Here is a 72,089-nt window from a genome sequence, read left to right as displayed (position 1 = left end):
CTTCCAAGCAGGTGTGATTTGGAGCTAAACTCTGCAGAGCTGTGGCCCTCCAGGAATTGAGTTTGAGACCACTGATTTTAAAACTTTCACAGAGACATCAAACAGAAAACACAAAGCCTCTCTTTGAAACGAATTACGTTTTGTATTAATTTTATTTTAATTTTAATCCATGTTTCATTTTTTTGTATAATCACAACAAACATGTTCAGACATGAACCAGAACTCAGCGTATAGGTAGCCTAGGCTACTCACCTCACAGACCTAAACAAATTAGAAATATCCTATATCTATTATCTACAGAAAGCTTGAAATTTCTACTTTTAAACAGAACCATTCAAAACTAAATAAAAGTAGGCTATAGGCTAATCCGTAAGAAATGCATTTTTCTCCGGCGTGTTCACTACTGCGAAGATCACGAGTCAGTGTCAACTTCATCTTTGCAGCTGACACAGAAACACTTGTTTATTAATAAACAACTAAAATGTCATATTTTTTTTACAGCATTTAGGTGCCGTTTATATGAACGCATCACCACTGCATGAGAGAGAGAGAGACACACACACACAAACGCAAGGTCTCTCCCTCTCTGCCGTGTGCTCGCTACACGATTTTCATGCGCACTTTTGCTCGCTCGCTCGCTCTAGATTCGAAGGAGATTTGAACTAATTTCCAGGCATCATAACATTACAAAAGGCAATTGTAATATTTTTTTATTACTATTTTGGTATGATGAACATTCACCCGCCAGTGTGGTGGATAGCCTTTTGAAATTTACTCGCCAAACAGAAAATCTAACCGCACTTGGCGCTTGGCAGGTGTTAATTTCGGACCCTGGCTGCGGGCCAATAAAAACTGGACTGTAGTTTGGACACCCATGATATAAACCCAGTTAGATGGGGCTTGGAAAATTTACTACTTCCTCAGATGACGTTTACTACTTTTTACTGGCCTTAATTTGGCTTAATTTAAAGACAGGTTACTCCTTACAGCTCCTGTTGAAAAATAAAATGTGTGAAATAAACATTTCAAACTTCCCCAGACTACTAAGCTCCTAAATGATAGTTCTTCAGTTATACATTGTCCATCAGTTAAGGGATAAATGGGTATATCAACGATTTAAATATTAATTTAAAGGGAAACATAATCTAATACAAAACAAATCCAATACTCCTGATGATACATTGAGGTTTTATTAATTTGCCGGTATATGTATTTATGTATCTCAAAGTGACGGTAGCATTGACTATTATAAGAATCACAGGGGACAACGGTTTCAGCTAAACATCTTCTTTACGGTTCAACTTGAATAGCCTGAGAGTGAGTAAATTAACAGAAAATTTAAAATTTGGGGGTGAACCATCCCTTTAAATTGATCAGAATCAGATATCACAAAAGTAGTTTTATGTTCAATGGGATTGCATTACTAAAGTAAGAAATTCATTTTAAGAAATAGTAATATCTTAGCCATAAATATTATTTAGGTTGTGGAGATGGTTTATGAAATACTCTAATACTCAGCTTCTTGGTATTGTATTATACTTACTGATCAACAAACTTCTTGTGAGCATTTCTTTGAAACACTTCTTCCCATTGACTCCTTTCCAGTTAATATTTTTAGCTACTGAATCTGAGAAAAGCCTATGAATTATGTTCCATGTGATTTGTTTGGTGTTTTGTCCTCCAACAGTACCCAGAGCAGATATCTGAAAAGACAAACATACATTATATAAAACTGTATAACTCTATTTTCTGTATTGATTAATGATCTGAAAATACAGATGAGAGCAGTGAATACTTTATAGGCACAGACTGAATTTGTACAACAATCGTGAAGTAGCATTAATAATAATAATAATAATAAAATAATAAAAAACACACCATGTTTTGTTTAGCCCGGCCGTTTCTTGAATCTTTAAGCCACTCCTCCTGCTCCTCAATATAGTGAGGCATTTCAGCCACAGGATTTTCTGTCCCCAGTCGTGCAGCAAGATTACTGACAGCAGAGGCAAGCTGTGTTTGCTGTTCCTTAACATTTTCTAACAATGTTAGAATGTGCAGCTGTGCAGCTACAAAAAAAGAGTAAAGGAATCATTTAAAGACCAAAATTACAATGTTTACCTAATCAATATAATTAGAAAAATTGTAGTCACAGAATATGTTTTTTTATTTAAAGGATTTTACCAGAGTAAAGAATAGGTCCAGTGCCCGTCTTCCCCAGTCTAAACGTGGGCCTGAAGGAATGCTCCTTTGACATTTGAGGCATGGCAGAGATGTGGCCCATAGGGCTTGATGGCCTGTCAGAGGTAGGTGTAGCAACTGGAGGCACTGAGACCAGGGAGAGACAACTTTGATGAGCAAAAATTTCAAGCAAAATAAAATATTTGTCTTGTATAATATCCATCTTCAGGAGGCATCAGATCTGGGACAGATCCAACAGAGCAGTGGCGTAGCGGACTGGAAGGCATTCCAACAGTATTAAAGGGGACAGGCTGTGAAACATGAAAATGACAATAATTAGATTTTTTTAAGTGAATAACACATCATATAATAATTCAGTATCATACTTATAAATCCTTCAAGTATGAGTCACTGAGCACATGAAGTTACATTAACTGCATCAGTCCCATAGAAGTAACTTGACTTAACACTGTTATGTTAATGTTTCAACTAAACAGTTAGATATTAACAAAAATATTGCTTACAAAATAATTGATTAATAATTGATTAATGGAAATGCAGGAATGTACCTGTGAAAGAAGAAGATTGAGTCTGCCTCAGATCTGGCAGAGGTCTAACAGAAGTCTGGCAGGTTTCAGTTGATGGTATGTCAGGAGTAGGTGGAGGAATAGGTGGCAGTAGACAAGTGGAGAGATTGTGGTATCTCCTCTTTATACCACCCTCTGGCTCACTGTCTGAATCTGTATCACCAAAGATTTGCCTAACAAACAAAAACAAATTACAATGGGCCATAATGATTTTTTGGGCATGGTTCCAAATATCAACAACTTGATTTAAAAATGTAAGAACTGCTTATACTCAACCAAGCTAAATATTCAATTAGCCTACTCTAAGTCTGTCCTAGGAATCTTTGCTTAACTTGACATCTGTAGTACTGCAAGACACAATATTTACTCTACAAAGAATCCATTTCTTGCTTTGATAATTAGAGCCAATTACACCATAGCAAAAAAGATGTTTGCACAACCTAATATGTGACCTAATATAGTAGTGTTGTCAAAAGACCAAAAAAATGTGGCAGTAACCGCCTTTCCTTCTAACATTTTGAGCACTGTTGAACGGGTTCTTTAAAATTTCAGTACCGACTTTGTATCAAAGTCTGTACTTATGACAACACCACGCTATAGTTAACAAATATATTTCTAAATGTAATTTCGAATGATGCATGTGTCAGTCTCAGAATATGAAACCTTGGCTTAATTTTTCTCTTCCTAATGACTTCTTCCTCATCATCTGTTTGTAACTCAGAGGTATTAAAGGTCAGTGAGGCCCTCAGTTTGTCTCTTGCTTTAAGGTAATCACCTGATCAAAATTGACAAATAAATACAATTTCTACACGCATGCAAGAAATGATGACTGTGTCAAAAATGCATCACTTTACACAAAGTACACTATCCAACCACTTGAGTAATTACTGTTGTAGTGTACTGTATTATTTTGTACATAGGGGTTGGGGTGGGGTTACAGTGCTACACTACCATCTCCTTATAGCAACAACTATGGGCAAATATGTGACAAAATATTTGGCTGGTGTTCCAAATCCCTCAATTAATGACAGAAACGAATGACTATTTTGACAGAAAAAGACCATTAATAATTATCATTTTAAATCTGTTTGTTTACAGAGTTAGTGTATTTCATAACACCTAAATTATGTTTGTAAATCAGATCCTTACCAGTTCTTAAGAGGACTCGAACATCAAACTTTTTCCAGTCTGCTCCTGGCTCTTCACATTTTTGGATAGCTCTATTTATGCGTTCATCACTTTTATAATTTGGCCACCAAATGACACCATCCTCAAACCACGATTCTGATAAAAAAAAGAAATTGTTGCAGAAATTGTTACATATTTGAAAAAGTTATCCATTAGACAAACAATATTTAAACCACTCCTTTTGACATTTTCTTTCAATCAATATATTTGCTTTTTTTTTTTAATTCTGTTATAACCAGCATAGCTTGCCTTTTCCTGCAAAAGATTCAAAATTGTAGATGCACAAGGAACACCACATGTAATCCAGTGCTACTGTTAATAATTTTATTTCTTGGTTAGAAAAGCTTCCAAGGTAGAGTAAACAGAGAATTGACAAACAAACACCATCATTCTCCAACTCACATTCAGAATTCCCACATCACTAAATTAAAAGTTATCTACTCTGTGGAGTTTAATTGTAAACAAACAAGTTTACATGTGTACATTTATTCTCAAGGTCTCACAAATATGTGAAAAAAAGCATTTCCTTCCCTGTAAACGGTAGGCAAACTAATATCATGATAAATTTTGGCATTTTATGATATGGAAAAAAAATCATGATAATATTTTACGGGGGGAGTACTCTGGGTTCTGGGCCGAACTAAGCGCTCGGAGCCCTCCATCTTTACCCCCTCTAATTGTTGGTGAGTGTAAACTTGTGAATTAATGGAAAATGTTGTCTCAAATAGGTTGCTGAAACGAGTTATGACATGAAGTTTTTTTTATTATTATTGTGGCTACTTACAATGTACGTATACAGTACTTACATTATATGATCCTGATCGCTGTGATAATTGCTGCCGTACAGATCAGCATAATAATCGCTTTCATTAAATGCATCACAAGGTAAAACTCCTCTGATGCACAATAGTATGCACCAAATAAATTCTAAAATAGAAAAAAGCAAATATCACACACACTCACCAAATCTCAAAACTGTTGCCTTTAGGAGTCATCCAAAAACCCTACATTGTCAAAATCCACAAGTTTCCAGAAACCTTTGTGGAGTACAGTAGCTCTTCGTCAGTTCCGAGTGTTAAGTCAGCATCAATTGCTTTGTCTCCCACCACTCTGCCCTTAACCCTCACCTTTTACAGCCCCACCTGCCCACATAGCAACACTGTGATGGCCCAGATCCAGCTCATAAGGAATGACGATCTTATCTTAATATTAAATATGGAGTCACCTCAGCCTTAATAAGCCTGTTAACAGATCACCATTCCATACGTGCTAGATGTGTGTTGGATCTGGGCCATCACAATGTTGCTGTCCTAGAACTAACCCATCTCTGCACTATAACTTTGGCTGTGCAAGAAGGGCATGACAACAAATCTATCTTTGTAAGGAAAGAGCACACACTTGTGAGAGATCTGTGATATTTTGGCTACCCTAAACGGTCCTGTAGGTTGAGAGACAATGAATACTCTGAGAAAATCCGAGCTCATTGGATAGTTGTAGAAATTTTCCATCTGTGTTAAAACTTTAAACACTACATATATGCCCTCGACAGACTGAACAATGTTATAGATAACACATATGTCTTTGTCTATAGCAAAAACATTATCGCCAGTGGAAACTTTAATTGACTATGGTTCAGTCTGCAGCTGCCTGTATTGTGCTGTAGCTTGAAGGCCGTCAGGAACAGGTCCAACATAATGTTACCTTCTTAAAGCTTCACAGGGGAGCTCGACAGTTCTGATGTCTTCAACATCTGATAGCCTTCGTATTATCTGTGCACGAGGAAATTCTGGCTTTCTCACAAACGTCTTCAGTGTATGGAGGTCATTTTCACATGGAAAAGCTGAGTTGGAGTCTAAAGAACCATGCAGTTGTGCCTCAGCTGACAGATGGTCCAAGCCATGCACATTATACACTAAGCCATCTTTGCCATAAAGCTCCCCAAAATGACTTACAAATGTTGTTAGTAGCATTTTCGCATAATTGTTAAACAAAGAACACTGCTGAGGACTGTCAAGGATGCAAATACCAGTATACAATAAAAAAGTTATTTTATACATCACAATCTAAATATGGTGCCAGAGCAACAGAGCCAGTATACAACAGAAACTGTCTTAGTTCAGTAGCTTTCCAGCGGTCTAGCTCTCTCAGAGAGCTCGGCTTCCTTGCAAACTCAGCTGGTCCATGATGATGATGCTCCTCATCAACTCTGTCTGAAAATGATGAATCAGTCGGTAACACAAAATCATTTCTGGGGTATGTCATTCTGTTGTTAGGATAAACACCTGGCTAGCAACACTTATCACATCCATGGTATCCATTGTGAGCTTTTGTGTTTTTTACAAAAGCTCTAACAGGAGTATCGCATATAACAGAATCTAGGTCAATGAAAACCTTTTTTCCTCTAAAAAAGAAGCCTTCCTGCAGTTACTTTAACTCGCGGGTAAAATCTCTCAAAAATTCATCAGGGGCATTTGGTTTTTTTAGTACAACTAAAAAGCCCAATGACAACAGGTTATTTCATTGGGAAACACAAGAGAAGTTCTTAAATGGGCCATAACTGTAAATTAGAGCTCTTAAATAAGAGTAAGCCAATTGGCTAAACTTTCAACAAGGCTGACTGGCTCATCTTTAAATTCAGATTCTGATTCAGAGTCAGACTCTGAAACATGTTGTCTTTCTGTCACTTCTCCAATATCATCTGTGCAAACAGAATCTAAATGGTCATCTATCTGAGGGAGTCTGGAGTCATTGTTGCTTTGGGTGTCATTTGTGATGGAATCTGTTTTAACTAGTTGGTTCTGATTCTAATAGACAGTCTTCTGCAATGTCATGAAGTCGTTTCTCGAGGAAAATACAAGCCCTCCGTCTGACTCCAGAGCTTGTCAAAGGCGGTTCCCTCCTTTTCATTGTGTTTAAAAGATTGATTGTGACAAAAAAATAATTACATTGATTAAAATTTTGTTGACAATCAGAAAATGTATTAAATTGTTATTGCCTTAAAAAAATATGAAGCAGCACAGCTGCCAATATAGATAGTCACTAATGTTTCTTGAGCAGCAAATCATCATAATTATTAGAATGATTTCTGAATGATCATGTGACATTGAAGACTGGAGGAAATTCAGTTTTGATCAGAGAAATAAATAACATTTTAAAATATATTCAAATAGAAAAATTTTATTTTAATAATATTTCGCAATATAATGGTTTAAATGTAATTTTTATTAACGCTACGGTTCTCTAGTGGTTAATAAAAAGAACATGCATCTTGCGGTAAAATATTGTAGCCGGAGCTACTTCTCTGATTATGACGAGACACCCAGGTCCTGCGACACGAACCAGTCTAAAATAGTCCCTTTATAAACACTTACCACAGGTGTAACGCTGAAATTCAGGATAAGACAAAAACACGGTGCCTCAAGTGGAGGAGTTCAGGTATCTTGGAGTCTTGTTCACGAGTGAGGGAAGGATGGAACGTGAGATTGACAGACGGATCGGTGCAGCTTCTGCAGTCGTGGTGAAGAAGGAGCTGAGCTGTAAGGCAAAGCTCTCGATTTACCGGTCAATCTACGTTCCTACTCTCACCTATGGTCATGAGCTGTGGGTCATGACCGAAAGGACAAGATCCCGGATACAGGCGGCCGAAATGAGCTTTCTCCGTCGGGTGGCTGGGCGCTCCCTTAGAGATAGGGTGAGAAGCTCGGTCACTCGGGAGAAGCTCAGAGTAGAGCCGTTGCTCCTCCACATCGAGAGGAGCCAGCTGAGGTGGCTCGGGCATCTATTTCGGATGCCTCCTGGACGCCTTCCCAGGGAGGTGTTCCAGGCACGTCTCACCGGGAGGAGGCCCCGGGAAAGACTTAGGACATGCTGGAGGTACTATGTCTCCCGGCTGGCCTGGGAACGCCTCGGGGTCCCCCCGGAAGAGCTGGAAAAAGTGGCTAGGGAGAGGGAAGTCTGGGCGTCTCTGCTTAGACTGTTGCCCCTGCGACCCGGCCCCGGATAAGCGGAAGATGATGGATGGATGGATGGACAAAAACACGGTTTGGAAAATGGATTCATAGTGTACTTGCTCATATATCGTATGTACATTTGGAACACAAAAAAGTTACGGACATCAGTTTTAAACAGTCTTGGTGAACACGAGCAGAGAGAAACGTTAAAACATGTAAATGTTGCCAAAGTTTTGACAAGTAACCAACTATTATATATACAGTATTGTTCAAAATAATAGCAGTACAATGTGACTAACCAGAATAATCAAGGTTTTTCGTATTTTTTTTTATTGCTACGTGGCAAACAAGTTACCAGTAGGTTCAGTAGATTGTCAGAAAACAAATGAGACCCAGCATTCATGATATGCACGCTCTTAAGGCTGTGCAATTGGGCAATTAGTTGAATTAGTTGAAAGGGGTGTGTTCAAAAAAATAGCAGTGTGGCATTCAATCACTGAGGTCATCAATTTTGTGAAGAAACAGGTGTGAATCAGGTGGCCCCTATTTAAGGATGAAGCCAACACTTGTTGAACATGCATTTGAAAGCTGAGGAAAATGGGTCGTTCAAGACATTGTTCAGAAGAACAGCGTACTTTGATTAAAAAGTTGATTAGAGAGGGGAAAACCTATAAAGAGGTGCAAAAAATGATAGGCTGTTCAGCTAAAATGATCTCCAATGCCTTAAAATGGAGAGCAAAACCAGAGAGACGTGGATGAAAACGGAAGACAACCATCAAAATGGATAGAAGAATAACCAGAATGGCAAAGGCTCAGCCAATGATCACCTCCAGGATGATCAAAGACAGTCTGGAGTTACCTGTAAGTACTGTGACAGTTAGAAGACGTCTGTGTGAAGCTAATCTATTTTCAAGAATCCCCCGCAAAGTCCCTCTGTTAAAAAAAAGGCATGTGCAGAAGAGGTTACAATTTGCCAAAGAACACATCAACTGGCCTAAAGAGAAATGGAGGAACATTTTGTGCACTGATGAGAGTAAAATTTTTCTTTTTGGGTCCAAGGGCCACAGGCAGTTTGTGAGACGACCCCCAAACTCTGAATTCAAGCCACAGTACACAGTGAAGACAGTGAAGCATGGAGGTGCAAGCATCATGATATGGGCATGTTTCTCCTACTATGGTGTTGGGCCTATTTATCGCATACCAGGGATCATGGATCAGTTTGCATATGTTAAAATACTTGAAGAGGTCATGTTGCCCTATGCTGAAGAGGACATGCCCTTGAAATGGTTGTTTCAACAAGACAATGACCCAAAACACACTAGTAAACGGGCAAAGTCTTGGTTCCAAACCAACAAAATTAATGTTATGGAGTGGCCAGCCCAATCTCCAGACCTTAATCCAATTGAGAACTTGTGGGGTGATATCAAAAATGCTGTTTCTGAAGCAAAACCAAGAAATGTGAATGAATTGTGGAATGTTGTTAAAGAATCATGGAGTGGAATAACAGCTGAGAGGTGCCACAAGTTGGTTGACTCCATGCCACACAGATGTCAAGCAGTTTTAAAAAACTGTGGTCATACAACTAAATATTAGTTTAGTGATTCACAGGATTGCTAAATCCCAGAAAAAAAAAATGTTTGTACAAAATAGTTTTGAGTTTGTACAGTCAAAGGTAGACACTGCTATTTTTTTGAACACACCCCTTTCAACTAATTGCCCAAATGCACAGCCTTAAGAGCGTGCATATCATGAATGCTGGGTCTTGTTTGTTTTCTGACAATCTACTGAACCTACTGGTAACTTGTTTGCCACGTAGCAATAAAAAAATATACTAAAAACCTTGATTATTCTGGTTAGTCACATTGTACTGCTATTATTTTGAACAATACTGTATATATATAATATCTTTTAAAATGGAGGTCTACGGGAGACATTAGTTAGTTAAATGTTGACATAATTAACGCAACGCAATCCTATCACTAACATTAACACGCAGCACATTCAAAAATTAAGAATTGATTGTAACGGGGCGTGTTTTAGAACTACAAATCCCATTAGCCTCAGTTCTATAAAAGGAAGTAAGGAGATTTGTTCGTTCACTTCCGCCTTTGTTCCGTTGAAGATTTATGAATGAAAGTCGCGGCAGATCTAAGGTATGGCATTATACGTGTTAGATTAGTATGTCTTGCACACGTAGATGTTAAATAATGCGCTGCCCCTCTATGTGTTGTACGTCTTCCTGGTCATTGAAATTGAAGTCGCAGCTTGTCTGTGTTGCATGGTGGCAATCGACCAAATGTGTAAGGATCGTTTGTGCAGTCATACATCAAATATATATATATATATATATAATATATAAAAAAAAAGTTCAAATATTGGAACGTTGAGTGCTGAACATATGATGCATCATTTAGGAGGTAGTAGTTTTATTTCCCGATGATTGCGTGGCCATGGGTATTTAACACATGTTTATTGATCATGTTATTTTGTTTGGTTTTTTAGTATTTTTGCTGGATGGTTGCCCGAGTGTCATAAACCAATATAACGGATGGTAGAGATATTATTTTTATTTTTTTAAAGGGAGTTTTAAATGTGTTTTAATGATTTTTAATATTTTTCTATAATGAATGTTTTATTTCTTTTAAAAATGTTTTGGGTATGTGATTTCCTTTTGTATTATATAAATATCTTTTTAGTAATGGGTTGTTTTCCCTTATAGGGATGCACGATTACCATTTATTTTTAGGGTGAATTATTAAGATTGTTTGTGTTCTTTTTTTGGTTGGATGTTGGACCGGAGTGGGCTAAGGGAGAACTGCGGTCACACTAAAGACAAAAAAAGGGATGAAGTAGAACATTGTTATTTTACAGTGTTGCCTTATTTGTCCTATTTTCATTACCCACTGTTAATACTATTGTTTGTGGTGTTTCTTTGTTGTAGATTTCTTTTGACCTGACGGTGGCTGCGGGGTTGCCTTCACTGGTGGATAGCAGTGGTGTGGTGGTTTAGTCACTTTATTTTTTCTTCCCTTTAGGCTTGCAGTGTGATTGCCGCGAGCTTGATTTGCAGTGGGAGCACGGTTGCCATTTCTGTTTTTTTTCACAATCTAGGTAACCGGTGGCCATCTGTAGGTCTTGTTTATTTGATATTTGTTTTTTGTTTACATTTTTCCTTTGTGGGTAATTGCATTGAAGGTCTGCTATATCTGTTTAACATGTTAATGTTAGTTTTCTTTGTAATTATATTTTCTTTTGAACAAAATGTTTGTTTATTGAAACTTCACTACTGCCTTCTGCCTGCTCATTTCCCTCGTTTGGGTCATGTCACATAATAGTTCATAATAAATAGAAGCAGTTAAATTCGTCAATTTCATATAATTACAGTTCTCTGGACCGTCTTCATGTTAGCATGCTCACCTCTGATAATATTAGAGTCCGCTATATTCATCAATAGTAGTTTGAGCAAACTATGTTGCTTACCTTTGTGAAGACTGAGGTATAGGATTTAGAGTGGCGACTGGCCTCTTCTAATTGCAGAAAGAAAAATCGCGCGCTCGTATCACAGATACGGCCCGAATCTGCTTTGCGACTGTTCCCGCCTACTAAAACCCGGGCCCGGGCTGGATCCTTATTGGAGCATTGGAACGGACCCAGTTAACACAGAACGTTCCCCTAACGTTCCTGTTTGGTTATTTTTTGGGGGAACCAAGTAAGAACGTTCTGGGAACGTTCTCTATTGTTTTTTTAGTACCCTAAAGAGAACATTCTGGGAACGTTCCCTTCAGATTATTTATTGGCATTTTTTTTAATAACCTAAAGAGAACGTTCCCTGCAGGCTATTTATTGGCATTTTTTTTATAACCTAAAGAGAACGTTCCCTGCAGGTTATTTATTGGCAATTTTTTATAACCTGAAGAGAACGTTCCCAGAATGTTCCCTGCAGGTTATTTATTGGCATTTTTTATAACCTAATGGGAACGTTCCCTCAAGGTTATTTATTGGCAATTTTTTATAACCTAAAGAGAACGTTCCCAGAATGTTCCCTGCAGGTTACTTTTGGTTAACTAAGTTGCTGCAGAAATTCATAAGACATACAATGTAAGCGATTTGAGATTACAATAAATTGATAAAACACGCTAAAAATGTAACCTTTCATAGCAGCTGAAAACAAACCAAATTTGAAAGTGAAGTGACATTCAGCCAAGTATGGTGACCCATACTAAGAATTTGTGCTCTGCATTTAACCCATCCGAAATGCACACACACACTGTGAGCACACACCCGGAGCAGTGGGCAGCCATTTATGCTGCGGTGCCCAGGGAGCAGTTGGGGGTTCGATGCCTTGCTCAAGGGCACCTAAGTCGTGGTATTGAAGGTGGAGAGAGAGCTGTTCATGCACTCCCCCCAACCACAATTCCATCCGGCCCGAGACTAGAACTCACAACCCTTCGATTGGGAGTCCAACCCTCTAACCATTAGGCCACGAATTCTCCACGACTTCTCTGAGGTGCACAAACTTCTACTGTCCTACAGAGAAATCAAGTGTTTGAACAATTTAAAGATTTATAGTATTAAAAATAGTCTCCCAAGTGTGATCAGTTAGTTCCACAAGCCAGAGAAAAGATTAGGCTACATAACCATTATCAGGCCGCAGAGGGCGCTAATGCACAATGTTTTTAGTGTTTAGTTGTAAGCATTTTCCGGGAATGCTGCATTCAGGTCTCGGTTCTTGAAGCAAATTACTAGACAATTGACAAATTGAATCCAATTAGATTGGGGAATAGCGTTGGAAACACTTACAAGCACATTATCAATATCACCTATCAATATTTATTATCCACATGTGCAGAATCATGTTGTGATTAGTATTTAACCAATACTTTACAATTCTCTATTCCTCCATCTGATAATTGTAACATGAGTGTAATTGGTTGCAAGATTGTAGTACCACACACTGTGTCTAAAAGGCAATCTCTTTGAAAGGTTTCTCAAAAGCAAACAGAAAACTGCATAATATGGTACAAGACGAGACATATGAAAACATGGTACAATATGTTGTGTGTTGAAACGGCTGCAAAACATGAGTAAGTGGCAAAAACACTTCTGTACTCTGCTCACTGTGGGGGACAGATAGGCAGTCACTATTTAATTATGAAAGATTTTTCATGATTTTTACCATACAAACACATTTTTTTTGGGGGGGTCATAGTCTTTTGGAAAAGACTAAACAAAATGACAATACAATTAAACAACAGGCTTTACAAGTTTTATTAAAACAGGAACAAATGGGACAACAGAAAGTTTTGTTGCAGCATTAAAAAAATAAATAACTGGGCAAATAGTTTTAGGTGTTGTTTACTATTATAACTTTTTTTGCCACTTGTAATAAAAGATTAAATTTTATATAGGTTTATTATTTGCAGTTTTACCAAGAATTTGTTCAGCACGTAGTAATAGACCTATATAGTCAAACATGATTAACTAGTAGCCAATTAGTTTGGTTTTGCACTTTTCCATGGACACTCAGAAAAGTTAATGTTTAACTAAACTCTGGTACTTGTGTTGTATTTCTTCTGCCTCTGGTAAAGAAAGTGTTAAGTAAAACCCCTTCTGCTCTTTTTTGTCAAATATCCTGTTTGTTGTGCACACACTTGTGTGTGTGTTGGACTGAGTGTGTATATGCCGGTTATTTTGTATGGAAAACGGTTTCATTCACACCTAATGGATGCACCTTGCCCTTCTCTTGTATGTTTGACTTACTTTCACAGATTTTCAACATTATATATAATGTATACCGGCCTTAACCTCAACAGGGCCGCGTGCAAAATGCGTTAAACAGCTCTGGAGAAAGCACTCACAATCCCACAAATTATCACACTATGATAAAACCATAAATTTGCACACATTATTCCATATTACATACTACTAACCTCTCAAACATTTGCACATCAAGAACACAAAAACACAGACTCGCGTCGGGTGTAGCGGTTTCTTCTCTTTTAGTGTTGGCTTATTGGCGACTCGCATATATCGCCACCTATGGGTTGTTGAATATTACGTATATTTTCCCATCCCTTCCAGGTACCCAACACTGACTGCACAACAGATTAATTTTAATTAATTCACTAGTTCACGCTTACATATAATTAGCTGAGGTATGGTATGCGTATTTGGCGTGCTGTCCAGGGAAGGGCTCCGAGCTCGGGAATTGCCCGAACCTAGAGTACCCCCCCTTCCCCGTATATTGTAAAGTGAACTTGAAGTGAGGAGATGGGGTGGAGGAGGGATGCTGATAAACCGTCAATGGATAGAGGTAAGTCAGCGATATTTATACACATTACTTGATTGTGGTCCACCTGTGATGATTAGGCTAAGTATCTGACGCGCTCCTCCCGAATCTTCATTGATAATTACATTTCACTAGTTCACGCTTACATATAATTAGCTGAGGTATGGTATGCGTATTTGGCGTGCTGTCCGGGGAAGGGCTCCGAGCTCGGGAATTGCCCGAACCTAGAGTACCCCCCAAAAAGGCAAATGTACAAGAGGACAGCCGCCAGTTTAAAGAATGCCCCCCCAAAAAAGCAGAGTACTGGCGGGGGCTGATTTGGTTTCTGAGAAGTCATCTCGTTGGCAGGCTGGAAGGGCCTACGTACTCCGGAGGGAGCCACATGGGAGTTGGGAGAGTAGGCCCTACCGGCTGCAGCTAGTGAACTACGTGGTTGTTGGCGCCCGGTCGGTAGGGCTCGGGCCGATGCTCAACTAGAGCTTTTTGGCGTTGGAACGGTGAGCCCTACCGGCCGATGAGGAGGAGCAGCGTGTTTGTGGTGCCCGACCGGGAGGACCCGAGTTGCCTCGACCGGAATAGGTCACGGTGTCGGCGTACGGGCCCTACTGGCTGATAGCCCCTGCTATTCAGTGGGTGAAGGGCCTAACGCTGACCGAGAGGGCCCATGAAGCCTCCGACAGGAGATTGAGACTCAGGATGACGGACGTCTGGGTCCTCTCGGTTTGGCAGATAAAAAGCTTTTGGGCTAGCCGACAAGGAGGACTCTGGCAACATCCGAAGGGAGATCCCGACTCACGGCATCGGATGGATGAGACTCGCTTTCGGCTGGCAAGCATAGGCCCGTCCGGGAGACTGTTTGGGCTGCAATGTACTCATTGGTGTTCGATAGGTAAATGTCGTTTTTTTTTTTTTTTTTTTTTTTTTTTTTTTTTTTGGTTAATCGGCCTATTTTAATCGGGTAAGCTTTGCTGGTGGTCGGATGGAAAGTCCAAGATTGATTAAGTGGGAAAGCATCTGGCAGGATTGTAATACTTGGGATGTCAAACGAGTAAGCTTTGCTGATAGTTGAATGGAGAAGGCAAAGGTTGGTTCAACCGGGAGCCCTCTTGCAGGGCCTTGCAGGGAGTTCGATACTAAAGATGATTTATTTGTCTACGAGGGTAGACGCTGTGAGGCTTACTTGAATAATTGTTTAGCAAATCCAATGAGCTGCTTCCGATAATAAGTCCGAAAAAATCTTGGTGCAGTCATAGTATCCGAAATTAAGAGTGCAAAAATAAATTGGATTTCCTGTGCCAGTATACCCCAAATAGGTGCCATGTATCGGCGATGTGGTCATTGTCAGCACGTGAGATCGATGGTACATATCGACGATGTAATCGTGCATGGGTGGAGTAAGAGAAAGATTCTTTATACTTTCTGAGCTTACTATTTACCATTTTGACCATGCAGGTGCACGAAAAGAGCCTATGGAATCACCAATAATCAAAAAAATATATATATATACTTTCGGACGTACTGATACACTGGTATTAAGTATAAGTACTATATTTAAATACTGCTAGTTCATGTAGTCGGCACTACGGTCATCTAGCTTGTCCAGTGAATTTTTTTTTTTTTTTTTTTTTTTTTTTTAAACCTACGGGCTCACATCATCCTTTGAGAGCACGGGCGAGCGGGAAATGCAGTGCTGAGATGGGATAACGGAGCAGTTTGATAGCCGATTTAAGGTAGGCCGCCTAATGATTATTATAAAAAACGTTGGTTGGAAAATGGGCCTAATATCGTCTTGGCTATTGTCGATACATGATGCTGTCACCGCAAGCTCAGATGCATTGCATGCCTTTAGGCAGAGGTGATGTGTGGTATTTATTTATTTATTTATTTTTTTATATATATATATATATATATATATATATATATATATATATATATATATATATATATATATATATATATATATATATATATATATATATGTGTAGGAAAGGCTCCTGCGGGAGCAGACGCTGCTACAGCAGTGGGGAGAACGGGAAAGGCTCCTGCGGGAGCAGACGCTGCGTGGCAGTGAGGAGGTGTAGGAAAGGCTCCTGCGGGAGCAGACGCTGCGTGGCAGTGAGGAGGTGTAGGAAAGGCTCCTGCAGGAGCAGACACTGCGTGGCAGTGAGGAGGTATAGGAAAGGCTCCTGCGGGAGCAGACACTGCAGTGGCGGTGGGGAGGTACAGGAAAGGCTCCTGCGGGAGCAGACACTGCAGCGGCGGTGGGGAGATACAGGAAAGGCTCCTGCGGGAGCAGACACTGCAGTGGCGGTGGGGAGATACAGGAAAGGCTCCTGCGGGAGCAGACACTGCAGCGGCGGTGGGGAGATACAGGAAAGAGCGGCAGTGGGGAGATACAGGAAAGGCTCCTGCGGGAGCAGACACTGCAGCGGCGGTGGGGAGATACAGGAAAGGCTCCTGCGGGAGCAGACACTGCAGCGGCGGTGGGGAGATACAGGAAAGGCTCCTGTGGGAGCAGACACTGCAGTGGCGGTGGGGAGGTACAGGAAAGGCTTCTGCGGGAGCAGACACTGCTGCGGCAGTGAGGAGGTACATAAAAGGCTACTTGCTTCGGCTGCTGTAGATGTTGGCTGTGGGAAGAGTAAAAAGTGTTAGTAATATTTGATGGGGCAAGCTAAAAATGGATGGGTAGCCTACTGTGTTACCAGCTTAGCAATTTGTTGCCTGATTTGACAATTCCTCAGGCCTTGTCCACCTTATTATGTTCCTGTTGGAAAAGCATCTTTCCTCTCATTTGGCCTCCGGGCTCTTTAGACGGACTCCCGAGCGGATACGTTTGGAACGCTGTTTTCACGTTGTATTATGGACTGTGGAAACAGAGGCTTTTGGAAACTATTGAGCATGTTTAGTCTTTTTAAGGCGTTGTACCGAAAGACATGATTATAGCAGTAACGTTAACCCCTTACCAGACACCCCCCATTTTTGGCATGGAGGCAGAAATTATATACCCAAAATAAAGATGTTTCTGTTCATGATTCTTTCTGACTAGATCCATGGTCAACATTTGTCCATGAGCTAACACTTTGACATTTACCGTTCAGGAATAGGAATAGTTTTCCTGACATGATGGAAAATTAATCACTGGAATTATGTTTTATCGAAATATTGGTCAAATATAAAAGCCAAAGTCTTTGGACTTCAATTGATGCGCGGTTTATCCAGATCAAGTAAGAGAGTGATGTTTAACGTGCTGTAAAAATGAAACGTAGACTGGGGGCGTTGGCGATGCTTGCAGCAAATGGGTTAACAGCAGTTATGTGCTATTCGCTTCCAAGTGGTTTCTAAAGAGATTTACTTTCCGGTTTTTTCGTATTACGGTCCTTAAAAGGCGATGGTAATTTTACTCACACTTGCTATCCTGCATCTAAACACGAGGGCAGATGCGTTTTAGATTAATTTTGAGTGATCACGCCAGTGAATGGTAAAATAGGTCCCTAAATGATTTGGTCCTACCAGGAGACTTGCATGGAAATTAAAATTTTAAAATTAAATTAAGCATTTAGCAGGCGCTTTTATCCAGAGACTTAAGGTTTTTTTTTTTTTTTTTTTTTTTTTTTTTTAAACTTATGTCTGTATCATTTCGGCGAGGTTTAAACGTGCGCGGTAAGGCGAATGTAACAATAATAATAATAATAATAATAATAATAAATACTAATAAGAATGCATTTTATTTGTAGAAACAAACGCCAAAAGCAATACAACAATTCATTAAAGACAGACAGTCTTGAATAAATGTGACTTAATCAACTTTTTTAAAATCGCCCAACATAGGTGCATATCTGACGTGCAGAAGAAGTACATTCCATAGCTTAGGGGCTTCATATGAAAAGGCTCTTTGCCCCATGGTCTTTAGCTCACATTATGGCTGGTGAAGTGAAAGAGAGTTAGTAGAGCGAAGAGAGCGTGATGGAATATAAGGACTGATGAGTTCACAAAGATGCTCAGGTGCAGTCCCATGAAGTGCCTAGTATGTTAAGATAGAAATTTTAAAATAAATTCTCACGTTTACGGGAAGCCCGTGTAATTGTGAAAGAACCGGTGTAATGTGTTCGCGAGGAGAAGTACAAGCGTGCGGCAGAATACTGAAGCTTGCTCAACGATTTAGCTGGAAGGCCTGAGAACGAGGCATTACGATAATCTAACCTAATGCCTTTGGCTTCGTGTTTAAAAGTGGCATCATCATCCGACGGAACGGTGGATCTGTAGTCCAAATCTATGCGGGATCCACACCCCGGATCATCGGGTGGCGGTAATGCACCTTTACGTTGGTTTGCCAAAACCGCCATAAAACGCTACTAGAAGAAGACAGAACTACGTCAAGACGTAGTTTAACAAAACTTTAGCCGCAAAACTGCTTTTAGATGCAACACTTTGAATGCGAACTGCCGTAAAAATCCAATGAAGAAAAAGAAGAACCTGTTTTTTTTTGCGTCTTCGCCTGGAAACGTATTAGTCTGCGCCGCTAGAGGAAGCGGCCTCACACTGCCACTCGGCCGGAACGCCGTGGTGAAAGACTGAGCCGTGGTTGGATTCTTTCTGCTGCAATCCAGCGCTCTACGAGAGCTCGGTCTCGGGCGGCACGATCGTGTATCGAGCAAGACGAGCTCGGAGTTGCACGGTCTATTGGCCACGATGTGTGGCTTGGCGAGGATAGCAGCTGTCGCGATGACGCTTAATGCTGCTCAACGGCCGTGTTTGGCTGGGTAGAAATGATCTCGGGTCCGGCAAAAGCAGCAGGTCTTATAAATCCCCTGTTTAGCGCTCTTCGTTGGTACGAAAATTGGGTCTGTGATAAGGTGACTGACGAAGCGAACCAGCATGCTGATAAACCGTCAATGGATAGAGGTAAGTCAGCGATATTTATACTGTGGGATTCATTACTTGATTGTGGTCCACCTGTGATGATTAGGCTAAGTATCTGACGCGCTCCTCCCGAATCTTCATTGATAATTACATTTAATTACATTTAATTTTAATTGTTAATCAATTTCGTTAATCTAGTCAATTTAGTTAATATTTTTATTTTCTAAAGTGAAAATATATTACTTAGATCTCTTTTATTTTATTATTTATATAGACGTTTTCTTTTATCACTTTTTGACAAAGTAACGCAAGGTATCATATATATATATATATATATATATATATTAAATATAAATAAATAAATAAATAAATATATAATATAAAATCTTCTGTCACAATTGATATTCTTCGCGTGCCATGCCCGCGAAACCTGCCAGCGGGTATATAAGCAGGGGTGACCACCGGTCCGCGCACACAACTCGGTTTTCGTAGTGGACATCAACAGACATTGGATATTTTCCTTACCAGCTTTGCTATTGATGAACTTATCACAGATTTTCAGTACTTGATCAGTTCTGCATTAGGCTCCGTATCAACGCAGGTTATTCTTGATACATTTCAGAAACACAATCTTCATGTAGATCAGCTGGTCATAAAAGAGCTTATCAGTTCTTTGTCATCATCCAATCCTCTGTTGAAAGCTACTTCAAAAGATGGCCCTTTAGCCACGGCTTTCAGGCGCATGAAATATTACAGGGAAAATTTTGAAATAATTGAACCTGTTGAAATGATTCTTCATTCTGAAAAAAATAGATCTTTCCAATACATACCCATCCTGAAATCACTACAACAGCTGCTTAATCAGAAAGACATACTTGATAAAGTTCTTGGTGCTCATACAGGGCAGCAAATCATAAATGATGGTCAGCACTTTAAAGATAAGTTTCTCTCAGGGACTGAGCTCAGACTCTCCTTGTGTCTGTACATAGATGACTTTGAGCTGTGTAATCCATTAGGAACGTCACGCAAAAAGCATAAGATCTGTGCAGTTTATTGGATCTTAGGGAACTTACCACCAGGCTGTAGTTCATCGTTGTCCTCAATTCATCTCGCTCTGTTATGTAAAAGTGATGATGTGAAGGCCTATGGCTATAGAAAGATTTTTGAGCCTCTTGTTAACGATCTCATCACTTTAGAGCAACAGGGTGTGTTTGTCAGTCACTTGAAAACATTTATCAGAGGCACAGTGCAGTATGTGGTTGCGGACAATCTTGGTGCACATGCATTAGCAGGTTTTGTTGAGAATTTTTCAGGGGAATATTTTTGTAGGTTTTGCACTACTACACGCACAGATATTCAGTCAAAGGAGGTCAGAGATGGTGCTTTTCCTCTCAGATCTGAAGAGCAGCATGATGTACATGTAGCAGATGCATGTAAGAAAGGAGAAGCATGTTGTGGTGTAAAAAATGCTTGTCCTTTATCTGAGAACCTCTTATACTTTAAAGTTACTGCAGGTTTTCCGCCAGATGTTGCCCATGATCTCCTAGAAGGTATATTGCCTGTTGAGTTGGCTGGATGCTTTGAAATATTTACAAAGAAGAAATATTTCACCTTTGATCAACTTAATAAGCTGATTCAGGAATTCCCATTCAAGTGGGGAGATAAAACCAATCGCCCTCATGTGCTTCCGCTCACTTTTTCAAGGAAAAAAACTATTGGGGGAAATGCACATGAGAATTGGTGTTTGCTGCGGCTTATACCATTAATTGTTGGAAAACTTATACCTCAGGATGAACCTGCTTGGGAACTCATTCTTCTCCTGAAAGACATTGTTGAACTTGTTGTGTGTCCTGTGCATACTACTGAGTCTGTTGCATACTTGGAGAGCAAAATACACCGCAATCTGTTCCAAGTACTTTTTCCAGAAAGAAGGCTTTTGCCAAAGCATCACTTTCTGGAACATTATCCAGCGATGATCCGTCTCTTTGGTCCACCTATCTTATTCTGGACAATGAGATTCGAAGCCAAGCACAGTTTTTTTAAACAAGAAGCTAGACACACTAACTGTTTCAAAAATATCACCAAGACTTTGGCCAGGAAACATCAGCTCATGGTTGGTCAATTTATGCAGTCAGGCCGGTGTGATGAATTGTCTGTAGAGGTTAAATGCATTTCAACTGTCCCTGTCGATGTTCTTCATGAAGACGTTGCTTACACTTTTAAACAAAGATATCCGAACACTTCTGTTAATTTAGCTCAGACAGTATTTTCTGATGGCATAAAGTACACAAAGGGCATGATCATTGTGCATGGAACAATCAGTGGGCTGCCTGATTTTGCAGAAATTGTGCAGATTTGTGTTTTGAAAGATGGAATTGCTTTTATAGCAAGAAAGTTAGGTTCCTGGTACAATGAACACTATCGATCCTTTGAACTGGAACCGCATCCAAGGGATGTTTCGTTTATAGAGCTGGCTGAATTGGCAGACCCTTATCCTCTCTGTGACTATAAAGTTGGTGCTATCCGTATGGTTTGCTTGAAAAGGTACATACATGCTGCTTGACCAGTTTTCTTTTTTCTCTTTCAGAGTGATTGATCAAACAGAAAATGACTGAGCCAGCAAAATTCAAAATTGTCTTAGGAGATAGTAATTCATTGAAATTGACGCTGCCCTCTGGAATACCCAAATCTATTGAAGAGTTTAAATTTGAGATTAGGAAACAATGTGGGGTTACAGGAGATTTCAGGCTGCAGTATCTTGATACTGACTTTGATGATTTCTTGAATCTTACCTCAACTGTGGATCTCCAGGACAAAGGAACAGTCAAAGTGGTAGCACATAGTGCATATGATGTCTGTTCTCTTTCTTCTGCGGATACTGATATACGCTCATCAACTTTATCTCTGTCACCATCTTGCCTGACAGTTTCGCCAACAACGTCTGATGTTGCTTCTGCCTCAACTTCTGAGCTGTCTTCATCCACAAAGCTGAGGAGTGAAACCTGGCCAACTAACTTTCTGATCCCTAAGTTTCCCTATGAGGTAGAGCTGGAACTGCAGAAAGCCCACGAAGAGTTCTTGAAAGATGGTACTTCACTTAACATAGACTCAAAGCCTAAACTAAAATCAGAAATTCTGAAATCCTTGGCTGCAGAAGTAGTGAAGTACAAAGTGTACCCTAGGATTGAAGAATATGAAGAGATTGCAAAAGCCCTGATTACAAAGCATCCATGCCTACAGGAAAAGGGATCAGTTGGTGGGTTCTATGGCTGGAAAATCAGTCTACAGTGGAAGATGGCAAATTATCGGCATACACTGCGAGCAGCTGGCTGTTCTGAAGTAAAGATTAATTCTTTAAAACACAAACATGGTGAAAATACAAGTCCAAACCAAGTCAAAAAGCCAAAGAAGGCTGAAGTCAATTTCTACCCTGATTATCCAGCTGGAGAGAACAAACAAAGCCTAGAGGAAGAGCGACTGGCATTGCTGTCTGAGGTCCAGAAAAGGGACAACCATCAAATTATTAAACACAAAATGGAGAAAACTTTTGTCTACAGAAGATATGAAGTGATTGAAGAGATGCCCTTCATTGTTGACTTCAAAAGCAGATGGCCGGCTCGGTTTTGTGAACATGAGGTAAATATGATGGTATAACTATTTATTTTTTTTAATATTTTTTAGTGGTGAAACAAATGGAAATTCATTTCCCTTATGTCAAATTGTGCTTTAGTTATTCATGTCCATGCAGAGTTAGCCTAAAATGCTCTTGTGTTCAGATGTCAATGAATGACCCTAAAAAATGTTTTAAACATGAAAGCTATCCTTACTGTAATCTTACGTGTCTTAAATCTGCAGATTGCTGCTGAATTCACTCGAATCACTACTGTCCCACTAATTCAAACATTTATGTCAAAACTGGATGGTTACACAAGCAAGCTGTCCAGCATCTACCGGAGAAAAGGAGGAATTGCAGGACGTAAAATTTGGAAACTGATGGCTACCATCGACGAGGTTAGTAGTTTGTATTTATAATGCTTGTAAATAATGTCCTCTTTAGTACAGTATTTTGCCATTGTCTATACGTAATGTCTCTACTCTTCTACAGAATGATACTATCTCAACTCGGAGAGCTTGCATTCTAAGAGCACTTTCTGTGTATCTTAATGAAGACTATGAAAACCTCATGAAGGAGTATGCAGTAAGTGTTCTCAGGCAGTCTTTTGTAAATATTTAGAGTACCCCACCCCCAATCACTAGACCATACATTACAGGGGTCATATATGAGTAAACTCCACGTAATATAATCAAGAAATCCATATACACAAAATATATTTAACTTGGGGTTGTCAAAAGTACTGACTTCGGTACCAGTCAGTACTAAAATTAAAAAATTGTGATACGAGCATTTCCTGTGAGAATTTAGCGCTGTTGAGCAGATTCTCATTGGCCATAGTGTTCACATGCTTGACAGATAACTGTGATTGGCCAAAATGATCTTTTGCTTCAAACTCTTCACCGAGTGCTTACACAGATTACGCTCACACATGGTAGTGTTTGTAAGCCGTGTCTCAGCAGATATATTAAGGAACCACTTACTGATCTGCTGATAGATCGGCTTTTAAACTCTGTTGTGTTAATCTGTGCGAGCGCTTGGTGAATAGCATCACATTCATATCTGTTGAGCACATGAACACTATGGCCAATAAGCGGTAGTGATTTTCTTGCGAAAAATGCTGGTTTCATCACATTTAAAATTTCAAGCCTGTACTTTTGACAACCCTAACAGACACAGTAAAGTAGTCTTGTAAGTTACTGCAAATCATTGATGTGAAACATTAAGGAATGGACAGTTAATACAGAATTCTCAGATTATTTGTTTTTTCTAGATGTATTACTAAGAGATGTTAGATTTACAACCTGCATTATTGATGCAATTAAAGTGACAAAGTGTTACTGTTTTTGTGTTTTGTAGGACACAGACTTTGAGAATGCCGAGAGAGACATGGCCAATACTGTAATTGAACTTTACATCATCAGACCTGAAGATGCAGAAGCCTGTGACCCACCATCAGATGTTGGACTGATTGTTGAGGGAGTGAAAGTTCTTCAGAATATTGGCGATGTTACCAAGGCTTGTGCTATTCTTTTGGGAGTCATTTACAGCTTGAATCTCAGTTATTCTTCAGACCTGAAGTACACTTTTGAGTTTTTCCAGAAAGTGTTGCTGGGACTTGATGCACAGAAACTGTCACACAAAATACAGGTTCTCAAGAACAAACTTGTTGGTTGAATGGGTACGTCTTGATTTTTCTTTCATTTGTCCAATTTTTTTTTTTTTTTTTTTTTTTTTGGGGAAGAGCTGTGACTTACATTGTATCTGGTTTTAAAATTAGGGGCCAGTTTTAATGTTATCTTTGATGATGGCACCAAAATTTGAAATGGAGTTTTGCAGCTTTTTAAGGCATGCTGCCTTACCTGAGCAGATTGTTTATGGTTTGTAAGAACTGTGAAGTCGTAAGAACTGAAGTTAAATTTGTTTGCGGTTGTTTACAAAAATTAGAGGCCAGTTTCGATCTTTTCTTTACCAATGCTTCAAACTATTTGAAATATCAAAAATTGAGCACTGTAGCATTTTGTGACATGCTGCCTGTCTTGAACAAACTTTCTTTTTATTTTTCGAAGTTAAATTTTTATTGCAATATTTGAAGGCAGTTGCACATAGTAAAAGAATAACCTTTTTGTCAATAGTAAACATTCTTAGTTTTTTTTTATTATTTTGTTTCTTTTCTTTCTTTCTTTTTGAAACAAACTCCGTATTTAAGCTGTTTGCGGTTGTTTAAAAAAAATAGAGGCTGATTATATTGTTTTCTTTAATAATGCCTCAAACGATTTTACAAATTTAGCACTGTAGCATTTTGTGACATGCTGCCTGTCTTGAAAAAACTTTCCTTTTATTTTTCGAAGTTACATTTTTATTGCAATATTTCAAGGAAGTTGCACATTGTAAGAATGTTTACTATTGACAAATGTTCTTTTACGGTGTTGTTTCTTTATTATGAAACAAACTGTTATTTAAGCTGTTTGTGGTTGCTTACAAAAATAGAGGCCAGTTTTAAAATGTTATTTACCAATGGCTTAAATGATTTGAAATATCAAAAATTGAACACTGTAGCATTTTGTGATAGGCTGCCTGTCTTGAAGAACTTTTATTTTTATAAGTTAAATTTTATTACAGTATTTAAAGGCAGTTGCACATTGTAAGAATGTTTATTATTATTATTTTATTTTATTTTTTTTTACCAAAAGCTGTTTGTGGTTGTTTACAAAAAAGAGGCCAGTTTTAATGTTACTTTTACTGTTGATTCTAAAGATCTGAAATATCAGAAATGGAGTTTAGCAGTATTTAAGGGCATGCTGCTTAATTTCAACAGACATTCAATGTATGTAATATTTTTATAAGCAAGATTATTTCACATTTTTGAAGCCAGTTGCACTTTAAAAGACCTTGTGAAGAATGTTTACTGTTAAATGATTGATCTTGTAGTGTATTTGTTTCAAAGGACCTGTGAAATTGAAGATGTTTTACAGATTTTAGCAGTTTAGCAGTATATTGCAAAACTTTACAAAGAAAATAATTCTGTTTCTAAAAATATGCTTGATTATTTGTTTTACACCTGTAGAGCAAATACTTAAAGTGAATAATAATAAAAAAATTGCTCCCCTTTCATAATGAAAGATCATAATTGTAACATAACATTACTAAGTAAAATATACATATAACTAAAATGCAGTAGTGACGCATCTGAATGGGTTGTATGTACTAAAAATTTTTTTGTCAACTTTACCAGAATTTATTTTCTTCATTCAACTATATTGTTACTTGTAGAAACTACTCAACACACATGCGTGGAACCACTTGACACTCTTTTTTTTATGTAAGTCCAACAAATCATTTTTTTGAGTGTAAAGAGTAATAAGAACACAAACTACAACTTTATTCAGACACAGCCTTAGATAAACTGAAGATAAAAGACATTAAATCTCTCAAGATCTGATTAAACTGACTGACTTTATTAACAAAAGAAAGACTGTGTGAGTACAAACTGGAATAAATAAATGCTCAGCCTTACAATTATCCATATTGATTGCAGCGTCTTGGACAATCTTTTGAAGGACTATGCAAAAAAAATCAGCCTTGCGGAGCACTTTAGGTCTTTTTTTTTCCTTAACCAGTTACAACTGGTGTATTTTAATACTTTAGGATAGTTCAGATTGGGGGCATAAATCAAGCCAAAGAGGAGAGTAACATGGGCCCCATTTGTGTTGTGTTGTCCCCAGATAAAATGACCATTTTGGGACCATATATTTGGGACCTAACCACATAGCCCAAGCATAAACCATGTGGGGCCCACATATACATGTTGACTGGGCTATAATATTATTTGACGTATATTTTACAGACTCTTATGACAAAGCCTCCCAGAAATGCCAGCTTGTTGCCGAAACGTCACATATTGAAACAGAGTACACAACAAATAAAAAGAAGCCACATAAAATGCCAAAGAGATTTCAAAGAGATTTCAATCTGAAACAGAAATTTCTTCAGATGGTAGTTGTTCACAACTATATTTTATCTTCTATATTTTATCTTTTATGACTGAACTATGGAATTAAAGGCATTTTTGAACTTTGCCTTTTATTTAAACGTACAAAAATTAATTAATTTCAGATGATTACATTACAAAGAAGAAAAAGGTGTCGAAACCTGTTGCACCTAAATGTAAGTTGTTACATAATTTACACAGATAGCAATATTAAATTTTATTTGCAACCTAGACATCTTTTTATATATTTTTATCTTTTTATATTTTTGTTGTATTTTCAGATCAGCAACTGCCCAACTGTAAGTAGAATGAAATCTATATGTTTTATATAAATATAAAAAATGTGTTTCAAGATTTAATCCAAAATGGAATTAAAGTAATATGTTTCTCTCTCTTCTCCACAGGCAATCAGGAAAAGCCAAGATCTCCCAACTTATTCTGTAAGAAGTTTTGTATGTTAATAAACAATGTATTGCCCATGGATACCTATTGTACATTTAAACTATATGTTGTACAATAAAAGTTCATTTATTTACAGCAGAGGCATCATTGCCATGCTCACTGCAAACTTTGTCACCACCCAAACAAGTTATGTAACAAATTCATTGAAATTCATGAATGTGTATAATGTCAATTTTGAAGCATAGGTATTTTTTATGCCACAGCAGATCAGATGTCTGACCTCCTTTTAGGAGAACCACAGACCTCGTCAGAAGAAGCAACAAAGAGTAAGCTTTACAGCTCGGTCACAAACATGCATGCACATTTCAGGAAAGGATTCCATAATGTTTTTTTTTGTTTGTTTGTCTGTTTGTTTGTTTGTTTTTTTAGACTACCGCACAAAGGTCTTGCAGAAGTTACAAGAGCTCTGTGAGAACCAGCAAGACATCCTCACACTGCAGAGAAGACTGTTAGCTGCGACTGTGCCAGTGGTAGAGACAGAGGAGGAAACTCTAGAAAATGGGCCCTGTCAAACTGTAGAGGAGCTTAAAGAGTTTGATACCTCACTAAAAAATAAAGAGACTAGGCTAAAGATGGTAAAATAAATACAGCAATTTGCATAAGCTGTCAATGTTCATTGACAATAAAATGCTCACTCATTACATAATTTTCAGCTGTTACAATGATTTTACTTAAAAGGATTGTTCATTTGTGGGTGAACTGTTACTTACTCACACATATGTTTCTTTAAACCTGCATGAAGTTTTTTTTTTTTTTTTACATGAAAATATTTGAAAGAGTGCTGGTAATCAAACAGTTGCTGTTCCCCGTTAACTTCCACAGTGTAGAAAATGGAAGTCAATGGGGAAAATAAACTGTTCGGCTACCACCACTCTTTAAAATATCTTCCTTCATGTTAAAAACATAAATAAAAAAAATAAAAAAACTTCATGCAGGTTTAAAGAAACGTGAGGGTGTGTAAATAACACCAATACTCATTTGTGGTGTAAATATTCCTTTAGGTTAATTTCTATGTTTTTATAATACATAACTGTGATGTCTTTTGTTTGTTTGTTTTAGACTAACTACCTACGCTCCATCGGGGGTATCAATCCAGGGGCGGCTGTGCGCAAGATGCTACGTAAAGTGGCCACCAATGAAGTCCTGGATGCCTACAGCATGAGAGGAAAGAAAACTAAAATGGCATTCCAGGAGCTTAGGATTTGCTCTCTTATCATAGGAAAGTTTAATTCCATAATCCTTAAAAAAATTGATTGTCAATTAAAGTAGTTACAATTCGGAGACAATTTGTTGAAGTAGTTTGATTAGATTATTTCATCTAATTTTTAGGAGCAACACAGAAGAACTTCAAATCAATGAAGTCAACAGAAGTTGAAGATCTTATCTCACAGGCCCTGAAATTCGCTCCACATAGGCATTTAAAATGGTAAACACACTGTATTTGTTAATTAAAGATAGAACACACAAAATGAAACAAGACATGCAGCCAAGAGACTGTCCGCTCACACAAACACCAGACATTAAGATCTGTCACAAAACCAAGAAATAAACTAGACCCAACCCTGTGACACAACCCTGACAAGTATTTAAATGCATTTAGAAATTGCTATTAACTATGCCAGTGATACTACTGTGACTAACACATATATAGCGAAGGCTACATACAGCGTTTCACAAAAGCATCGTAAGAGTGCGTAAAAACGGTACGATTGATCTTGATATTAGGTCTGTTTCCCAGAAGTTCCAATAAAATGGCAGGTTTTTTGTGGCAAACACCCTTTTAGCGTAAATAATCAATTGCTATTTGCAGTTAATGTAGCCTACTTTGTGTAAATAGCTAATTTTTATCTCGCTGCTCGCTGACATCTATATTTTACAACAAACGCCCCTTTGAATACCCTCTTCAACAGTGACATCTAGCGGTAAACTGTTATTACGTTATAATTGAGGTACTAGGCAATGGCAATGACTGATTGAAACAAGAATATCACTTTTATTTGTTATAATATTACTATTCTTTGTTATATTTACAGATGACTGTGGTGAAGATGGAAGAGTGCAGGATCTACAATTACACTAATAATAAAATGTTTGAAGTAGTTAGTTTGATTTTGTTTCGCTTTCTGCCATGTTTTGAATGTGATGCTCAGCCTACAACCCCATGATTGTGTTTTTATTATTATTTTTTTAATCAACAATTAAAAAATGACAAAACAATGGACTGTAAGCTGATTATTTCTATACAGTCGTATGTTATTAAAGTAAATTAAATTGTTAGTTGAATGCTAGAAATAACGTTCTGGGATTAATAAAACTTTCCTGGCAAACCAAAAACAAACCATAAAAACTAACGTTCTGGGAACCAAAAACTAACGTTCTGAGAACGTTCTGGGAACCAAAAACAAACGTTCTGAGAACGTTCTGGGAACCAAAAACTAACGTTCTGAGAACGTTAAGAAAACTTTCCTGGCTAACCAAAAACAAACCATAAAAAATAACGTTCTGGGATCCAAAAACTAACGTTCTGAGAACGTTCTGGGAACCAAAAACTAATGTTCTGGGAACCAAAAATTGTTAGCTGGGGAGGTGGCTACGCCGGTTTTACGCCTGTTTCACATATAATCCGTCTGCAGTGCGTATGCAGTTCGTGTGCGTTACGTATGTTGTGCAGAAGCAGCACGGACTCATAGTGCTTTCACACAGGACGCGTTTGCAGTCCGCTACTGATCCGCGGCTGTTTAAGCCACAAAACACAAGCTTTGTCCATTATTTTGATATCAAATCATGTAAAAAAAAAAAAAAAGCTTTTTCAGCATTGTGGTACTCTTTCAACACAGTACAGTAACAATCTTTCATAGACATATTTAAATTCAAATATAAACAACGTATTGTAACGGTGGCTGCCCCAAAAAGAATGGTACTTCATAAATGTATATTTAATTTAAATTGTTCGGGCGCCAGACAAGCAAAACTTGTCAAGAAAATAAAATTATTTATTTATTTATTTATTTATAATGCGTAACTAATTTCGGTTTCCCCGTAAATAGCTCAAGCCACTGTTACACAACAACAGAAAATATGTTTTAAGGGAAAAAAAAAAAAAGGTTTCCAAAAAAAACTACATGAAGTTAAATTTTCACACCATTTGTATTTTTTTCCGTTACTTCACATAACAAAATGACAGAAGAAAGTGTAAACAGAAAGTAACAATATTGCGGTTCAAGTTCAATTCAAGATTTCATAAACAATCACAAAATCACGAGAGTCCTTGATTCACAAGTGTCTTAAAGTTCGTTTTTCCTCTTTAAAGTTCTTTTCACATGTTCCTTTTTAATCAAAGGGGGGAAAAAAAAACACAACAAAGAAAACTAAATAATCCCAACGAGTGTTTGTGTATGGGTGTATGCGTGTGCAATGAGAGTATGTGTGTGTGTGTGTGTGTGTGTGTGTGTGGTGGCTGTGGGAAGTCCGTGTAGCGGCCGCTAATCCCGGGCCGGGGACAGAGTACGTGAGGTTAACAAATGATGGACAACATCACTAGTACCTGAGGCAGGCGAACGAACCAGTCTGGATTGTGTATCCCCAGGCAGGCGACCGAACCATGTAGTAGAGCTCAATTTCTCCGACACTTCGGCGATCGCACCCAGTCAGCGCATGCACAGATTCCAGCACAAAACAGCAACGACCTTCAGGTAGCGTGCGTCCCATTCCAATACAACCTACGTGTGTTTTGTTTTTACTTCCCTCTCCCTCACTTCCGTTTCTAAACTCTTTTATATTAAATTTCCTTCATTGATTTCCGCCCATTAGAAAAAGTGAAAAGCTGGCATGGATTTCTTCCAAATCGCCACACTCTCCCTCCCTGGAGAAAACAACCTATGGTTGTTGAAATATTAATCATATTTAAAATCCAATGAATTCCTCATCATCAGACGATTCATTGAATATTTGGCAGAGTCTTTTCTTCTCCTGGCTTTCCAGCTCTTCAGCCGTGGGAAAGCATGGTTTCAGGTTGCACACATGCACTATGCGAACATCTTCGCCAGTGGACTCTAGCGCTACTCGATAATTCAATGGACCCATCTGCTTTATGACACGGTAGGGGCCTTTCCATTTCTGAGCCAATTTTGCAGTGAAGTGATGTTGTGCACTAGACTGGGGAAAAATCCTCATCCACACACGATCCTTTTCCTTGTATGTAACCTCTCGTCTTTTTTTATTATAATTCCGAAGCTGTCTCTTTTGTGCTTTTTTGCAGCATTCCATGGCCTTGGTCTGAAGCTCAGTTAGATGGTGGACTGTATCGTAAGTGTTTTGATGATGTGAGGGTCTTTGTGCTGTTCCTCCCAGATTGTGGCTGGAGACATCGGAAACTCAGCATTCTCCTGCTGGTCTTGGTTGGTGTACAGGTTACAACTGGTACGAATCCGAGACAGAGCATCAGGTGCCATATTTAGTTTTCCTTTGCGATATTCAATGATAAAATCTAATCTCTGAAGTCGCAAGGCCCACCGGATAAGGCGACTCTTGGTTTTTGTGGAAGAAATTACCCATTGTAAGGCTGAGTGGTCTGTGATGACTGTGAACAATTTGTGCTCTAGGTAGTGCTGCCATTTTTCCAGGGCCCAAATTACAGCCAAACACTCTTTTTCGGTGGCTGTATAATTGGTCTCCGCTTTGTTCAGGGTTCTGCTGGCATAAGCAATAACTTGTTCTAAACCCTTTTCCTTGCGCTGGGTCAGCACAGCACCCAAACCAGTGTCACTGGCATCAGTGTAAACAGTAAAAGGCAATTGAAGGTCCGGATGGCCAAGAATGGGAGGAGAGGTTAGACAGCATTTCAAATGTTCAAAGGCTTGCTGACATGGAGGTGACCAGAAGAATGAACCTCCTTTTTTTTCAGTGCATTGATGGGTTCAGCGATCCTGGAGAAGTTTGGTACAAACCGGTGGTACCACCCGGCTAACCCCAGGAAGCGCTGGACCTCCTTGATGTTGGTGGGCACAGGGTATTCCCGTATAGCCTCCACTTTACTTGGGTCTGCAGCTATGCCTTGGACGTTGACAATGTGTCCCAGAAAGGTTATTTCTTTAAGACAGAACTTGCTTTTTTTTTAATTAATGGTGAGGCCAGCCATTTGCAGTTTATGGAGGACAGCCTGGAGGTCGGAGAAGTGCTGGGCTACAGATGGTGAGTAAATAATTATGTCGTCAATGTAGACAAAGCAGATGTTTCCACGCAATTCTCCTAGAACAGTCTCCATTAGTCTTTGGAAGGTTGCTGGGGCATTTTTTAACCCAAACGGCATAACATTAAACTGAAATAATCCTGATGGAGTTGTGAAAGCAGTTTTTGGTTTACTTTCTTGATCCATGTTCACCTGCCAGTAGCCACTGTTAAGGTCAATCGTGGAAAAGATGGCGGCTCCAGATAGTGACTCTAAGATCTCAGTGATGTTGGGTAAAGGGTAAGCATCATTCTCTGTAATGGCATTAACTTTCCTGTAGTCCACACAAAACCTGAGGCTTCCGTCTTTTTTAGGGACCAAGACGACAGGTGAGGCCCATCCAGAATGTGATGGTTCTACGATGCCGGCAGTCAACATCTCTTCCAGTTGCTCTGTAATGACAGCTTGTTTGGCAGGTGTTGTACGGTACGGTCTTTGTTTTATAGGCACTTGGTGGGTAGTATATATGTGATGCTGTGTAACTTCGGTACGTCCCAGGCGAAGGGTACAAACTTGAGGGTTTGACTCGAGGATCTGCAGTAACTGTTGCTTTCCTTCCGGAGGTAAGTGGGCATGCTGTACAGCAGTGTCAATTAGTGTCTTGTCGTCCAGATAGGCTGGTTGAACCATGTTAAGTTGAGGAGGAGGAACAGAAGATAGTAGAGAGAGACTGTTGGAGTTTTTACTTCCAATCTTTCCCCTTGGATGTTGGGAGCTGATAACTGGTACACTGGCATTTGTTGGCTGGAAAGGATAATACTCTTTAGGATTGGACTGAAATGAATACTTTTGATCTGCAACATTGATCTGCAGCCCACTGGAAAAGATAAGGTCCAGTCCTAACACGACTGCATAGGCCAGGGCTTTGGCTGATAGAACCACATCAGATATGGTGAATATTTTTTTATGTAGGGTAATTGGCAGGTTTACCCAACCTAAAGGAATTTCTGCTTCCCCATTGGCGAGGTAGAGTGGACCCTGGGTCCAAGCATTGAGTTTTTGTGAAGAGAGTTCCTTCCAGAGATTCTCATGTAGAAGGGTGTAGCTAGCCCCAGTATCAACAATGGCTTTTCCCTTCCAGGTACCAATACAGAGTGGTATCACTAACTGTTGTGGAACAATTTCAGTAGGTGGTGTTTTCTTACCAGTTGTGGGTGACTTCTGAGGAAAGGTGGCAGACACAGAGCGATTGCCAGGTGGACCAGTACCTTTGGAAGCTGGAAATGTTGTCCGCTTGCTATTAGAGGAAAGGTGTTTGCTGGTGGACTGAGGTGACTGGGACTGAGAAGAGACAAAGTGAGGACAGTGGCCAGGGGAGTGATGGCCTTTACATCGCCAGCATTGCACTAAAGGCTTCTCTGCCGGGTGGTTGGCAATAGGTCTTTGAGGCATGGATAAGGGTTGCTTAGAACTCACACGTTTTTCATATTGCAGTTGTTGTTCGTAGTCTTTTTCCAGCTGTTGGCCCAATTTCACAAGTTCATCGACTGTGTTCACCCGACTGCGAATCTGGCTTGCAAGATAGGGGTTCATATTTTTTAAAATCATTTTCACCAATTCACTGTCCGTCAAGGAGGGCTTCCACCTTTTGCAGAGAGCTCTGTATGTAAATGCAAAGTCTCTAATGCTCTCTCTTTCTCCCTGTGTTCGTGTCCTTACCCGTTCAGCCAACTCATCTTCATAATCCTCTGAGAGGAAAGCAGAGAGGAAAGCAGCTTCAAATTCTTCCCACGTGGTTATTGAGGATCGTGCAACTTCCCACCAGTCCCGGGCAGTACCGTAAAGGACAGTGCGGAAAGTGGCCAGAATGTCAGCATCAGTAAGAGGATGTAACGCTAAGAAATCCTGACATCGAGTTAGATAGAGCAAGGGGTCCATGTCATCTGACTGTCTCCCAAAAGTAGGAAATGTAATCTTAAGATGATCACTCTTTACAACAGGAGCAGGAAGCAAAGGAGCGGTCACTGGTGATACAGCTGAAACTGGAGCGTTAAGAGGCAAAGGGGAGTAATCTCTTGTCTGCAGGTCAGTCATTTGTTTCTCTTGCTTTTCGAGTCTTCTATCAAGTTCAGTTTGTAAGCTCTTTACAGTTGCACACAATGTGTTTGTGATTTGGGTACACTGGGTGAGCTCTGTAGATAACTGATCATGATTTCTTTGATGGATTACCAGGTAGGATTTGAGGTCTTGCTGAAACTCCACTTGAAGTTGGTCGATCATAAACCGCACTTCAGACACATATGTAGTCTCAGCTCTGTGAAGTTCATCAGAAATCATAACTTTAAGTGATTTAGTGAGTTGATCAGCCTCTTCCTTCACATGCTTCTTACTTTCAGAAATGTGGGTGAGCACTTCTTGTTGATTGTGCTTGAGTTTATCAGCAAGGTTAGAAATCAGGCTGTCTTGGCGTGCAGACAGGGTTTTAAGTTCTATGGCAAGTTCACCAATGGTTTTCTCATGGGTTTGCATATGTTGTGTCAACGTTTCCCAGTTTTCTTTAACTTGAGTGAGTTGATGCATTCCTTTTCCAGGAGTTGATAGGATACCAGGCAAGTCCTGCTGTGCCGCCGAAGATTGAGATGAAGGGTCAAGTAATGTACATATCTGCATAGAGTCGCCATTCGGTTCCTCCTCCCAGATGAAGGGTTGAACAGGAGTACTGCCAGCTAGTGGTGAAGTTGCAAACCGCACCTGGGTTCCTGGTACATCAGTGGTGCTGGCTTGGGTAGGAGTGACATGGAGAGGAACACGAGAGAGTCCAGGTGGAGAAAGTAGAGGACGAGGTGCTGGAGGCCAGACTGGGGTAGCAACATCGGGTGCCGGTGGTTCAATGTCCACAAAAGTGGATGGAGAGAGAGGAGTGGTAGCCATGTTTGATTGTCAATGTATGTGTAGTCAGTGTAAAAATGTAGTGAAATGTACGTTGAGTGAAAAAAAAAAACAACAATGTACAAATGTTTGAAAAAAAATAAATTGGAACAGAATACTCTAACAGTTCAGTGTGAAATGTCTGTCCAGTTGTCCAATTCACACTACAATTCCCTTAATTTCACAAACAATAATAAGATTTCAATAACACAAATGATTATTTCCCCAGCTTTCACATTAATTAGGTCAATCAGTATAGCAGCAAGACAACTAAGGGGTAACAATTATATATTTAACAACATGTAAGTTCATGAACAAAAAAAAATCTTCCCACAAAACCCTTCAATAAAGAAAAACTGTCTCAGTTCAGTATACATTTCACAAACACAAAAATATGCAGTTTTAAGTGACAATAACCAACACTCAAGTAATCCTTTAGGGAAACTATAATTCAAAGTTCCAGTGACCCGTTTAAGTGGTCACGATATAAATGTTTAAGTTTCAAGTCGTCCAGGTTTATCAAAGCGTTTAATTTTCAGGTCCCTGTTTGGGCGCCATTTATGTAACGGTGGCTGCCCCAAAAAGAATGGTACTTCATAAATGTATATTTAATTTAAATTGTTCGGGCGCCAGACAAGCAAAACTTGTCAAGAAAATAAAATAATTTATTTATTTATTTATTTATAATGCGTAACTAATTTCGGTTTCCCCGTAAATAGCTCAAGCCACTGTTACACAACAACAGAAAATATGTTTTAAGGGAAAAAAAAAAAGGTTTCCAAAAAAAACTACATGAAGTTAAATTTTCACACCATTTGTATTTTTTTCCGTTACTTCACATAACAAAATGACAGAAGAAAGTGTAAACAGAAAGTAACAATATTGCGGTTCAAGTTCAATTCAAGATTTCATAAACAATCACAAAATCACGAGAGTCCTTGATTCACAAGTGTCTTAAAGTTCGTTTTTCCTCTTTAAAGTTCTTTTCACATGTTCCTTTTTAATCAAAGGGGGAAAAAAAAAACACAACAAAGAAAACTAAATAATCCCAACGAGTGTTTGTGTATGGGTGTATGCGTGTGCAATGAGAGTATGTGTGTGTGTGTGTGTGTGTGTGTGTGTGTGTGTGTGGTGGCTGTGGGAAGTCCGTGTAGCGGCCGCTAATCCCGGGCCGGGGACAGAGTACGTGAGGTTAACAAATGATGGACAACATCACTAGTACCTGAGGCAGGCGAACGAACCAGTCTGGATTGTGTATCCCCAGGCAGGCGACCGAACCATGTAGTAGAGCTCAATTTCTCCGACACTTCGGCGATCGCACCCAGTCAGCGCATGCACAGATTCCAGCACAAAACAGCAACGACCTTCAGGTAGCGTGCGTCCCATTCCAATACAACCTACGTGTGTTTTGTTTTTACTTCCCTCTCCCTCACTTCCGTTTCTAAACTCGCTTTTATATTAAATTTCCTTCATTGATTTCCGCCCATTAGAAAAAGTGAAAAGCTGGCATGGATTTCTTCCAAATCGCCACAGTATTACTCATGCATTTGACTGCTAGGTTTTTATAATAAGTTGCTGAAACAAGCTGCAACACATTTAAACACAACATTAGTCTACTTTTCTTGCTAGGATATCAAAAACATTTAAAATTAAAACTCACCACTGTCAGATACAGTCGACTCTCCTGCTTTTTGCATTTAAATCTTTATTACACGCAATCCATTGGGTCTTAAATAACTTCGTTTTTCTCCCTATATAAAAATGCATATGTTGCCTTGTTTCTCTAAAATTGCTCTTTTTCTTGTTATAAATCTGGCCAAAACCCATGTGTTGAGTGTGAAACACTGTAGGGTTTAATTAGTATACATATATTGTGAAATGACTGCATTTACGTGTCCAATCCATGTTCAGTTTTAGCGCGAACAATGCGCTGTCACTTTAATGCAGCGCGTGCAGCACAGCAAAAATAGACTCTACGTAAACGATCGCTGCACTGCTGCAGACGCACTGCTCCTGGAACGCATTGACGGGCCGCAACCGAGTGCAGTGTGAACGCTGGAACCTGTTAACATGGGTGCGTAAAAAAATACTCAAAGCATACGCATCGCAGACGAAGTATGTGTGAAACAGGCGTAACGCGGATTTGCCAGTTTAGATACGGATCTGTCTCGGAGTCACCTGCTGTCTGGGGAAGCACAACAATTGTATTTAATTCCTATTTATTGTTTTTATTCTAGGTGAGCTCATTGGAGTGCAGTATCTGTTCCAACATAGAGAGGCGTTTCCTGCACCTCCACTCAGGGAAGTGTGGGAACAGATGACTATATTTTAATGCACTTTATGTCTTTTGAGTGTCTTAGAAGATCAAAGCGCCTTGAGGTTCAGTAATTCTTACATGTCTATAAAAAGGTATAAATGCTCGTTTTCACTCAATATCCTGTTAATCTTGAGTACCTATAGAGTAGTACTGCATCCTTCATAACTCCAAAAAGTCTTTAGTTTTATTATATTCATAAGAGAAAGATAGTCTGTACCGATTTTTCCCGGAAAAACATGACAGGCTGGAGGCGTGACGTGTGGGCGGAGCTAAAGAATCACGAGCGCCAGTAGGCTTTTGCGTTGAGCGCGTCTGGAAGCTGTGAGACTGTGAGGACAAAACCAACCAAAACAAACCATGGCTAACAGTCAGATTCAGCATATATTTATGATCCAGAATCAGATCCAGAGGCTGAAATTGAACAAGAGCATCAGCAATGACATCTCTATGTGGTATGTACTGAAACTGTATATATTTGCTTAGCGGTTTTGGAAAATGACAAGGTTCCACTTTGTCGTCTTTTTTTTTTTTAAGCTGTACATGTGGAAAGTGCCGTTTGATGACAACATCGCATGTTGTTTACTTGATGTGCTTACGCGCCGATAGCTAAGTTAACACAGAGATATTTGAAGCAGTTTTACTCACCACCTGTGGGTCCAACACACGATCGTGACCCTTTTTCGTTGAGACTGCATTATCTTTAAGAAATAAACGATGTGCAAATCCGGCGTCAAACTGGGCCTTGTTTGTAAAACAAGCATCTTCGAAATGCAGGGAACAAACACAAACACTTGCACAACTCCGTTGATGCTCTGTAAAAATAAACTCCATCCACTGGTCCCTTAATGCTGTTTCTCTTTTGGTAATCTGTGCAGGGTTGTCTTGCCCTGGCAACCAAAAACACACTTCTTTTGTGACATTTCGGTCTCTCGCTCTGATCAGTGGATGTCTCGTCTCTGCTCTGCTATATGGGAGCGCGCGCTCTTCCGGGAGACGTGCCCTTAGGACCCATATAAGTAAATTCCGCTCCATCTAACATCACACAGAGCCATACTCGAAAAAAACTTTCCGAAACTTGTGACAAACCGGAAGGAGTATTTTTGGAACAGAAATACTCCTTCAAACGTACAACTTAATTTTTGAAACTTTGTCCATGTTTAGCATGGGAATCCAACTCTTTAACAGTGTAAAAAACTCAGTATGCATGAAATAGCATTTCACCCCCCCTCTTTAATAAAAATTAACAGTATTACAAAACTTGTCTTTAGCTGAATTCAAACCTTGCTATTGGTGGGCACCTACAGTAGGAAACAGTGTAATACAAATGCACGATTTTCCCTCATGAAGAAACCGGAAATTTATGTTAAGGATCCCTTTTTTTTAGTGAAACTCATTGCAGTTGGCAGGTAAAAGCCTTTATCTGGTGTGATGTCTCATGTGGTCTCTAAGGATTCCTCTTCAGGTGAAACATTTTCCACACTGTTGGCAGATAAATGGCTTCTCTCCGGTGTGAATCCTTATGTGGGATTTAAGGTTTCCAGCTTGCCTAAAACTCTTTCCACACGGAGGGCATGTGTAGGGCTTCTCTCCTGTGTGAATTCTCATGTGGTTATTAAAGTTTCCTTTTTGTTTGAAACTTTTTCCACACTGTTGACATGTAAAATGGCTCTTTCTTGTGTGATTTGCCATGTGGAATTTAAACTTTTCAAGTAGATCAAAACTTTTTCCACATTGTTGGCATGTAAAAGGGCTCTCTAACAGTGTGAATTCTCATGTGGACTCTTAGGTTTCCATGTCGACTGAAACTCTTTCCACACTGAAAGCAGGTTAAATTATTTTTAGTCCCGGTCTTCTGAGCCCTGTTTTGTGAGCAAGTTTTTTCAGTCTGTAAGCAACTAAAAGATTTTACTCCAGTTATGATGTCACAGTGTTTATCATACTGTTCTTTCTCTTCCATTTCAATCAGTACTTCACACTCCTCTTTCAGTGCCATCACATCTAAGGTGGAAAAAAAAGACATGCATGTTAATCCCAGTTTGATGTCACAAAGAAACGGACATCAAAATATTTAGTCACAAAACTAACAACCTGTATTCTAGATCCTAAATTTAAGAGGTGCCAAACTCAGTTCTTGGAGCGTGAATAAGCCTTTCTACATCAGGCCTAGAAAGAAAGGGGATAAAAGTAATAATACAAGTAAATAAAAGTAAAAATAATCTGGAGATTAACAATGCAATGCAATGGTAACCCAGACCATATTTGGATATGGATAATCTGCCCAAGAGGCAGCGAATAGATACTGAACAAAGTAGGACACCGGAAGGACACCCTGTCATATAGGCACAGTATGAGATTTGCTAGTACCCAGATTTGGGAATTTTGAGAGACAGGACTTAAACTAAAATTTTTTTTTTTTTTTCCATTTTATGTCGATGTCACATCTTGCAGACAATTGCTACTCAAAAGCTTTGTGTGCTTGTGACTCTTTAGCTCAGTCTATAGCATGCCTAATGGAGCTAGACCTTTTTTTTTTTTATAAAACTAAAGAATCTTTGGAGGTAAGAAGGATGCAATACTACTCTATAGGTTCTCCAGATCAAAAGTGACACACACACACAACATGAATACACACCCGGAGCAGTGGGCAGCCATTTTTTTGCTGCAGTGCTCAGGGAGCAGTTTGGGATTCGGTGCGTCATGATTGATTAATTCAAGGATCCATTAAATTGATCAAAAAGACAGTAAAGTGCTTTTGTTTTACAGTAAATATTTTGACAGTAAGTGTAATGTATTTTTTGCTTTCAAATAAAATTTGTATTCATGTTTATCACATCTGAATGCTAGTTTATGTAATGATTGGAATTTTGACAGCTGCACTACAGAAAGCCGAGTAAACACTGAACTCAAGAGCTGTTGCTATGGTGTAAAATGGCAGGTAAGTCTACTACACCAGCTGTGAACGATGCGATATGGCATGTCAAAGTACATAGAACCCATTGTAAGTTCTGTAATTAAATGCGTTCTCACAATAAACGGATGCTGCATTCCATTTCTGATGCACTCCACGTGCTTGCACTACCAACAGCTGGACAAATAGATTTGGAAAGTTACCTTTGATACATCCAGAGTAGAGACGATGTTACGATGCTGCAGACCACATTCTTTGGCAAGTTTGACTACAAAAGGCAAGGGAGGCTTTAGGCTGGACTTAATTATTTGGCTATTTCACCTTGGTGATTCCCCAAGAGCTTTGAATATTACAAGAAACATTGCTGAATTGACTGCAATGGATCTGCAACCACTCTCTGTGTTCAAAGATGAGCGTTTTAGGATTTTTTTCAGGACACCTGATCCAAATTACAGGATTCCAAATAGGAAAGTTTAAATAGAAGGGAAAATATGCAATGTACAAACCCGATTCCAAAAATGTTGGGACACTGTACAAATTGTGAGTAAAAAAGTAATGGAATAATTTACAAATCTCATAAACTTATATTTATTTAAATGTTGGGACACTGTACAAATTGTGAGTAAAAAAGTAATGGAATAATTAACAAATCTCATAAACTTAGATTTTATTCACAATAGAATAAAGATAACATATCAAATGTTAAAAGTGAGACATTTTGAGATGTCATGCCAAATATTGGCTCATTTTGGATTTCAGGAGAACTACTATATACATTCCCAAAAAGGTGGGACAAGTATCATAAGAGGCCGGAAAAGTTCAATGTACTTATAAGGAACAGCTGGAGGACCAGTTTGCAACTTATTAGATCAATTGGCAACATGATTGGGTATAAAAAAGAGCCTCTCAGGGCGGCAATATCTCTCAGAAGTCAAGATGGGCAGCCGATCACCAATCCCCCCAATGCTGCGGTGAAAAATAGTGGAGCAATATCAGAAAGGAGTTTCTCATAAAAACTTAATCTACAGTGCATAATATCATCCAATTCAGAGAATCTGGAACAATCTCTGTGTGTAAGGGTCAAGGCCGGAAAACCATACTGGATGCCCGTGATCTTAGACTGCACTGCATCACATACAGGGATGCTACTGTAATGGAAAATCACAACATTGGCTCAGGAATACTTCCAGAAAACATTGTTGGTGCCATTTGTCGTTGCCGGCTAAAACTCTTTAGGTCAAAAAAGAAGCCATATCTAAACATTATCCAGAAACGCAGGTGTATTCTCTGAGCCAAGGCTCATTAAAATGGACTGTGGCAAAGTGGAAAACTGTTCTGTGGTCAGACGAATCAAAAAAAGAAGTTATTTTTGGAATATCGGGACACCATGTCATCCGGACTAAAGGGGACAAGGACAACCCAAGTTGTTATCAGCGCTCGGTACAGAAGCCTGCATCTCTGATGGTATGGGTGCGTGTGGCAATATGGATGCTGCTGTGCACAAAGCAGGTTGGGCACATTATCCGTGTTTTGCACACACCCTAAATTTGGTAGTAAATTCTATTAAAGTTCTCCTTGACATTCAGCAGAGATGCAATGCTATTGTAGCTTTCTTTCACCACAGAACAGGAGTAGCAGAAAGGCTCAAAGTTCAGAAAAAAACTCCAGAAAAGTCTCCAGAACACAAACTGATAAAATCAGTTGACAAGGTGGAATTCTGTGTTCTACATGATGGAGAGACTATTTGAGCAGAAGGAACTTGTTTCCACAGTCCTCTGTCTTCTTGGAAAGACATCATGCTTAAGTGAGGAAGACTATTCAACGACCAGTCAATGTTCATAAGTGCAGGGCTGCTTCGTTTACAGCAGAAACCAAGGAAATGCTTTAAGCCCCACCTGCTGGCAGAGAGTGAATCTGCGTCTTATTCAGCTCATACACTGTTATATGCAGATATTTTTTATGTATAGTTTCACTAAACAGAAGTCAAAACATTCTGTTTTTGCTTTAAAAATTCTAAATTTGTCGTTTAGCAGAGGCTTTTATCCAAAGCGACTTACAAATGAGGATAATAGAAGTAATCAAAACCAACAAAAGAGCAAAAATAAGCAAGAGCTGTATTAGTATATTATTATAGTTATATTTCAATTTCACAAAGAAATGTACAGCACTTTGTCCAAGCAATGATAAAAGGACACATTTAATTCATAACTTCTTAAATATTCTTATTATTTAATTTTGAATTGAACTGAACTGTGAAATCAAAATCATGAATCGAATTGTGAGTTGAGTGAATCGTTACATTCCTAAAATGAACCAGACCTCAGTTCAGTGTTGGCTCCTGAATCAAGCTCGGTACAAGCTCTGCCTCATTAATGGCTACTGCATCTTCCTCAAGCTCCCATGCAGGGGCAGCTGCGAAAGTTGGGATATGGACAGAGTTTGACTCTCAAGTCCTTCCATCCCAGCTGTAACCTAAAAATGGCACTGATGCTTTAATTGAAATTCAGCGGTCCTTAGAAAATAAATCAATTTAATGGGATCAAGACCCACTACTTTGATGGGAAAAGAATTAACCAATGTTCCCATCTCTTAGCAAGCTTGCCAAGAAACACCTGGGACTCCTTGCATTATCTGTAACCGCAGAATTTTCTTTTTGCAGGCAGGAAAGTTAATAAGTCAGAGAAGAAGTGCCTCCTAGGTCTTAGCAGAGTGTCAAAGTTTTAAAGGGGGCTGCAGGGATATTTCCTTGGACATAGGAGGGCTTTGGGGGTGATATGTCTAATGAAAGAGATACATTTTGTTTTATTTTAAAACACTGAACAAATCTGACAAGAAAGTAAAAACAAAATACAAAAACAGAAAGAAAAAAAAATTGTTCTCCAGTAATTTGTTTTGGCACTTTGTTTATTAAAAATGTATTTGAAAAGTATATTTGTTTTAAATGTATTTGTTTAATTAACGGTCACCATCCTGTATATGGGACACCTACGTTTACTTCAATATATTACAATTAAATCCTAAACTAATCATGAAAAACTGTATATCGTTGGAAAGGTCTAAAGGCGGTCGCACACCGGACGAGACGCGCCGCGTCGCGTCGCGCCACATGTAGGACAACTCCAGGTATCGCACACTGGACGCGCACATTCTATATGCGTGAGCTCAATTTCGCAGCAAGATGGGAGAGTTTTAACTTCATCTATTATTTTAATTTTAAATATATGATTTTAATTGATAAAAGCTGAGTTTTTAACGTTAATTAATGAAAAGAATCTGTGTTATAATAAGTCTGTTATTGTTTTGTTGTATCTGTTGTCTAGGCAACTGTGCTGCTGAAAACGTAACCAAACACTTTGTAATGTTTTATTTGAATGAAACAAGTATGCTGTACTTTAATTTCAGTTTCAGTTTATAACATCTGGGTTTTTTAATATAAAACTATGCGGATGGCGCTCTGTGGCGCGGCAGAAATTTGAACAGCGTTCTGAGTCGTAGCTGGGCGCCGCGGACAGACGCCGAATGGCGCCGCCGGTGTGTGTACTCACATAGAGAATAATGTGTTCGAATGTTAAATACGTGGCGCGACGCGACGCGGCGCTGCGCTTCTCGTCCGGTGTGCGACCCCCTTTAGACTCCAAAATAGATATTTGACCGCTCTTTGTTGTTAAAAAAAATATGGAGGAAAAGTAAGATTAAGTTAGGACAAGAGTGCTCCTCAAAACATATACACCATAACAGGAGTTCTGACCTTTGTCACAAAAACTCTTCACTTCCTTTTTCCATATGATATGTTTTAGTAATCATTAAAATTATATTTAATTTGAAAGTTTAAAACCTCCAAATTCATCCTGTGAAAACTATTTTGAAATCAGACACTACTTTACCATGGAAATTGTACTTTAAATTCCTTTAGCAGGCTCTTCCCCCATATCGTTGGAAAGGTCTGAGTCTCATGATTTTAAATTTGGTGGATATTTTGTCATAGACATAATATTGAGAGAGAAATGTATACATCTGTGACAGAAAAGTGCACCAAAAAAAATTAAATGACGTTTGAATGGCACCCGATGGCTGTTTGTGGTATAACGTCTAAACAAAATTGCATATGAATAATTCTTTTTTATATCAACTTCAAATTTGCAACAACTTATATAGAAATGTGGCTTTAATTTTATAGAAAATTTTGGTTATAACATTTTATAAAATACTTATTTTATATAAATATAATAAAAATAGTACAGTACATTTTCTTTACAGTAAAGTTAAACTTCTTTAACTTTTTTATCCTCAAATTTTTTTATTTATTATTTCACTTCTGCAATAATCTGCAGAATGTCTTTAAAAAGAGACTAATCTTTGGTCTGTATTCAAAAGCGTTTATGGATTGTAACAATTTAAGTTTGAATAGTGTACTTTCACGTTTATGTTTAAAAAACGGGGGAGGGGGGCTGTGGGCAAGTAAGAGAAGTGGTGCTGAAAGAAAAATTATTAATACTGTTTCTGAACAAAACAGGCTGAAGGACAGGATCATGTATTTTTTTAAACATTCATTGTTCTCCAGTTATTAATTTTTTTTCTTTTTTTTGCAATTTCTCTTCATTACAGAATTATTATTAGAGAATACAATGCTGAATAAAGTTGTAGTTTTTGCTATTTTTGGACCAAAATGTATTGTCGATGCTTCAAAATATTCTAACTGACCCTCTGATGTCACATGGACTACTTTGATGATGATCTTCTTACATTTCCAGACATGGACAGTAGACCGTACACACAACTGTGTTCCGAAGATAAATGGAGGTCTTACTGGTTTGAAACGACATGAGGGTGAGTTATTAATGACATAATTTTCATTTTTGGGTGAACCAACCCTTTAAGTATTTAAAATCTTTCCTGGGTTTTAACCTACAAATTTAATTCTGTTTTAGCGCCTCATGAATCATGACACTGCTGTCCCCTACAGGAAAGTACATGTAGGTCCAAATGCATGCTTTTAAAAATATCAGTATCAAATGCATGCTTTTAAAAGTATCAGTATCAATTTCGGTGATACTGGTCCTGTTTTTACTTACTATCAGATTGATACAAATTTTTGCAGTAACACCAAACTCTCAAAATCTCAAAAGGCTAGTGGGCAATGCTGATATCGTCACATTTTGAAAAGTTCAGTAAAAACTGGTACTGACATCTACTAGTTGAGACAGAACAAGTCTACTAGGTGGTACTGTGCATGTGTTGAACTATTCTATGCTCACCCGCAGTTGAATATACTTTAAAAGCTGTTAAAAGTGATGCCTTGAGGTGACCTGCTCCATGACAACTAAAACTTTAGGTAAAAACACTTAAAATCCTTCAAAAAAATATTGTTATTTATAATTATAAATAACTTTTTCTGACATCAAATGTCTATAGAGGGGCACTTCCAGGACTCAAAATGTTAGCTTGAGGTGCTCTTTGGATGGGATAATCATAATATAGAACAAATAGGAAACTCCAAGGCACTCTCTTTAAAGAAAAATTTATTTAAAGCCTTTATTTTATGGCTTGGTCTTCATAAACCTTTAAAACCTCAAGACGAAGGCTTGTATGCCGAAACGTGTCGGAGTTTTTAAAAGGTTTATGATGACCAAGCCATAAAATAAAGGCTTTTTAATTTTTATTTAAAGAGAGTGCCTTGGAGTTTCCTATTTGTTCTAAACTATTTCTGACATTTTAATAATCATCAATTGAAAGTTTAGCTTTGAGAATGAAAACCAACCTGTTTGTTCCTCAGTATCTTCTTGTTTGATTCTGAATGTTTCTTCAATCTTCACGTCTTCACTCTCCTCTTTAATAAACTCCATCTTTATAATGTGTCACGTGGATCTCATCTGCTTAACCAGGTATTTTTCTGAGTTTGGATACTTTGTCCTGTTTAAAGTTACAGTAGGGAACTTTTGACGCTCTAGCGGTTAATAAACAGAACTGCTTGCGTCTTGCAGAAGAACATCGTAGCCGGAACTACTTCTCTCTGTTTATGTCTATGAAGAATCACAAAGGTACTGGGTTACTCCGCCGCGGTACCCCCGAAGCAATCTAAAATAGTCCGAATATAAACACTTATTATAGGTGTACCCTAGTGATTAAGCACAAGCTAAAAACACGGTTTGGAAAATGGATTCATGGTGTACTCGCTTATTATGTTCATTTTTCTACATTTTGAACACAAACAAAGTTACGGACCGCAGCTCTGATTGGTTGTTTTTTACCGGGAGCGATGGAGTTTCTGCAAATGGCAATAGGAGCACTGGGTGGAGCCAGAGGAGCTTGATTTTTTCACAGATTATCTGTCTTATATTCTACTGTCAGGACATAATGACAGGTTTAACAAATATGTAAAAAATATTTTTTTACAAAAGTTCCCTACAGCACCTTTAAGATCAGAACAATTCACAGAAAGAAAAACAAATCCAAGCTAAATCTCTTTTTCAACCAGCCCTAGTTTAGTAGTGAGCGTGATAGTTAATGGACTTAAATGACCAGATTAAACAAAAAACATTGTTAGAAAAACAAATTCTTAAAAGAACACAGGTTATACAGACTTATTTCACAACGGTTTTGAGCAGCAGGTGTCATCACTGTGCGACGATTCGAATCAGTGAATCATTTTGCAAAGTATTTGATTCAGTGTCTTCAGAGAGTTTCGAAAAGATCCATTAGTCTCGTCACTTGCCAGTGACCGAAATCGTGTTTCTAATAAACTGATTTACGATCTAACGTTAGGGAGTAAAATCAGACGCACCTTTTCTGATCTTGCGCTTCACTCACATAAAATAACTTTAATTTAATTTATATTAGATAAAGCATTACAATGTTACAATTCATATTAAATAGATAATTTATAATGCTTGTAAAAATGTAACATGCACGGACGAATTGCATTGATTTAAACACGTTACATGTTTACAAACACAAACCTTTCATCAGCCGAATCACGTCAGATGCAGGAGCTCGGCATAGTCTTAAGACGTCACGTCGTCAGAGCAAAATAAAAGTCTCGTTTACACGCTGTTTCTAAACATTTTCATGCCTATGGAATAGTGTGACGTCATCACCATCAGAGGGACCGTCTACAAATGAGATGATACCAAAAAATTTTTTTTTTTAAATTACATGATACTGCTATGGAAAGTTGCTAAAGATTCTTTTCAGCTGAAAAGCGCTGTTTGGTTTTATTTAAAACATTACAGAGCATGTTATGATAAATGTATTATTTATATATTTCATAAACAATCTGTGCTTCAAGTGTAAAATATTTAGCTATTACTGTGTTCATTACTGTGGTTTCTTCAATGACACATGATTAAGTTCAATAGCTTTCATAAGGCTTGATGGACTGTCCTAGAACATGGTGGAAAATCATAATTTGGCCCTAATAAACATACTGTAACTCCTTATTTTGCAATAATTTACTTTATATGGTCAATAACTACTCATAACCTGTTGCATTGGTTTCCTAAATGATAAATTATTCAGTTCAATGGCTTTTAAAAGTCTCTCGAGAGTTATAGAGCATGGTGGATTATGTTTATTTTAACCTGAAGAACATACTGCAACTCTTCAGTGGGCCATTATTTGCTTTATATGTTCAATTAAAACTATGTGTTACAATTGTTTTCATCACTGACACATACACAGTTCAGTAGCTCTGAAATAAACAGACTAATTATTCTGGGACAAACTGTAAAATGTTTAACTAAATTGAAAGAACATACTACTATGCATTACTGTACGAGTTATTGCTTTATATGGTCAATTTATGCTCCCAATGTGTTGCATTGATTCCTTCATTGACACCGTACACAGTTTAATAGGTCTGGAAAAAATAGATCAAGTCATTCAATGAAGATGGTAAAGTCTTTATTTAGTCTCAAAGACCATGCTAAAAACCATTATTGTACATGTTTTTGCTTTATATGTTCTATATCTATTACTGACATTTTGTATGGGTTTCTCCATTGACACATGATTCACTTCAGTAGCTTTAGAAAGAAGGGTTGGAGTCCTCCAGAACAAGTTAGAATTTTTTTTTATTTCACCCTAAAGAGCAGACTACTCTTCAATGTACGCATGTTTGCCTTTTATGTTCCAGTGGTACTAGCCATGTGTTGTAGTAGTTTTTTTCTCAATCACACATCATCCACAACAACAGGTTTTTAAAGGAGTGTCTGACTGCTCTCAAACAAGTTGGAAATCCTTATAATGAGTTTACAAAACAAACTGTGATCCAGGTTTTCTTGTCTTTTCATCTCTGTTTTTGTAGTTTTGTGTCATACAGAGTTGTGTTCATTATAATGATGTATACAACACTGTTGTCAGGTGTTGAATTAACAAAGATATATTATTCTGTTTTATGTTTATGTTGTTTTCTGTATTCATCTAACATTAAACTCACTCAATAATCCATGCTCACTGATTAATATTTACAGTCTCGCAGAATTGCCACTGTCCATGGTTCTGAATTTTTCATGTTATTGAAAAATTTGTTTTATAGATTTTGTAATTTGATAAAATGCATAAGATTGGGGTAATATAATCATATTTTCTTGACCTGGTAAGGACTCTAGCTGCTGCATTTTGGACTACCTGTTGCTTGTTTATTGAAAATGCTGGACAATCACCTAGAAGTGAGTTACAAAAGTCCATTCTGGAGGTCATAAATGCATGAACTAGCTTTTCTGCATCAGAAACAGATAACATGTTTTGTAGCTTGGCAATGTTTCTAAGATGGAAGAATGCAGTTTTTGTAACATTGGAAATATGATTTTCAAAAGACAAATTGCTGTCTAATATAACACCCAGATTTCTGACTGTAGAGGAAGTAACAGTACATCCGTCTAGTTGCAAATTGTAATCTACTAGATTCTGTGTACTGTTTTTTTGGTCCAATAATTAATATCTCTCTCTTATCTGAATTGAATAGGAGAAAATGATTGGTCATCCAATCTTTTACATTTTTAACACACTCTGTTAGCTCAGATAATTTAGAAGTTTCATCTGGTCTCATTGAGATATATAGCTGAGTATTATCAGCATAACAGTGGAAACTAATCCTGTATTTTCTAATAATATTACCAAGGGGCAACATGTATATTGAAAATAGAAGGGGACCTAGGACGGATCCTTGTGGCACTCCATATTTTACTGGTTATAAATGAGATGACTCTCCATTTAAATAAACAAAATGGTATCTAAACCATCTTAGAGCCTGCCCTTGAATACCTGTATAGTTTTGTAATCTATCTAGGAGTATATCATGATCTATGGTGTTGAATACAGCACTAAGATCAGGTAAAAATAGCAATGAGATGCAGCCTTGATCTGACGCAAGGAGAAGGTCATTTGTAATTTTAACAAGTGCAGTTTCTGTGCTATGGTGGGGCCTAAAACCTGACTGAAATTCTTCATACAGATAAAAAATAAATTGCAGGAAAGAGCACAATTGAGCAGACACAACTTTTTCTAAAATTATAGACGTAAATGGAAGATTCGAAATGGACCTATAATTTGCCAGTACACTATGATCTAGTTTTGGTTTCTTAGTAAGAGGCTTAATAACCGCCAGCTTGAATGGTTTTGGGATGTGACCTATAGATAACATTGAGTTAATAATATTGAGAGGCGGTTCTTCGGCTACAGGTAACAACTCTTTCAGTAATTTAGTGGGTACAGGATCTAATGAACATGTTGTTGGTTTAGATGCAGTGGTAAGTTTATTTATCAAGCATTTGAGCATTCTAGGGATGGCAGCTATTTCAGAGTCAATATATGGCTGCATTGGCTAAGTTTAGATTTTTGTCCAGAGTTGTTGTTTTTTTAATGCAATACATGCATAAGTAACATAACAGTGTAGCCTAGCAGGGATAAAATAATTTTTTTCTCAGAAAGTTCTAGTGACATTTTGTTTTGGTTTCTTCAGTGACACATTAACCAATTCAACAGCTTTTAGAATTCTTCACAGAAGAAATATTTTATTCAGATTCTCAATTTCTACTAGCAGTGTGCTCTGTATATTTTTTTTTAGTGCATATCCAGTTCAATAGCTTTTTATAGTATAGTTTTCCTGAAGTGCTCTAAACAAATAGGACTTTACAGAACAAACCACAGAACATGATTTCTTGTTTAAAAAAAAGTTTTTAAGTGTAATAAAGACTTGGGATCAATTCAATAACAGTGCTCTCTAGGTGTTGAATAAACAAACTGGATATTATCTGTTACATCCTGTAATGTATTTTCTTTTTTTTTCTTTTTTTAGCATTGAAGTTTCAAAATGTCATAATCTATTTGCACTGACTGATGTTTTCATTCTTAAGGAACTGTCCATTGTACCGAACCCATTATATTATTAAAGAGACTTTACATCAAACCGGACAGAACATGACATTAAACAGGATATGTACATTGGGATAAATATAACAAGAGCTTTTGGTAGAGACGCATTCTGAACCAACTTAAAGTTGAGACCAGTCATGACAGTTTGTATCATATATGACTGACATTTTATATAAATTGCTGGTTGGCTTTTTAAATTATGTTAAAGTTTCATTGAACATAAGTTTCAAACTGGATTTAACAAGATAATACCTTTAAATAGGCCTGACTTTCTATCTAACAATACACATTCATTCACAATTATTCACTCACATTATTTTTTTTGTAACTTGCACTGTTTTAAGCAGGCCATGGTAATGTGGATACGCAGCTGATTGATTTGGGCCACAAAATCATGCTAGCACATTTAATTTATCTAAACATTTAACAGTTTGTCCCAGAATAATTAGTCTGTTTAATCTAGACATATTGAACATATAGAGTAATGTCACAATAAAGAAACCAATGCAACAGATTGGGAGAAGTAATTGACCATATAAAGCAAATAATACACTGAAAACTTGTAGTGTGTTATTTAATGTAAAATGAATATTTTACAATGTGTAATGGTTAAGTCAGTGTCTTTCTTCAAAAGCTAGAATAAAAAAAAATACATAGAAAAAAATGTTAGAAATTGAACATATAGAGCATATAATTGCACATTACAGACTTGTAGTGTGTTCTTTAGGATCAAATAAATATTTAGCAACTTGTTTTGTAGTGGAGTGACCCTCCTTTCCAAAGTTATTGAACTGGAATGAAGAACCCCATAGAATACAGTAATGGTAGAAACTGAACACATGGAGCAAATAATTGTACATTAAAGACTTGTATTGTGTTCTTTAGGATCAAATAAATATTTAGCAACTTGTTTTGGAGCGGTGTGACCCTCCTTTCGAAAGTTTTTGAATTGGATAATGTGTCATTGAAGAAAACCATAAAACACACTGATGGTAAAAAATAATTGAATATACTGTATATGTGAGGTGCAGATGTTTAAGTAACCATCTTGAAAAATGTTTTGCCACAAATTTTTTAACTGTTAACCCAAATAAACGTTTTCTGAGTACCTGTCAGTAATCTGATGGATTCAGTACCATGGACAGGGATATTTCTGTAGGACTGTAAACATCATTGTGCAAGTTTAATGTTAAACTTAACTAATAAACTAACGTATAACTTTTTAGACGGTCCCTATCTTGTTTGCCACACTACATTGGACATTCAGTGGAAGTTCGCCAATAAGTATGCCATTAAAACAATACTTAGCCATTTTGATCGATTGTGAAAAATGTTTTAGGTTGAGAAATCATGTCACTGAATAGAATTGGCAAAAAATTACTTTATTGCACATTAAATTAGAAAGTTATTGTACGCGGAAGTCCGAATGTGTGAATATAAAACCAACTTTACCGCAGTCAGTCACGCATAGCATTGATTGTGGTGAGCATTTATTTTTCACAATTGTTTACCCAAAATCTTTGTTTGATGTATTTTTCTATTTCAGTTGGGCAGCAGGAAGGCCCGAGACGGTGGTACTAGAGCGATTGTTCAACAGGTGCGAGGGACCCTGCTGCTGTCCGCCATGAGTGAGGAGGAGCAGTGAACTCACTCTCTTCTCATCCTTCCATCTCCTGTTCTCTCACCTCATCTGTCCTTGCCCCGGGTATGCTGCGGCCACTGTGAACAGCTCCCCCGAGAAGGGGGTAAGGAGGAGTAGAGCGCAGTGTGAGGAAGAGGAAGACGTGTGGTTGAAAATATACAATTCTAAAATACACTGATGTAAACAAGACAAACACACATGAGCAGCATGGCAGAAAGAGTGAAGGAGACTCTTCATTCTTCTTGTAGCACGTGCAAGTGATGATTATCTCTAAACCAATCAACATTCTGCAGTAAGTCTAGCTCCACCCATTAGGTGAGAACTCTTCACATGCTCAAGTTTATGACTGTTACTAACATCTTGAACATAAACTTCGAATGCACATTGATAGATCTTCTTCCATGTATATTAAAATGAAGTAACATGAGGAAAGGCATGGCCTCGAAATTAAAGTTGAATACTACAAAAATAAAGCCTGCGGGGGTCAATCATAATTCATTACATAAATAAGTTAATTTTGCTGAAATGCACTATTCATGGAATGGTTATGATACCATATTGATTGTTTATGTACTAGCTAAAGGTGTTGTGCAGTGATACACAGACCGTTTGGGCGAAGTGGTCATAGCCATGCTTATTCGTGAATAAAACACAGCTATTGACCAATCAGAATCAAGGACTGGAATCAACCATTTTATAATACAGATTAAAATGAAATCTACAACAGTTGAATAATCCTGCTTTTAGAGTGCCACCGTACATCAGGATTGGACACCTCTGCAAATAAAAATGTTGCAGTAACACATATGCAGCAACAACAAATGGATAAAAAAGAAGTTGAATAACTAAATAATAAATATAATAAATATAACCACCTTTAAAGCTTTTTATTCTGTCTAATGTTTCTCAAAACTGTTTGCAGTAGAAAGAACCAAGACACCGTGCTCCTTTGAATTTGTATTTTTTATTTTATTCCTTATAAATGTTAATTAAACACATCTATTATAAAATGATCAGTGAATGTTAGTGTATTTAATGAATGTTAGAAGAATTAATTAATAAAAAAGGTAGTTTTCAAAGGGTTTCTGCTAATGAGCCTCGAGTGTTTGACGAGGCAGACATGCATATTGTACAGTGTTGAAGATCTCCAGGACAGGTTTGAAAACCCCTGATCTAACACATTCAGTGAGCCAGCAATATCTTACAAGAAATCTAACATATGTTTTAAAGTTTTATTTATTGAATAATCCCTGTTAACTGCAGTAAGAAATAAAACTGCCATATTTTGGTCTTTGTCACTTTGCCACTTCGTGTTAAACATAGGGAAAGAAATAAAAGACAAATACATATTCGCATGCAAAACACCAAACAAAGCACTTGAGCATCTGTTTGCCATTGGCATGACTGTAAAATAAACAGCAGCAATGAATATAAATATTCCAGAGCCAGAAAGAGGCTCTACACTAACAGTTTTGTGATACACACCACTTTTACAAAGTGACATCTGGTGTGTGGTGTTTGTGGCCATTCACTGATGTCTTTATGCTTCATCAGATGTTCAGAACATTCTGTTCATCTATCAGAACAATTTAATTTGACTAATAAGAATAAACAAGTTCTGTATAATGGGTGTTTGTTTTTTTTCCATCAAAGTGAATAAACTGGCCGTTTTCTTAAGAAATGAAACATAAATATTTTAAATGTTTTTGAGAGAGCTGTTTATTTATTTATTTTAAAAGAAAGACATGAAACAACAAGTCCCTTAATTGTTGTTTAATTGTTAATTAAAAGTAACAATCTTAACAAAAAAAAAAAGCTCTTGCTTTCAACTGCTTTTATTTCCAGTATATTTCTGTAAAATGCTGTAAATATTTGTACATTTTGTTTATGTATATATTTTTCAGTGTAAATATTTGTATGGACATAAAGATTCAACAACTGAGCTATGAACTGAAAACGTTTCCCAGATGTGATGAAAATAAATTAAACTAAGGGATTCTTTGAACAAATAAGGGTCCATTAGGAGCAGATGCACTTCATTACATATTCAAGTCACCACTATTATGGCTTTACATGTTTAACTTTTATTGTTTCATAAGTAGAGCATGTAAGTTATTACATTTTCATAAATTAATTTCAGAATAACTTTTTAAATATAACTGTTTTTTTAAACAGAGAAACAAGCAATTCACAGGTTATATGTAATGTTTTCACCTTCCACATTCAGCTTTAAAGTGTAGTAACTGATAGTAAAATTGAGAACTTCATTGTGCATGTGAATTAATCTTTACTCCCAAACACAGAGCCAGCTCACTCTTCTGAATCTTCCCGTCTTTATTCACATCACAGTGGCTCAGCAGAACCTCACGCAATTTATCCAGATCAACTCCTCTGATACTGGGCTGAAAGAAAGAAGAAAGTGGTGGAATACAGAATGAACTTGGTTCTTATATGTAGTATTATACTAATATTGTATTAGACTTTCAAATGTTCAACTAGTCAATAAATAAATAATTACATTTATCTCTAGATCCCAGACTATTTAAGCATAAATTAGACACTAATGTTTAATATGAAAGGTTATGGACCCAAATAACCTAAAACAACAAAGCAAACTACTTATCTACTTATTTGTATTTTTTATTCTTTTATTATGTCTTATGTTCTGTCGCTGTCATTCTGTTGTACTGCAGAGCTTCTGTCACGAAAACAAATTCCTCGTATGTGTAAACATACCTGGCAATAAAGCTCATTCTGATTCTGATTCTGATTCAAAATTTATGAGTTATAGTAGTAGTGATGTTTCCTTCAATTGCGTCACAGACATGTATGTTTAGGTTTGTTATAAAATTGGTAACTTGTTTACTTGTGATGTTTCTAACTGTTCAAAGGGATAGTTCACCCAATAATCAAAATGATGTCATCAATGACTCACCCTCATGTTGTTCCTAACCTGTGAGACCTCCGTTTATCTTCAGAACACTGCTTAATATACTTAAGATTTAGTCTGAGAGCTCTCAGTCCCTCCATTGAAGCTGTGTGTACGGTATACTGTCCATGTCCAGAAAGGTAAGAAAAACATCATCAAAGTAGTCCATGTGACATCAGAGGGTCCGTTAAAATTTTTTTGAAGACTCGAAAATACATTTTGGTCCAAAAATAGCAAAAATTATGACTTTATTCATCATTGTCTTCACTCATGAACGAGTCGTTATCTGGCTCGGCTCTGTGTTCATCTTCAGTTCTCTCTTCACATCGGTTCAGTCAGTGTACTGTTTGAGTACATGAATTACTCCGGGATATTGGCTTAACTCAGATGGGAGTGTCAGCCACATTAAAAAAGTTTACAGCTTAAGTCATTTGTGGATTAATGCGTATTGGAGACACAAACCGTTTAAAATGATTCAGTTCGATTTGGTGAACTGGTTCAAAAAGATCCGGTTACATCGAATGATTCGTTCGCAAACCGGATATCCAGACTGCTTTGATTTGAACTCTCTCTCACACAGACACGGAAGAGAAGACAATGCTGAATAAAGTCGTTGTTTTTGCTATTTTTGGACCAAAATGTATTTTCAATGCTTCAAAATATTCTAACGTACCCTCTGATGTCACATGGACTACTTTGATGATATTTTCTTACCTTTCTGGACATGGACAGTATACCGTACACACAGCTTCAATGAAGGTACTGAGAGCTCTCGGACTAAATCTAAAATATCTTAAACTGTGTTCTGAAGAAGAACGGAGGTCTTACGGGTTTGGAACGACATGAGGGTGAGTTATTAAGTACATAATTTTGATTATTGGGTGAACTAACCGTTTAATCACTTACCCTGACGAGCTCCATCATGTCTTTGACAAAACCGTCCACCTCTGGTCCTTCAAGTGCTCCAGTCTTACTCTAGAACGACAGCCAACCATTAAGAGCTGAAATTTCTTTAGTAGAGCATTGTGTTTGTTATTGTGTCCAAGTCCCACATTTGATAGTATCTAATGTACACAACTAAACAAGTTTTCCTTCATATATAGTTAGCCACTAATGCTATGAGCAGTTCTTGCAAGGAAGATATAAATTGCTAATATTGTAGATGTCTGCCAATAACATGTTGTTCAATATTATACCATCACCCAATCAGTGTAATTGCCATGTTAGGACATAGTAAAACATGTATGGCATGTACAGCTCGGGCGATTTAAAATCATGCACAGGACTGTATTTAACAGTACTGTAGAGTAAGTTTAAAAACATTCTTACAACATCATAATGTGCAAAGATCTTCTCAAAGTCTCTCTTTCTCTCCTCTTGACTGCTGGCCTGAAGAGGGCATGAAATCGAGATATTATCATGCACTGGTTTTTAGAAAATTATCACATTTAGGAGTGAATATAAAAAGATTAAATTAATTAGATATGAAGTACTAACATCCATTTTGAACTGCAACAGGAAGTTGTCTTGCAGAGCCAGAATTCTAGGGAGGAAATACAGTTAAATTTTTTATGAACTCCACAGAACTGACACTTTTATCGAGCTGAATTCGATCAACATTAAACTGACTCGAGCTGAATAACAAATAACTTGGCTGCTTATAACTCAGTTGAGCCCATCCATAATTGATGAACTTTGCACTGAACTTTATTATGTTATTTTCCAGTTTATTACTGTGAAATGGCTTTGAGACAATCTGTTCTGAATAAAGCGCTATATAAATAAAGGTGACTTGACTGGATAATGTGCACTTCACTGCCATTAACAGCTGCTCCCAAAAGTCACTGCTTCTTTAAAATTAATCTTTCTCAAAGCTGTTGTGTCACTAGACACGGCCACATGGTAAATTTCACTTGTTTTGCCTTAAGCGAGTTGAGCTAAGCAGCATTTACAATTTTCAAATTTAAATCTGCTGTATTTATTTTTTAAATCATGTAGTTGATATCTTATTAAATTCATTGAGATTTCAAATGCAGTTTGGATGCTTTAATTGTCACGAGACTAACTAACGGATATTAAATTGTCAACTGTATGTCACTGGCAATCACCTGCTTAACATTTTAACCTAAACGGATTCTAATTCTGCATTCAAGTCCTCCTGGGAAGTTCATACTTACGAGTTGACAAGTCAAAATTACGACGTTGGGTGTGTTCAAGTCAGTTTAGGCGGCACAAGATGGTGGTGTACCTTCTTTTAATAAATTACAAGAAAATACAACAGGGTTTCTTAACTCTGCTTATAGAATATGAAGAACAAAGAATTTGCATCATGTGTGTTTTGCGTTTTAATTTAAAAAAAATAATTTACGAAGCCACTTTAATCTGTATCGCATAAAAACGTATTAATTGTTATATTGCATTCCTGTCTATCAATTAAGAAAAATACAGTCAACAACAGACTTTGTTGACATCGATCCATCGATTTTGCCATGTTTCTCATTGACATGCCCTCAACTCAGAGCTTCAAGAAAATTCAGTGTTTTCCATTCGTAATTAAGACATTGTGGTGTTGTTCATTTGCATTTAACTAATAAATACAATGTATCCGACATAACTTGACTGCACCATATGCACCAATATCTACTCTACTAAGGAAGTCTCTTAAAAATGTGTTAATGAGCGTAACATTGTGTTTGCTTCTCGCTTTCAAAAACATTCACACAAAGAGCCATTCTCACCCTCAAGGCCTAAACAGCTCCACGAGCACAGAACAAAAGGACTTTTGTTAAACACACATCACCTGGCTAGATCATTAAGATCCAGTCTCCCATCTTTGTTTTTGTCAAAAATGCTCATCTGCAAGACACAAAAAACAACTGTGCACTTAATTGTACATTTAAAAAAAAACAATGTTTTAACATTGTGGTGTACAACATATGCTCTAGACTTATCAGTAGCCTATAAACACACGCACAGCAAAACACTACTCACTTTAATGAGTGACATTGACATTTTCACTTGCTGCTAATGGAAAAAACCCAAACTCCTGAGTTCAGGTCAAAGGAAGGTTAATGCATGGGTGATCGGCTGCACTTTGCTAATGGCTGATGTAAACAGTGATATCACTCACTAATTGACCAATATGCCCAGGATTTTTAAAAGCAGTGCTTTTTTATGTGAGATGAGACTGACCCAATGGCCCAAGAATTATTCATGTGTACATAGACAAACAATTACAAACAGTGTATATGGACAGCAAAAATGTCTCTTTTTCGGGCAAAAGTTGTAAAAAATAGTTCAAATAGTTGACACAAATCCAGGAATGTGGTATATAGCACTGGCCATGCAGACATATTTACTGAGGTGAATCATTAATCATTATGTACTGCATTTGCATTGCTCCAATATAAAACAACAACACAGTAGTAAAAATATTAAATTCCAAGATGTAACCATACAGAGGTGCTCCATTTGAGAAGTTTAGGTATATAAGAATAACTAATAAATAGGGAAGTATTAAAAACAGCAATGTTACCATGGTGTTTGTGTATTCATCCAACTTCCTGGAGGGAATATTCTTTTTGTGGTGTAGAAACAAGTCCTTCAAGAAGCCCTGCCATCAGAAATAGAAAAACAAACTATCAAAAACACTACCCTCAAATAGTCAAACTTTGCCTGTGATTGTCAAAAATATGGTAATGTCCATTTACCTTGAGCTCCACAGCTGATATGTATCCACTGCTGTCAGCATCATAATTCCTCCAGATCTATCATGGGAAATGTGCAAAACTTTTTTAAACTATCAGCCGGTATATCTAACTGACGGTCATCACAACTCACAATACTAAAATATCGGATGCCAAAGCTGAAAAAATGTTGTGATTTGTGTGAGACGGAGTAAAGGTTTACCTTCATGAACTCCACACTGTTATCCAACGGAGCCTCTCTACGGAAGATAAGAAGGAAGTTCTCATCCTCCGGCAGGATCATGTTGGCTAGCTAGCATAAATGCAAACACACACATTCAATAAAATGGGTTCATCAGCTAACACATGGTTTAATCGCGATAAACGTCATTCTGTCTCTAATCATAAAAGAGGTATTTCATGTTTTTAATCATAACAGTGAAAGATTGAATTACATCAGCATGATATAGTATACATGTAAAGACATGACGATGTAAAGTCAGTTTGCGGTGCAGAATCGAACCCGGGAAGAGACATGATGTAACTTTCGTCAGATAAAATGACCACTATGTGATTATAAAAAGTACATTAAGGTCTGCCTTAATGGCTCTGATTACTGGAACTACTGTTACATCTAAACCAGTGTTTCAACCATCCATATCCTCACTTTACTTAAAAAATCTACTTCCCAATTATTACGGAAGCAAAACAAAACCATTAACATCATGGCAAAGAAAATGGCAGATACACTTTAATGCGGTTAACCTAAGTGGCAACCGTGCTGGAAACAGCCGGAAGCCATAAAGTGGCTAGATACCATCTGCAGCAGCAGAGCAACCTTTGCCATCACTGCATGCAGAAAGCAATTCAGCTATGTATGTTTTTCTCTGCGCACAGAATGACTAATTATAGAACAACACCCGACTAAACTCTGTCTAAAAACGCTTTTGCTTTAAAAAATATTCCTTCTTTAATAATTGCTCTTTTTTTCAGGTATAATAATAATAAGAAAAGGAAAATGTCAAAAGAAAAAGTGATATACTTCGTGGATCGCCAAGCGTCCATCAGATGTGAGATCATAGGTAGACATAAAGCTCTTCTTTATCTCCTGTACTCTCGCCGCTGTAATCTTATCCTAAAGAGAGCAGGGAAAACAAACTGGTTACCAAGACTACATTTCCATCATTCAACTCTCATTATTTCCCCATCATCACTCATCATAGCCATTGGACTGGAACAGCTGTGCACCAGAGATTCAGTGAATATCTGACACAACCTTTCTTATAAGCCTTTTTTATATATTACAGTACATCCCAATAACTCTTATTCAACGGGTTTTAGAATCAGAGAGGACATTTGTTTGTTTAGTTGGTGAGGTGCAAGTTCATGAACATCAGTGTAAAACACAAAACGTAAAGATGCCGCATTATAACAACTTTGCTAGAACACGGGAAATCTATTTTTATCTTGTGTGTGTAACCAGAGTTTCCTGAAAATAAAATGGTGTTTGATTTTTTGAGATGTTGCACAAGTTCCTGAGTAACAGTCTCATTTAACACTGAATAAAATTGGTTAGGAGTGTACAAGTTCAAAACCATGATAACCCCAGTTTTCATCAAGATAGCATAAATACTACAGATATTCAAGCTATAATTCAACTTTTCAGAAGCATTCAACAACAAATGTAGAACAAAAGACTCAACCAAATGGTTGATTTGTCACTTTATTGTAAACGTAGAAAAGCTAAGCTAATGTTTTCAGATAATCCTTTCTGCTGTCAGAATGTACTATTTGCTGAGAAATATAACTTTCTGATCATTCATTATAGTTCATATTTTCTGATTTCCATAGTATGTGTATGAATTCCGGTACTTTTGCCATAAAGTGACATATCAACCATTTGGTAGAGGCCGATATTTTAAAAATTATGGGACGTGTTGAAAAAAAATACATTGAGTGTTGTAACTAATGACATAAGGAGATAAGAAATGCAAACAAAAACATTTTCAAATGCTTTTTTCTTGGTGGGGCAGTTAAAGGGTTAAATTCTGTCAGAAAGTGGTCAATTTTGTCCAGTGTCTACCAAGTATCTGCTCCTGTGAAAGGTAAACAGATGTTAAATGGTTGTTGTGTGTGTAATGTTAGAGAGCGAGTGAACAGATCCTAATGTGTAAACAGCCAGAGAACACCCTTAGAGAGCACTTATAGAAAGAGTGCAGTATGTTTAATGTGCTTCCATACTAATGTGCTGTAATAACACCCATGTCATCAAAACAGTCAGGTTTTTGTACATTCAGATATAATAAACTGCATGGACTTTAATACCAAGTATTTTTTTACATACCTTTGGCCTTAATTTTTCCAGCATGTGACGGAAAAAGTCATCCAACTCTTTTCCTTCAATGTAGCCATTATCTGCGGAAATGTTTTTTTCTTATATTCAGATGTACAGATACAGAGTCTATTTAAATCTGAACAAGCATCACTATGTTAAGAAGCAAACCTTTAAAAAACTACAAATAGATATATATTTCGAAACCAAAATGGAAATGATTGTAAATTCTCACCATCTGCATCGAAGTGTTGCCAGATCTGTAGAAAACCAGCAGCATCTAGATTAGCAAAGGCACAGTCCATGATGGATGGAAATATAAAAGAAATGCTAGTGATAGAGAGCAAGAACAGGAATGTGATGCAGCTGTGCACAGAGAGGGACACTTTTCTTTGACTCGCTGAGTTACACAGGATAAAACCCCTCCTCTTTCACACCACTCTTATCAGTCATTTGCTGAAAGACTGATACGATCTGAGGTCAAACTGGGTGGTTCTTCTTTATTTTTATTTTTACATTTCTGTCACTTTTTTTCTGACCAGATTTTAAAACATTAGCATCATACATTAACCATGTAAAAAGTTAGAGGAAAAAAAAAACTGAGCATTCTACACTCATCACGCTTTAGTTCTGTTTTAGAACCTAGTTTTCCTGGTGTTCCTGTCCTTAATTTATTTATTTGCACAACTGTTTTGCCTTTGAGTTGATTACCATGTGTGTTTCTAGCCCCATGTGTCCTTAGTTTGTGTTCGGTCTCAGCGCTAGACATTAGTTGTCTATTATTGTTCACAAGCTTGGGACCTCAGGGAGAGCTGTGGTGGTCTTCATTTTTCAGTGTGGCCAGTGTTTGGAGTACTATGTAGAGGAGTTCTTGGCCACCTTGCCCACTGTGATGAGGTCTGCTTGATGGAGGAATTTCATTACGGGCTGGATGACGACATTAGCATCATCGTCATGCCTCCGGCAGATCTGTGCTGGACTATCAAGAGCTACATCAAATTTGTGCTGTGGATTCTGTCTTTTTTTCTGTTTCCCCTCAAACCCAGAATCTTTCTGTTTCCCAGCAAGTTTTATCCAGCTCTGAATCTCCTGTCTCCCTGCTGAATCCATTCAGCCCTAAACCTTCTGTGCCATCTGCAGCCCCTGAATCTCCTAAACCCCTCAGAAAAGAAAAAAAAAAAATTGTAACCGGTTTTTTTTTTTTTTACCCAATTTAAACCTTAGGTTACCATTTTCTCAATGCATCAACAAACATTTTTTTATATGATTTAATTGTTAGAGAAGTTTAACCCTAAATTAAAATGGTTAAAAATGTTTTCCTTAATCTGAGCAGTAAATGACTTAGTAAGCTTTGCTAAGTTTGCCATCTGAATAAATAAATCAAACTTGATTCAACTATGTTAAGTGTTTGAAAACTAATTATGAAAAGAATGGGTTATACAACAATTTTTTTTTTTGTAAGAAATTATTATTGTGTCCTATTTTGTCTTTTCCTTATAGCATGGGCAGATTTATCTGTAAGTATATTTTGGCATCTTTTTATAGTCTCACCTAACACAAATGGTTTTGAAAAAAATCTACAGTCTTAATTTGTGATAAGTTAACATCTAAAACTTAAGCGTTTGTTACTTAGATATCAGCCTATGCAGCCAGTTAGTAGGCCTACAACAGCCATCTAGTGGCCATTGATAATTCATGTTATTGCTATTTTATACCAAATTATGTCACTAGATGTCACCAAAGTATACAACATTTGGAGGTTTTGATTGTTTCAAGTTATTGCAAAGAATATTTTTACTGAAGAAAAAAAAAGCATATTTAAATGAAAGTCAAGAGTAAACTTTAAATTTTAGAGGTAAATAAGCTCAAAATTACCAAAAGAAGATAATTTTTTTTTTTTTTTTTGAGATAGGAATTTGGGGTTTTCATGTGCTGTAAGCCAAAATCATCAGTATTAAAACAATAAAAGACCTGAATTATTTCAGTTGGTGTGCAGTGAATCTAAAATATATGAAAGTTTAATTTTTATCATTACATTATGGAAAATAATGAACTTTTATCACAATATGCTATTTTTTTGAGAAGGACCTGTAGATGTAGCCCCCTTATCACTTTACTGCTGGACATGATAAGGGCCTGCGTTTAAGATTCCAATTGATCCTTTGTCTAGCTGTTTTTGAAGGAAATTATATTATGAAATGAAATGAATTATGACATTAATTATCTTTAACTTAGGTTAACTTTCTGCACTCTTCATAATCAACCACAGCAACGAAACATAACACACTGCACAGAAAATGTATTGAAATTAAAGTAGGCAAATAATATAAATGCTGTAGATGTATGGTTTTAACAAATACATTCAATACAACAAAAAGAAAGAAATACAACAAAAAATATACCAATAAATGGATTAATGCAACCTGCGTCAGTCTTTTCTGCTTTTGAATAAAACTATTCTCTTTCTTTTCTACCATTTGCTTTTAACAATCATGCTCTAGTTTTCCTTTTCCCTGTCTTTCAATTTAACTTCTCACAAACTAAAACTTACCTTTCCACATAAAGTGAATAATGTTCTGTAGAGTTAGCTGATAATCACTTTTCACAATTTCAACTTATACTTACTAATTGTGTTCTTCTGGGTACAAAACTTTAACAAACTTAACCGTATAAATCAGATAAGATTAGGAAATCACAGTGAAATACTAAAGATCAGTCAGATTTACTAATTTTATGGATCCACACTCACTCAAACAAACACACACTCACAAATCCTCTTAAAACCCACCCCATTCCAGGCCTGATTCGAGGCTAGTGATCGTTGCCAGTAAACAAACGCCCCTTCGCTCAACCAAGCAATAACAAAAGTCTGTTACCTCACTGGTCAAATAGTTTGGGTAGTGCACGATTTCTCAAATAATACTTTGGCCACTGTTATTGCTTTCTGATCCCTGGTTGGATATGCTTGAGCATAGCGAGTAAAGTGGTCTGTTCCAACCAACACATTTGCTAAACCTTTGCTATCTGGCTCTAGGGTTAGAAAGTCAATACAAACTAAGGCAAGAGGCCCACCACTAGTAAGTTGATTTAGTGTTGCTGCTTTCCATGGGATGGTCTTCCTTGCAATTCAGCGGCCACTGTTTCTCAAATAGGTTTCCACGTCTAGACCCATTTTTGGCTAGTAAAACCTATCTTTCAGGAGGTCCAGAGTCTTCTCAACTCCTAGATGATCATCATGGAGGGACCTCAAGACCAGTAGCCGGTACTTCTTAAGTAAAACAAACAGATACCTCTTCTTTCTGTTTTGTGTGTTAACTACCCTGTAAAGCACGTTATATTTAATTATTAATTTCGATCACTATTGTTTCAAGGTTGCAATCTTTGGGTCAGCATAAAAAATTCCAACAGGCATTTCCTGGCCAGTCACATTTGCCCTTTTTATGACACTAATAATGAAATCCTGGTCTCGAGCTTCCCTTAAATCAGCCGGAGTCAACCGTTCTAAAACACCAGCCTCTAGTCGCAACAGTCCAGAGAAAATGTCACTGATCCCATCTGGATGAACCCCTAATTGATCTACAAATCGGGGTGGAGTACAGAAAGAGCTATCACCTTGGGTAAGTTGGCAAATCGCTTTGACGCCTGACTGAGGGATCTCCACCCACTCACCTGATAAGTCAGCTTCATGGGGATGACGGGACAATATGTCAGCATCAATGTTGCTGCGACCCGGTCTATGCTGTATATCAAATTCATAAGTGGCTAAGGCCGTCAACCACCGGTGTCCAGTAGCATTTAGTTTGCCACTGCTTAGTGCGTAAGTTAGAGGATTGTTGTCTGTTCTAACTGTGAACGTTGCCCCAAATAAGTAATCGTGGAACTTGTCTACCATGGCCCATTTTAGGGCAAGAAACTCGAGTTGATGTATCGGATAGCAATGTTCTGCCTCACTCAACTTATGGCTAGCATTTGCAACTGGATGCAACCCATCCTGATGTTCTTGATTAAGAACCGCACCAAGACCATTCAAACTTGCATCAACATGGAGTACGTATGGCTTTGACAGATCGGCAAAGGCTAGAACTGGGGTGTGTGTCAGTTGGTTTACAATCTCTTTAAAAGCACTTGTACAGGCTGGTGTCCATCTGTCCCCAAAAGGTTCTTACTCTCTAAAGTACTCTTTGGGATTTCTCGACTAGGGGGATTGTTTACTTTTAATGTTGGGAGGAAAACCCTTAGTCAGATCAGTAAGTGGTCTCACAATGGATGAATAATCTTTTATAAATGTGCGGTAATATCCGCAGAAATCCAAAAATGATCTAAGACACTTTATATCCAGCTATAGACAGGCTGTAAAAACTGCTAGGGCAGAGCATATCCACAAACTCGTAGAAAATAACCAAAACAATCCAAGGTTTTTATTTAGCACAGTGGCTAAATTAACAAATTACCAGACACCACCTGATTCAAATATTCCACCAACGTTAAATAGTAATGACTTTATGAATTTCTTCACTGATAAAATAGATAACATTAGAAATACAATAGCGAATGAAGATTCTACTGCGTCTAATACTTCAGTTTCATCCATCGCACCCAAAGATCAATTTCAGTTCTTTACAACTATAGGACAGGAAGGGCTAAATAAACTTATCACTGTATCTAAACCAACAACATGTTTATTAGATCCTGTACCCACTAAATTACTGGAAGAGTTGTTACCTATAGCCGAAGAAACGCTTCTCAATATCATTAACTCGTCATTATCTTTAGGTCACGTCCCAAAACAATTCAAGCTGGTGGTTCTTGAGCCTCTTATGTACTGAAAAAACGTCCTTTTTTCAACACGCAACTTTATGTGATGTTCAACTCCCTTGGCTAAACCAATATCCCAGTCAGATAAAGAGAACACGTTAACTCTCTGTGACAATTTCTGACTGAGCCGGCCTTTCCACTTCTGTGGAACCGGGGAAATTAAAAAATCAAATAACTGTCAATAATTGGATGGACATTTAGGACACTTCTTGTCTCTCTAACAGTGTCGGTAGCATAGTCTCTAGCCAGAACGGTATGGACTTTTCCTTCAATGTGTCATTTCGTATCAATACTCGAAAATGGTTAGCATCGATTGCAGAAAAAGGTAAAACCACAAGAGGAACTAACACCCCTTCTGGAAGAACATTCCCCTCTGGAGCTTCTACCACATATCCACCAAATATCTTTACCCAAAGGGTCTTTCCTGACCAACTGCCCAGACACACATGTCTCAGTCTGTGGAGGTATAACAAGAGGACTGGGGTCTACCCATTTCACCTCTCCAACAAGCTTATCCTCAGTTACCCCTCTATGATGGGGTGAAACCAACTGCTCAGTCTCAATCTGTGGCTGTATCCTGATTGCATGGAGGACCCAAGACCAAAGCAAACACTTTGAGGGTTTCTGTGACACCCATAACAGCCAATAGAAATTCCATGTTCACCACAATATAACCTCTATAAGGGAAACTGGATGAGCTCAAACCCCAGATGGACAAACCATCAATAGGCTGTAGCTGCACCTGTGGTAGATGGGTCAAGTACCACTTCTCAAAAACAATGGTCACTTGAGATCCACTATTCAAAAAATCAACACAAGGGTGGCCATTTACCTTCACTTTACCTTTATGTGGATGAGGGCCCTACCAAGCCTTTGGGAAAGCGACTAGGTTCTGATGATTTCTTGTGGCTTTTCTTAGAGAAACAGTCACTCTTCTTTATTTCAGGATTTTTGAGGTTCGATACAGAGTTTGAATCTTTAGGTTTACGGATCAACTGAAGTAATCTCTGAATCACAAGAGAGGAATTTTTAGTAGCTAAAAATGAGCCCACCCTCCCCACACCTCAGAAGTTAAAGGCGTTACCGGGTTTTTTTTCTTTCTCAACTACCCCTTCAGGAAGTCAAGACTGCTTGTGGTCCCTTAACTGAAATCACAACTCCTTTACCTCACCTTTGAGCCGTCACGGCTTGCTACAATGACTCTTGTACGGTCTTTTGATTGTGTCTCCCTTACATTAGGGGTTGAGTTTACGTCTAGCTACCTCAGGTTCCTCCTCTCTTATTTCCTCAGTTTCCTCCTCCTCTCTTATTTCATTGAGGAGTTTCAAAAAAGTTAGGAGGACTTTCTCTTCTTTCACGCAGCCGCAACTTTAACATCATCATGTCTGACTCCACAGCACCCCTTAGCAGCTGCTCAATCGGAGCTCTATCAGTTCGCTGTGGCATCAACCCTCCTCGTTTCACTACTAGGGTCAGTGACCGCTCTGGTCTACGCAGGAAATCAGAAAGGGCCTGCCCAGGCTCTTGCCGGAGCAGGCGGAAAGCAAAATATGAGTCTTCCCCAGATTCTGAGGTACTAAAACACTCTTCAAAGCCTCATGATACTCTAATGCAGTGGCTTCAGGGTTGTCCCCCTCACTGCCTTTACAACTTCTAAAGCTGATCCCTCAAGGCTTTCCACTTTTCACATTTGTTTCTCTTTTGCAGAACAATCACACTCCATTACCATTAGCCTTGCTTATTCCAGCCAGTTCTGAATACTTTCTTCACATACAAGTATAGGAACTACTCCAGAAAAACTTCTCAAGCGCCTATAAGCCTGGCCATCACTTACAGGCTTGGATGTTTTATCTAGCAGTTCCCCTACATGCCTGATACTTGAGAACGTGTCAGTCTATTGTTCGCTATCTGGCTCAGCTCTGTATTCATCTTCAGTTCTCTCTTCACAGCAGTTCAGTCAGTGTACTGTTTGAGTACATGAATTACTCCAGAATATTGGTTTGTTTGAACTCAGAGAGAGTGTCAGCCACATTAAAAAAGTTAACAGCTTAATTCATTTGTGGATTAATGCGTACTGGAGACACGAACCGTTTAAAATGATTCAGTTCGATTTGGTGAACTGGTTCAAAAAGATCCGGTTACATTGAATTATTAGTTTGCGAATCGAATATCACAAACTACGTGGTTTTGAACTCTCTCAAAACAGACACTGAAGAGATGACAATGCTGAAGAGATGACAATGCTGAATAAAGGTAGGTTTTTCTATTTTTGGGCCAAAATGTATTTTCAATGCTTCAAAAAATTGAAAAAAACTGGCCCTCTGATGGCACATGGACTACTTTGATGATGTTTTTCTTACCTTTCTGGACATGGACAGTAGACCGTACACACAGCTTCAATGGAGGGACTGAGAGCTCTCAGACTAAATCTAAAATCTTAAACTGTGTTACGAAGATAAATGGAGGTCTTACTGGTTTGGAACGACATGAGGGTGAGTCATTAATGACATAATTTTGATTTTTGGGTGAATTAGCCCTTTAAGCTGGCAAACGTTCTCAGCTTTAGCGTGGATAATGAGGAGCTAATTGATCTCTGCTTCGGTTTGCACATATTTTTTCTTCTCACATGTTGATCTGCCTTTAAAACACCCAGTAAAAGAGTCGCACAATAACGTGTCATCACTTTGACGCACCCTTGGTTCATTGGTTCTGGCTTTTGTTTTTTGTTGTTCCGGGACTGATTCAGGTAATGTTACTAGGTCCCCAACCTGGGATTGGTCCCGGAATCAATCACAGGACGTGTTTGCATTTACACAGAAGACAATCTGGCAATGTTCCGGCAATTTTCCAGCACCAGCATGCAGTGTGAAAGGAGCTAAATTGTCTTTACAGTCTATTGAAGTTGATTATTTTGTATTTGTTTGTTCTGGTATTACATTTACAATGTCATTTGTATGGGGTCCTTACTTTATTTAAAATTATTTTAATTCAAGGATCAATTAAATTGATGAAAAACAATTTAATGACAGTGAAATACATTTTTTTAATTGATTATTTAAAAATAAGTGCATTAACAATTATTTACAGAGTTTTTAAGCATGTTAATATATTGCTAAATATTTGGTGATGTTGTTGCCCCAAATAAATAAAAAATCTTGTTTAGACTATATCCAAAAGGGCATTTTTACAGAAGAGGTTTTATTTTGTTCTTCCGTTCCTGGCAGAGTGAGCAGAGTGGGGTGGGAGTGGAGCGAGGAGTGGAGAAGCATTATTTTAGACTGAAGCAAGGAGTGGATTTTTTTGAAAGTCAGAGCATCTTAGTTTTCATTCACTTCGAGAGCGCTCCACTACTGCTCCATCATGAGCACAATTAATGCCAACAGCCCATAATATAACTGCATTCGATCAAGAATTCACATAAAAAAACACCATCAATAGCTAGTTTGACAGATATTTGGATCACTTAAATCAGAAAGAAGGTGAGGGTTATAATTACGGCTTTAGTTTTTGCATAAGATCATTGATGTGAGGTTACACTTTATGTCTTAAGAGAACCTTACAGTAAATTGCAAACCTAGCCCCACCATCAACATTTATATGGTTGCTAAAGTTAAATGGTTGTACAACTATCAAGAAAATGTTAGACAGATCTGCTCTTTCTGATCTCCCCAGCAAACTTCAAACAAATTTCAAAGAGGAGTAAATGACCCCCGTGCCAGGCACCAATGGGCTGACTAGACCAATGGTCTGACTCCACAATTTCATACACAACACACACACACACACACACACACACACACACACATGTCACGGGGTGACTAAAAACGAAACCTTATTTGCGTAAATCTCGCAGATCAGCATGCTGGGCGAAGGAAGGACAGCGTGGCGGGTTAAGCGACGGCTGTGGTGTGAATGAAGAGAGTGAAGGGGGTAGTTTAGATGAAGAGGATGATTCAAATAACATGAAGTCTGATGAATGGATGCAGGTTGAGCAGTTGTCTCAGAAACGCAAAGACAGAGTCTCAGACTCTGAGGAGTTCCGCAGAGGAGGAAAAGGTAGGAGTAAAACGATGAGAAAGGAGGATGAGTAAGTGATCTTAATGTTTGAGACAATGGGTGAAATAAGTAATCCTATGCGATTAACAAAGATACTCAGAAAAGTTGTTGGTGAAATTAAATCAGCCAGATACTTTACCAACAATCGGGTGATAGTACTTTGTCTTAACAAAAAATAAAAAATCACAAGATATGTTAAGTAAAATGAAGGAGTTAGGGGGACTAGGAGTTAAGTGTTATGTGCCTGGCGAGGAGAGTGGAATTAAAGGAGTGATCTCTGGAGTTCCAATTTCCTTATCAGATGAGACATTAAGAAACCAGTTAATGAGTGAAAAAGTAAAAGAAGTGAAAATATTGGCACCAAGCAGAAACGGGAAAAGAGAGCCAAGTACAACAGTTATGATAACAGTGAATGGGAGACTGCTTCCAGAAAATGTTAAAATGGGATAAGATGTTTCAATTGCCAAAGGTTGGGTCATGTAACTGAAGTATGCAAGGCAAAGAAACAATGTTGTAAATTTGGAGGGGAACATGGTTATGGAGAATGTGGGGATTTAGTTGAACCTAAGTGTTGCAACTGTGGAGGCCCACATAGTGCAGCGTATTTAGGATGTGTGGCACAAAAACAAGCAGTGGAAGCAATGAGGTACAAGTCAGAGCATAATGTTTCATATGCACAAGCAGTAAAGAAGGTTCAAAATGAGCAAGGAACTAGAATTGGTCCTTAAAGGGCTGATGCATATAAAAACCAAACAAGGGAACAGAGAATTATAAATCAAATATAGATGCAAGTATACTTATGGTCAGCAAAGTAAGCTTCATTGCATTTATTGCAGAAGTTACCAATTGTACAGCACAAACAAACAAATGAACAGAGAAACTGAAGTTCATTATATCTGCAGCCGCTCGTCAGCTGGGTATAACAGAGGTGACGGTTGAGAAAATCCAGACGCTACTCGGGAAATCTGAGAATAATGTAAGCTCTCAGGAAACCCCTGACAGACAAAGGTTAAAACAAATAATATGACATTCAGGATAATACAATGGAATGCAAGGAGTTTGATTGCCAATGGTCATGAATTCAAGAAAGTTGTGCATGAAATGACAGACCATCCTGATTTGATATGTATTCAGGAGACACGGCTTAAATCGCAGTTAGACTTCGTCATTCCAGGGTATATATCCATTAGAAAAGATAGGTCAAGAGCACTAGGTGGAGGGTGTGCAACGTTTATAAAGAATGGGGTGGCTTATAGGGAAATAAGGGTAGATACACAATGTGAATGTATTAAAGTGGAAGTATGGACAACATTAGGAAAAGTAACAATAATAAATTACTACAATCTTGTGATCAAATATCATTGATGGAATTAAGTAACATTTGGAGTAAAGAAGAAGGTATAGGGATATGGTGTGGTGACTTTAATGCACATAGTGTAGCATGGGAAAGTCCAAACTCAGATAAAAATGGCACAGTGGTGGAAGAATACATGGAAAACAATTTATCGGTATGCTTAAATGATGGTAGTGGAACAAGGTTTGACATAAGGAGGAATAAAAAATCATGTGTAGATCTAACAATAGTCTCAGCGCCAATAGCAGCAAAATGTCAATGGGAGGTGTTAGAACAGTCTTCAGTTGGGAGTGACCACTTTCCAATAATTTGTACGGTAGGAGTTGAAATGCAAAGAAGTATGATGGTAAAACAATATAGATGGAAATTTGGAAAAGCTGATTGGGAGAAGTATAATGAAATATGTGAATTAGAATTAAAGAATTATAGTACAGAAGATGATATTGATAAGTGTGCAGAGAAA

General features: G+C 37.9%; 1 protein-coding gene and 1 long non-coding RNA gene across 2 annotated transcripts; both read right to left on the bottom strand.

Annotated features, from left to right (window-relative positions):
• Positions 1 to 38,929: 38,929 nt before the first annotated feature.
• Positions 38,930 to 47,454, bottom strand: LOC113081047 (uncharacterized). The gene is made up of 3 exons (XR_003282078.1): positions 47,398 to 47,454; positions 46,200 to 46,351; positions 38,930 to 39,531 (listed from the first exon to the last, which is right to left on the bottom strand). It is a non-coding gene; the product is annotated as an uncharacterized LOC113081047 (long non-coding RNA).
• A 6,742-nt stretch (positions 47,455 to 54,196) lies between these two features.
• LOC113081046 (secretagogin) lies at positions 54,197 to 61,786 on the bottom strand. Its single transcript, XM_026253099.1, has 11 exons — positions 61,637 to 61,786; positions 61,414 to 61,484; positions 60,112 to 60,204; positions 59,293 to 59,382; positions 59,094 to 59,150; positions 58,919 to 58,996; positions 58,184 to 58,239; positions 56,881 to 56,926; positions 56,713 to 56,772; positions 56,290 to 56,358; positions 54,197 to 54,856 (listed from the first exon to the last, which is right to left on the bottom strand). The coding sequence occupies exons 1-11, from the start codon at positions 61,704 to 61,706 to the stop codon at positions 54,719 to 54,721; spliced, it is 828 nt and encodes a 275-aa protein (XP_026108884.1). The 5' UTR covers positions 61,707 to 61,786; the 3' UTR covers positions 54,197 to 54,718.
• Positions 61,787 to 72,089: the final 10,303 nt, after the last annotated feature.

This window comes from Carassius auratus, unplaced genomic scaffold (genome assembly GCF_003368295.1).
Source record: "Carassius auratus strain Wakin unplaced genomic scaffold, ASM336829v1 scaf_tig00032943, whole genome shotgun sequence".
NCBI classification, from domain to species: domain Eukaryota; kingdom Metazoa; phylum Chordata; class Actinopteri; order Cypriniformes; family Cyprinidae; genus Carassius; species Carassius auratus.
This window is presented reverse-complemented; position numbering and strand designations above follow the sequence as displayed.

Coding starts and splice junctions, on each gene's coding strand:
- LOC113081046 (XM_026253099.1), bottom strand. CDS start 61,706: ATGGACTGTGCCTTTGCTAATCTAGATGCTGCTGGTTTTCTACAGATC. Junction 59,383..60,111: donor GACGCTTGGCGATCCACGAA/GTATATCACTTT, acceptor CATTTATGCTAG/CTAGCCAACATGATCCTGCC. Junction 56,773..56,880: donor TGTTGCAGTTCAAAATGGAT/GTTAGTACTTCA, acceptor TGCCCTCTTCAG/GCCAGCAGTCAAGAGGAGAG.